Below are 70,716 nucleotides of genomic sequence, written 5' to 3'. Positions count from 1 at the left end.
GTGTATTTCAACAGCCTGAACAGGCATTGTCATGACTTTATGAGTGGGGCAAAATGACGCAATTAAAGTCATCTTGGGTTGCTGTATCATCAATAAACTCCAGGATTACTATGTCATATGTTATAATTTACACTATAATTTGGTAACATTTGTCATGGAATGTGAATGTGTTTTGGAAGGTCACAGATAAGAAGAGAAAGAAGTTAAGTAAGCATGCCTCAGCAACCATTGAAAGCTTCTTTATTACATGTTCATTCCATCTCTTTTCATCCTGATACTAAATAAAATGTATAAAATATTTAAAATTATAAATTATAAATCATTTAAATAGTAAAATGTAAACTGTGTGTGTGATATGTACATAATAAATATATTTATATACCCAGTGTATGCCTACACTGTGAGCTATACTACTTTTGCTTTGCAATAAAACATTGTTTTCCCAGAATCACTTTTTTGTCTTGCAAGTTGGAATTCTTACAATTGTATACAGATATGCTGAGAAACAAAACTACATCCTCAGTGTATGCTTTATCCTTTGTCTTCAAAAATACAATTAAATTAATGTATTTAACCTTGAGGTTTGCTCCTTGGACACAGGGTTCATACAAACATGATAAAATTAAATTCAAGGACTTTCAAGTCCTTTTTCAAGCATTATTTCCACAATTTCATTGATGTAAGTCATTAAAATGTGTGTTTATTCTCTAAAAGCATCACAGTATATGTATATAAACATAGGTCTAATACCATACCGTTTTCTTGGTATTCCTTTTTCTGCTGCACAGTATCAAATATTCTAATTCTCAGCCTTCAACTAGCACAAAAATGCAATTCAAACTTGAAATAGGTGTACAATCTTCTTTATTCACAACACTCAATCAAGTATGATTCAAATCCCCCACAGAACGATGTTCTTTCTTTGTCTATAAAAATAGTTGAAAATTGCTGAAAAATTGCAATTCTTTGTAAAATGACAATTTCACAGACTAGATCATTTTACTTTAAAGGGCCTATTCAAGCATTTAATGAAAAGGGTATTTTTTAAGTATTCGATTTCTGGGCATCAATTTCAAGCACTTCAAACACTCTAAACAGCTTTTGCGAACCCCGTGAACAGCGGTCTAACCATATGTAAGGAGCTTCTGTAAATCCAACAGCATCTCTGCTCCAAAAATACTGTAGAAAAATTGAAGTTTAGAATGTCTTTGTACAAACTTATCCATTTCGTCTCCACCTGAATCAGAATGATAAAAGACTTGTCCTTCTATTTTTCTCTGAGGGGTTCAAATGCTCATAAAAGTACAATCCCCATCTCCCCAATATAGGCCCATCTTACTTTCCGAGGTGTGACCACTGCTGATCAGGTTACAACTCTGAGTGAGCATCTACGGTGAGCTGCTCAGAGATGGCCTCAGATAAACACTAATGATGTCACAACGTCAGGAATTTCATTCATCGAATGACTGGGAAAAAGATAAAAATGACCACCAAATCCGATTCTCTAGCTTTATTTGAACAAAATTAAAACAATGCAGTCCTTTACTAAGAGTGCTAACAATAACAAACCGTTTTAATCTGTAAGCTATAAACTCAACCATTTTGAGAACAGAGTCAATATTCTTAAAATATATTTTTGAAATACTTTTTAAATATATTTTGAAAAATATTTTAAATTTGTGTCTCAACATGAGGCAGGCTAAATTTGAGAAAACCAAAGAACGTGGTTTATGCTGAAATAGACACAGCTGCTTGTCTTCACCACAAGCACACCATAAGAATAAATTATTACACACAAAATGGAACAAAATCATTCATAAACATAAAATGAAATAACTGTCAACCTGAAATAATATAACATATTATGTGGTTTCAGAAGCTTTCTCAAGAAGCTGTTGTGTAAATAACATGTTCCTTGCTGTCTGTGGGCATGAAAACACAGGAAATGAGTGATCTCTTCTGTGGGATTGGTCCTGAGGGCCTGCCAAAACTGCCCTTCACAACGCAAAGCCACACAGAAATCCCATAGTCGAGGAAGACAAGATTGCTGCAGGCGTTCCGGTTTGTCACGGTCTGTTCCGGTCTGTTCCGGTTCACGCCAGTTTGTGGGTCAAGGCCTCACTGCTGCCTCATGAGCTTGATCAGCTCCTCCAGCTTCATGGCTGTCCGCAGGTCACCTTGGACCTTCAGTCTTCCACTGGTGTAGGCTGCGTAGGGGCGCAGTTTTCCCTCGAATAAAGCCAGCAGGTCCTCTTCACTCATCTGCAGGGCGACGTCTGGCACTCCTGCCAGCGTCCCCACTCCCACCGCCCCTCTACCTGCACCACAAGGCCAGAGATAAGCGTGCCTGTTACTGCTAGGAAGAGCCCTGCTTTTACTCAGAAACTCAGTCAGGCTCACATCAGATATTTCACAGTCATTCAACTTATGGGTAAAATTGGGTGTCAAATAGAATAATGCACTTTAATATAATTAGTGATGTTTTGTTATATATGATGCACATATGCCCATGGTTACAGTGATTTTTTTTTATTACATATGATATATATATGTCCACGGTAGCTGTCACAAAATAACTCAGGCTTCTGTGTATACTATTTATTGAAATAATGGGATCAGGAAATGTAGCGAAAATCAACAGTCACAATTTTGGAGGTAAATTTGACAATTACTTGGAATACAGAGCGTTATCTTCAGATTTGTTCATACGAGTAATTGTGGAATAATAAAATCTGAAAATGAAGCACTGGGGAGTGCTTTCAGACCTGTTCATGTATTCATCCTGTCTGGGACTCAAACTCACCTTTGCTCAGATCCACATAGTAGCTCTTGATCTGGCCATCGTGGAGGCTGATGTGGAACTGGAAGCAGGCCCCCACCTGGCTCACCAGTTGCTCAGAGAGGAAGAGCTCCACAGCACGCAGCAGCTCCTCCACGTTCATCTTCCTCTCCGCCGTGGGGGCCCGGGGGCCCTGCTCATCCACGAAGCTCACCGTATCCCCCGAGGACACGTGCGTGTGGCCCGCAGGGGGCTGGGAGGGTCCGCTGTTTGCGAGGAAGTGCATGGCCAGCTGCTGAATGGGGCCAGTTATCCCCTCCAGCCCAGGCACCGAGGGCGGCAGGATGACGGGGCCAGTGAGGGACTCATCAGGGCCCTTCAACACAGACTCAACAGTCAGCTCCACACGGTCCACCTCCAGCCCCCATGGTCGAGTCATCTCGTTGATGTCTGTCTGCAATGAAGGGAGGGGGACATGATTAAATGATAACAGCTAGAAGGTCACATTTGTTATGTGAAGGGCGCCAGTGTTCATCTGTGAAAACTCGTTTATTATAGCCAAAATTGTTTTCATAACAGAACTGCATGGGGTTTGTATCTTTGGGGTCCATCTGTGGGGGTGACCTGCAAGTCTAATAATGGATTCTTACCCTGGCAGAGTATGAATCACAACAAGCTGGGTGATTGCATGGAAAAAAGGCCTTGTGGCAACAGCATGGTCAGTGCAGAAGACATCACTTGCCACACTGGAAAGTGACTGTAGTTTTTTAAACCCAGCAAAAATCACTCATTGATGAAGAACATGCATGTTATAAGGCAAACATTATTTTGTTCCAGAGAACAGAGGCCAGCTGCATTCCTGTGATATAATAATGGGTATTCATTTCTTTCTTCCTTCATGAAACAAGCCTGAAAACAGTTTTTTAAAAGTAAAATTTCCTTTAAACTCCAGGAGTCATTGAATTTTCTTTTAACTTTCTGTGAAGTGTGTGCATATATGCTTTACGTGTCAGAGTAAAGAGAGTAAAGAAGACCAACAAGCTTACTCCAAGATGTTCGCCCAGTTTGACCTTCTCAGTCTGGATCTCTTTCACAGTCTTTTTGCCCAGGCTGTAGGTCATGGCGTTCTGTGCTGTGAGCCGGGTGGAGGTGTTTAGGTCCTGCACCGCCACCACAGACATCACCGGGCTCCAGATACGGAACTGGATATCAGCCCCCACTGACACCAGCCCACCGTCCTTAGTGGTCACCTGACACAAGGTGAGGGAGGAGGAGAATGGTGAAAGTCCAGCTACAGCGGTGTCCACATATGGGATGGCAGGGTGGCATACAGGTTAAGGAGAAGGACTCACAACCGAAAGATAATTGGTTCAATCCCCCACTGGAGCACTGCTGTTGTACCCTTGGACAAGGTACTTAACCCAAAATTACCTCAATAAATATCCAGCTGTATAAATGGATAACATATTTAAAAAAAAGGATTCTACTGTATATAAGCCACTATGGATGAGAGCCTCTGCTATATGCCAATCATGTCATGTAACACAGTAGGCAGAACCCACAGCATGCCTTTTGCTGCCCTTCCCCTGACAAATCAACAGAGAAAACAACTCCCTTTCTCTGCTCCCAGATCCATGTGCGCCAGTAGTTCAATCACATGGAAATAAAGCAGTCTTGGGCAATCACATTTCAGAATCAGAATCAAGAGAACCAGAATAGACTTTATTGTCATTTTAGTTGTCTTTTACAGTAGTTATGAATGGTAACATCATAGTGGTTAGCAACACTGCTGGTGTAGAGCAGATGAACTAACAGAAGTTATGTTACACAGTTCCAGTGAGAGAACATCACAGGCTGTGTTGTGCCGTACCTTGCAGGGTGGGATGTTGAAAGCCCTTGTCCGCAAGTCCACTCTCTGCCACTGATCAATCAGGGGCAGAATCAGAACTACACCGGGTCCTTTCGGGGGACGGACTCGGCCCAGTCGAAACACAACTATCCTCTGGTAATTGGGCACCATCTGGACAAGAGGACCCATAGCCAACATCAGTTTCTAACACGTGAGCATATTATAACCACTTATTACACGCGGTGAAGGGTTAACAATTACATTTTAGTACTTGACGTGTTACATTTCGAAGCATTCAAAGCATGCTCCTGGGGCACTGATGTCTTATGAATCCATAGTATCGTTCATGTAGCCTTATTAAATGCACTAATGTAGGTTCTGTTACAGTTTCTGGCAAATTAACAAATGTAAAAGTGTGTGCAGTTCAGTATCTGCCTCAGAGCGGCGGTGTTAAGTTCATTCAAGATCCCCAGGGACTCCCAAGTCTACTCACTTTCAGTACGAACCAGCCGGAAACGGGGAATGTTATTAAGGTGCATGTAAACACGAGGAAAGTGACGATCAAGTTGCAAATCCAGGACAACCATCCTTGAGATCTGTCTATGGAAAGAACAGACGCAGTGCTCAGCTACGACACTTCCCAGCTCTGACTTGTAGTAGTTTAAATTTTCAAAAGACACTAATAACGAACGACCGGACTGCGTGCGACTTAAATTGCATGTCGTACATTACTAGTTATCAAGCTAGCTATCTGTTATTCGCAGGGCGCCACAACACACAACTATTTTGCACATACCTGTGAAATCGTTGTCCGTGACTCTGGGGACATAGTCGAACGAATGCCCCTGATGTCTAAACTGTGTCTGTACAAAGCTCTCGGTAGAGGTGAAGAGGCCAGGTGTTGAGTCTCTCTGCGGAAGAGACTGGTATTGATATCCCGATTGTTTCCCGAACATTGTCGTAACTACTGTTCAGGCGATTTGTGCTGGTCAAAATCTTGTTTTGCAGCAAACTAGCTAGTTAAAACTTGCACACTATCCCACAGTCGTGCCATAATAACTTGTAGCGTCGACATGGATAGATATATAGCCTTTTAAAACTGCCCTTTGCGAAATTGTCCTCCGCAGATTTATTTTTTAAATAATAACATAAAAAACTTTAAAAATTCATATGAGCTGAAAACGGTTAACCAATTTGACGGTACGATGGCTACTTCCGTGTTTATTCTGTAATGTCACGGGGTCGAACTGAAAAAGTGGTTCTATAAATTAAGTGCGCCATCTGTTGGGCGGCGGTATGTGTTCCGTTGAATAGCTGCCACTCGGTATACTGGGACATACCGCATGCTTTAGCAGAATTATTTGCTGGAAAGGCAACACAACTAGAAGCATCTAACCGATTTTGTGACCCGTTTATCCAGCTGGACTTATACACTACAGCACATACACTACACATACACTATTTATCAACAGGTAGTCTGATGATCAAATAAAATTGGCTTGACATGTTGAAAAAATCATGTTGCTTTTCGACAAGAGAAAACAAAAAGTCTGAACCTTTAAAGAGAATAATATTTATTGATATTTACACAAGACAGAGTCTGAAACACAGATGGTTTACAAAGGAAATCAAGAATACCTGAATTTTATGCACTCATCAATGTCTTTCCCTGTTTTTTTGCATTATAAAAGACGTGCACTGCTTTAAACATTTGTGGACTTGATCATAACTGTACAAATTTTTCCTTTCTGAGTTTTTTTTCCATTTTATATTATACATAGTTGTATCTGAAGGTCCTGTTAGTACACTATGTAACTCTGCATGTTACCTTTACTGCTATACTGAGATAAAGCAGCACGTTGGGTGGCTTACATGTTGTAGCCACACAAAGGAGCTGAAAAGGCAGATATGTGTTTTGATGTATCAAGTCATTTAAACAACATGCATTATTGTGTTCTCCTGAAATGCATCTGACATTGCAACAAAACAAAGACGCACAAATGTATGATATAAAAATAATACTGAATAGAACAAAATACAACGGTGAAGTACAACTAAATCTGGGGGGAAAAGGGATGTAGAGGATAAAACGGAGGGAACAAAACAATAAACACGCTTATGAAAACATTATTTTCTAGAGGAATGAGAGCTGCTTCTATGCGCATGTCTTGTCCAGTTTAAGAACAGTAAAGCATTTAAGTTGCCTGTTTCAGAGGGGAATGCAAGAGCCGTCACTGCGCAAGGATTTAATTAAGAACTCCACAGAGCATTTGTCTAACGAGGGGTTTGTTTTTCCCTCAGATGCAACAGTGTGCAGGGTCCACTTTTCAAATAGGCTGCTTTAGTGTTAACTTCGGATTTGTTCATTTCGGCACAGTTTGTGTGCCAAGTGGAGCACTTGTACTTTAGGAGAGCCTTTTTACAAATATGCAGCATGTGGAATCTCTGACACAAAGCAAAAGCATCTCTTTTTCTCTCTGCTTCTCTAAGTCTCTCAGGCCCCTGGGCGGACGGTGGCTCACTTGGGCCACTCTACGCCAGGGTTTGGGGGCCGGGCTAGTTCTTGAACATGTCACACAGCAGCTTCTCCATGGGTGTGTTCCCAATGGTCCGGTGGAAGAAGAGAAGCTCGATCCGCTCTGAGCCCACAAACCGAAGAGAGGGCAGCAACAGCAGGAGCTTACCGTACCTAACCGGAGAACATTCAATTAGACACACAATGTCACCACATGTAGGAGGATGGAGAGATAGAACCAGAGTGGCCGCTCGAAATATAAACAGTCTCGCTACACTGACCTTGTGCTCAGCTTCAACACTATCTGCATTGTATGACCTGTACACATCTTGTGCCTGTTGTTTGCCTACTGTATGCACTTTTTGTACGTCGCTTTAGATAAAAGCGTCTGCTAAATTAATAAAGGTGTAAATATTGATTGTTTGCTCTGAAAGCTGCAGTATGGTGAGGGTGAGGCAGGTAGAGGGCACTCACCTGGCAGGCTGGCTGGAGTAGTGAGCTCGGATGTGCTGGCCCAGCATCACCTGAGACTGGTCCTGCAGGTTCTCCACCTGCTCTGGGTCTTTCAGACCTCGGGTCTCTGCTCCATCAAGAGAGAAATGAAAATGAGAAAGGGACAGCTCAGTCACACTTTCCCGTTTACAGAAAACTGGTTGTCACATCACAGACAGTCATCCCATGAGAACAGTCCTGTGCCCGCTGGGGCCGTACCCTTGGGCAAGTTACGTTTAAACCGGAATTGCCTCAGTAAATATCCAGCTGTCACTTTGGATAACATGTAAAAATTGTAACCTATGTAAGTCGCTCTAGATAAGAGCATCTGCCAAATGCCAATGATGTAATGTAATGTGATTTGATTGGAAGGCCCACCTGGTTTGAAGAGGACAATGGCCTTGAGACAGGCGAACTCAGTGGGGTCCACGGTGAGGGCCTTGAATCGGCTGAAGATCTCCTGCAGCACCCGCAGGTCCACACTGGAGAAGCTGGTCTTTCCTTGCAGGGTTGGGGAGAGGTCAGGCAGGGAGAGCAGGGGACAGCTGTCCAGGGGGAGAGACCACTGAATGGCGCAGAGCAGGAAAAGCTCGCTCCAGGCCTCTTCCAACAGGATCACCTGGGGGAAAGCAGAGAGGGATCTCCATGAGGACTGTCCCACCACACTCAAACCACACTCTCCCAGCACTGTCCCACCACACTCCCCACCAGGATCTCTCACCACACATGGTATCCTATGGTTCAAAAGCATGTGCCTTTTACATCCTCGCCATTTCTAAAACACATACTTAAGGAATGTTACATGACATGAATGGAATTGCAATAATAGTCCTTGCTGAGGGTGTCCAACATTGGTTGTGTTGTAAAGTGCTACAGTGAGCCATACAAACGCTTGTAGGTAGATAGTCTCACACACCCAGAGTTCTATGCAGTGACTCTTTCAGATCAGCTTAGAGAGATCAGATCTTGTGTCTTACCTGGTCTCTGAAGGGGAGGTTGGAGAAGACAGGCAGGTTCTTGGCCCACTTGACGGACATGAAGAGCAGGCGGGCAGAGGTCTCGTACACGTTCTCCGGGCTGCTGGAAGGGTAGAGTGACATGTGGTACTCCGAGGACGGCCTCTCCGGTTCGTTACTTGTCACATCAATATTCTCATCAACTGAAGCGCAGAGGGGAGAGAGAGAGAGAGGGGGAGAGATTTAGATAAAGGGCCAGGATGATACCAAGAGAGATCAAACATGTGATGACGCATTGGTACAGTGAACAGGGCAGCAGTGTAGCATAGTGGTAAGGAGCAGGACTAGTAACTGAAAGGTTGCCGGTTCAATTCTCTGCTAGAGCACTGCTGCTGTACCCTTGGGCAAGGTAGTTAACCCAGAATTGGCTCAGCAAATAACCAGCTGTATAACTGAGTAACATGTAAAAAAATTGTAAGCTATGTAAGTTGCTCTGGATAAGAGTGTCTGCTAAATGACAATAACTCAATGTAAAGTAATGTAATAGCGATGGGAATGAGTATGTGGAGAGGACACATCAATTTACTAATGCTGTAGCTACATCAACTGCATTGCATGGCAATGTTATTGAAACACACACACACACACACACACACACATTCAGTCTGCACCCAGGACTCACCATCCTCAGGCTCCAGCTTGGCGCAGGTCTCTGCCGTCATCAGGCTGGCCATGAAGCGGTGGTTGTTCTGGGGGCTGGAGCAGCGCTGCAGAGGGGCAGAGGAGGTGATGGTGGAGGTGATGTGGGGCCGGGTGATGACCGAGCAGGTGGAGGAGGAGGAAGAGGAGGACGAGGAGGAGGTGGGCTCCCTCGTGGTGGCCAGGTGCTCCTTCTCGGTGTCCATGTCCATGCTGTCCAGGCGCACCTGCGCCGTGCTGCGGGGCTGTCGCTCGTTCTGCACCGCTGTGAGAGAGAGAGAGAGAGAGAGACAGAGGGAGAGAGAGAGAGAGGGGGGGGGGAGAGGGAGAGAGAGAGAGGGAGAGAGAGAGAGAGAGAGGGAGAGTGAGGGAGGGAGAGAGAGAGAGGGAGAGAGAGGGAGGGAGGGAGGGAGAGAGAGAGAGAGGGAGGGAGATAGAGAGAGAGAGGGAGAGGGAGGGAGGGAGAGAGAGAGAGAGGGAGAGAGAGAGAGGGAGAGAGAGAGAGAGGGAGAGGGAGAGAGGGAGAGGGAGGGAGGGAGAGAGAGAGAGAGGGAGAGAGAGAGAGAGAGAGAGAGAGAGAGAGAGAGAGGGAGGGAGGGAGGGAGAGAGAGAGAGACAGAGAGAGAGAGAGGGAGAGGGAGAGAGACAGGGAGAGAGAGGGAGAGGGAGGGAGAGGGACAGAGAGGGGGAGAGAGAGGGAAAGTCAGAAACCTGTCACTGAGCCAGCATCACTGCGCCCCCAGCATTTTGCCCGTTCTCCAACTTTTGTCCCTGTTAGCGTGTTTGTCTCTGTTTTAGCCCCGCGATTCTCTCCTGAGTTACGGACCCAAATCATTCCAGTTTTGTAACTTTTAATCGCATGCTGATTGTTTTATTTACACAAATAAACCCACAGCATTTGGTATATAAAAAGATTTCTAAAATATTCTCTCTCCCCGGGTCTGTCACATTCCTGGCAGTTGGCTCGTGTAGCTGTCTATTTGTTCTTGTCCACTGGACTGCAGCTCCACCGAGGTGTGACACTCACTCACCATCTTTGTTCATGCCAGCCTGAAGGCACTTCTTCAGTCGGCAGGCCTGGCATTGGTTGCGATGGGCCTTGTCCACAGGGCACATGCCCGTACCGGCCTGGCACCTACAAAGGATGAAGGAAATACGGTCAGATGTTGACCAGGGGCAGGCAAGTTTGGAAAGTCTGAGCTCAGAGAAATTCAAAAGAAATGCAAAACAGAGAGGAGGCTTTACATTTCATTACATTATTGTCATTTAGTACATAGTCTTATCCAAAGAAACTTATATAGTTTACAGTTTTTACATGTTATCCATTTACACAGCTGGATATTTACTCTTAACCACTATGCTACATTGCCACCCCATGTAAGAACTGAAACATTTGCGTTGGCCAGGAATCAAACCTGGGTCAATTGCTTGGAAGACAGCTATGCTCACCACTATACCACCAACGCTGTGCAGTACTGTATTTTGCCAGATGCTCTTATCCAGAGCAACTTACACAGGTCACAGTTTTACATATAATCCATTTATACAGCCTGATATTTACTGAGGCAATTCTTGGTTAAGTACCTTTCTCAAGGGTACAGCAGCAGTGCCCCAGCAGGGAACCATCAACCTTTGGCTTACAAGCCTTGTTCCTTACCACTATGCTACGCTGCCAACTTGGTTAGACTAGGATAGGGATAGGGTCAGTGCTACAGCTGAGACGATCACACTGCACCGGGGCAAAGGGAAAGCAGGTGAGTTCAGGCGAGGCCGCGGGCTCACCTGTAGATGAGCCTCCTCCTGACGCTGCGCTTGAAGAAGCCGCTGCAGCCGTTGCAGGCGTAGATGCCGTAGTGTTTCCCGCTGCTGGTGTCGCCGCAAACTTTGCACAGCAGGGCGGGGCTCAGGGCTTTTCCCGGAGGGGGGCTCTTTGCTGGAGAAAACACAGAGCGAGAGACACTGTGCTGTGAGCTTGCCTGATACCCTGGCTACAGCGCGGCCAGTGTGGAACGCTCCAGACATCCGCATTTCACTTCCAGAGTCCATCTCCAGGCAGGTGTAAATAGATATAAAAGCGCTTGTCAATACGGATGAATTATCACTGAGTTGTAAACAAAAAGGGTGCGCGCTTGACAGAAACTCAAAATCGATTGCTGTTGTGTCAAAGAAGACAAATCAAAATCAAATTTTTTCCTATAAACATGGGGATTTCTATATTAGGCTGATACTATGCGGTGTAACACTATCTCATACAGTCATTATAAAATTTATACTCTGTATTGAATAGTTGTTTTTAGTTGTGACATTTTTCAATAAAAGTTTGTGTTAGCATTAAAGTCATTTTTACTGTTCTTTTTTCTAGTCATTTTTACCGTTTTCTCATTTTTATCTATTTTAGAACCATTATATACTGTACATACAAATTTAATACACTAATACAATTAATACAATATTAATACACTACTTTGTAGTTTCATTTTATTATTAGGCCTTCATTTTAAAAACAATTAGTAATTAATTAAGCTGTTACGTTCATATTTCAGAACTTATAAAATTATTTACTTTTAATGCTATTTCAAATTTCGAATCCTATTGAATTAACATGCCAAAACAATCTAAATAATTGGTTCCAATGCTAACAGCTAAGCCAAATTATGAAAATGCTCCCTTCATATTAAAGTCCAGGTTCTCCTGGCTGCTGTGATGAGGGGTCACTCTTGAGGCACTTGTTGCCGGCTCATGGCAGCGGCTGCATTTGGCTTACCTCCTCGGCTGTCGTCCGAACCGCTGCCCACCGAGGACTCGCCAGGGGAGGAGGAGGAGGGCAGTCTCGAGATCTTGGAGAGATGATCCTCCATCATTGGGACGGGAGGAGAGGATCTGGCCTGCAGGGAAGTGGTAGAGACGATGGTGGATGGTTGAGAAAAGCAATTTTTTCGAACCTTCCTTCCTCTCTCTCACAGCTGCGAAGGTGTTTCTCTTCTCAAAGCCTGGAGTTAGATTCCCAACTGTCTGCCTCTGTGAACAGGTTTTTTTCCTTTGCAGGGGAGCTTTGGGAGTCAGGCACCCAAGGGCAAGAGTCTCGCAACTCACAGCAGCTGAGTGCCGTAGAGATCGTTCCCACCAGATTGGAGGAGAGCTCTGAAGTTGAGATGGTCCCTTCTCGTGATCACAGCCACGCGGGACTCTGTCCGTACTCCTGATACAGACCGGCCAGATGACTAGTTGTTGGCAGCCTCCCTGTGGTTCAGTTGCTTCCTCTGTCCCACCCAACCTTTGTGGGAATTAATGGACTCTGTGTGCCCGCGCTGTCTCGTCTTGCTCTGGTGACAGAGGTGCTGTGAGCCCCAGAGTTGTGCCGCTGTAGGGTGAAGCTAGTCGGAGGGGTGACGAGGTCTGCACCTTCCACTTGGCCACGTTGAGCTGCGTCTGAGTGTCCCTCTCTCTCCCGGAGCTTCTAAAGGGAACCGGGGGGATTAGCTCCAAGCGCTGTGTAAGCACATGTCTATTTGTCATCCTCTTAATCTTTACTGTCCATCTAGAGGTGGATCAATCAGTCACACTGCGAAGAATTAAAAAGGTGGCCAATCTTCAACAAGTGCAAAAAAAATGGGGCGGGGGGGGTGTGGGAGTCGGTGGGGGGGGGGGGGGTGGTTAGTTGGGGGGGCAGTAAGAAGAATGGAGCACAGCACAGGGGGCCGGCTCTGAGGTAGTAGTGCTGTAACATTACACCGGTCTCTCTCTCTCTCTCTCTCTGTTTCTCCCTCTCTCTCGTTCTCCCTCTCTTTCTCTCTGTCTCTTGTCTGAAGGCACAGATCAGTCAGCAGCCCCCTGTGTGTGCCTTGTCTGTGTTTTAAAAGACCACAGGAGCCGCTCACCATCACGTTTTGCCGGGCCCTCAATGGTCCCCAGTTGCCCTCTTTTTTTTTTTTTTTTACTTTTCCATGTGCCTCTGAATTTCAGCTTAATTTCCCCCTCTTGTAAATTTGATCTGTGTGATTGCCCTCCATTCATAATGATGTTCTCTGTTTGCCAAGGTGCCCAGCTGCCCATTAACCGCCATTGGCCTCCCTTTCTGACTGCACCCAGATCACTCTGTTCAGAGGCAGAGGGGGCGGGAAGGCGCAAGCGGGAGAATAATAGAATTTTAAATGGATGTACTTTTTGGTGGGGATTAATTTTGTCCATTTCTCATTAGTGAGTGTGTGTGTGTGTGTGTGTGTGTGTGTGTGTGTTGGGGGGTGGTGGTGGTGAGTGTGTGAGGTTATATGCAATATTGAACAGCTAGCTTGTCATGATGGGATGATTTGAGGTCACTATGAGTGAGGACACATTTTCGGCAGACCGTTTGATAGCCCTTAGTGTGAAAAAAGCACTGTCTGACTAATAATACATGCCAAAGATAAGAAGGGATAAGTATGCATCTATACATAATTTGTCAGAGTATTTTTAGATGGTTTGTGTGTTTAGCTTACTCATGTGTCAACCTGTGTATCCAGGTCTCTGGATCATTTTGTTTTGAGGGGAACAGGTAGTCATCCGTCTCCCCCTCGCCACCGATTTCTTACGGTTTCATCATTTGTTAATCCCTTGCGCAGTTCACCAGACTCTGTGGGTGATCTTAATCTAGACAGACTGCTCAGCACAAAATGGCCGAGCTTGCACATTCAGACTCTGAAGCATTTCCCCGGCTTGGCTCAGTACTGTATGACATCAGCCATGACATCTGTGGTTTGTGATTGTCCCATTTTTTTTTGTTTGCTTTGCTATGCCTCTGTATGTGTATTTATCCCTTTTTATCTGTTTTTTTTATTTACTGTCAGCATTTTGTATGCAATAATGGAAAAACCTGTAGAGGCAGAATGCATCCCGCGCTGATTGTGTGGATATTCACAGGAAGCAAGTTTCCAGAGGATTGTTCATGAATCTCTGAATCTCTGAATGTAATAATCAATTATATACTTAATCTGTGTGGTCCTGATACCACTATGAGGTAATCAGCAGCCTTGACCCTCAGTTCTAAAAAAATGTTGTATTCCCTTCTGAACAGAACCTTCTTTTATACTTTTTGTGGGTTATTAGGTCAACAATTCAACAAAAATACCTGTGTAGAAGACTTTTGTATAAATTGTATAAACCTTTTCTTTCAAAATTCTTTCAAAAATATGGGTCAAAATTTTAGGTCAAAATTATAGGTTTTCAAAATCCCAATACAGCTCAATATAGATGGATGAAAATCTATGTAAAATTCACAGCTACAATGGTATAATTTGGTATGCATTTTTAAAAATATCTATCTCAATAAACATTCATCATAGAGATAACATGCTGTGCAGAGTTGCCTTTGCTCTACATACAGTAGGCTATTAGGAAAATCCAGCCAGTCAAGACAATTGATTTTACACTGAATGACATCATAGATTTCCATCTTTCTAGTTGTAGATGTAATAGAGTAAAAATAATATGCTATATGTTTTTTTTTTTCTTAAAATAATACACCCATTTAGATTTGGTTCCCACTTTATATTACATTACATTATTGTCATTTAGCAGATGCTTTAATCCAGAGAAACTTGTATAATTTACAGTTTTTACATGTTACCCATTTGTACAGCTGGGAATTCATTGAGGCAATTCTGGATTAACTAAATTGCCCAAGGGTACAACAGCAGTGCCCTAGCAGGGAATTGAACCAGCAACCTTTTGGCTGTGAGCCTTGCTCGTTACCACTATGTTACACTCCCACCCCCAGTGCAGTGGCACTGATTCAAATTATTATAAATAATAATATAAATTTGTGTCATAAATTAAAATTAATAACCACAGATACATAAATGAGTATAAATATTAACAATCATACTAATACTTGCTAATCTCTTTTGAAAGTTTACTATCTGATGAAAGGAGATGGGATAATAGATGCAAACAATCCTTTAGAATTATGTGTCTGCTGTGCGGTTTCCAACCAAGTGAAAGGTAATTACATTCAACTGATTTCAGTGGCAGCTATTTATCAACAAATAGGGGAGGCAGAGAGCTCAGCTTTATTGGTAAGTATTCTGTATTTGGTCTTGATTGTTTTGCACCATGGGCACACATGCCAGTGAAAATAAGGATCAAGACTCCTATACTCCTAGTGGGTGTTTCATTAATACTTGACTCTGTCTGCCAGGTTTGCCGGTGCAAGGGCGATTTTTAATTTCAGATCTCAGCCTTCATCGTCTATACACCATAGTTAGCTCAGCTGAAGATCCAGGTTCCTAGCCAAGGGAACCAATTACACTCACAAACTGAATCAAGAGGGTGATGTCACTTTCTGCAGCACCTTCTGAGTCACATGCTCCCCTAAAGTCTGTTACACACTTAACATGGTAGCTTTGCCATGCACATCGAAGGAAATTAATTATTACAAAATTATGAATTACTCCCAGCAAAAATAAGTGGTTTAAAGTAAAAAAAAAACAGTCAATCTAACATAATGTTGAAATGGAATGATTTAATGTTAAGGCAATGCCACCACTTTTGACAAATTAATCACATTCTTATGGGTGATAGCACCAAACTCAGTATGTTACTGACCTCTTGTAAGACTTCTCAATAACTACTCTTGGCATAGTGATGCACTTATTTGGAAGTCGATCTGGGTAAGAGCATGTGCTAAATGATGTAATGTAATGTAATATACTGATGAGCTTATTTTAAGTATGTTCTCTGCTACTTGGTGCTCACCAAATGCAAATTCAGTCATTGCACAGGTACAGTAATTTAAATAAGCAAAAACATTCTTGAATTATTTTATAAAATACTATTATAACATTATAATAAAAGTCAAATATATAAATACCTTGGCAAAGTGGCAAAAAGGCAGGAATTTTGCTCAAAAGTTTTGTTTTTTTTCCTGCTTGCTTTTTTCATGCTTAGCTCATTTTGTATTTCACTTTCAAATTAAGTAGTCAAATGTCATATCTGTTTCATATCTTTCGTAACTCTTGTGAGTTTTTTTACCTCACAAAAACTGCTGGATTATACCCCTGGTGGATTACATAGCTGGTCAAAACTGTAAAACTTGCTTTGTTGGTTGGACAACATATTTAATATAACGTGAAAAAAACAGATATGAGCTTGTAAGTTGTCTTGTATAAGGGATAATAATATCTCCCTTGCAGATTTTATATGGAGAGTTTGTCTTTCCCCTGCTTGTATAGTAGCAGGGCAAAGAGTTTTTGTCCTGTAGCCTCAGGTGCCATTCACCTCCCGTTTTCTTCATGTCAGTCAACAGGACATATGCAAGGCACCAGATACATGCTGTAAAAATGTCAACCATTACAAACCGGCTTAGCAGCTTAGACTGCAACAAAACTTATTCTTCTTAGTTAACAAGGCCTGTGAGTGGTCGGGGGGGCGGGGGGCACGGGGGGTAGGGGGTAGAAAAACAATTAGCCGTAAGATTGAAAGAGCAGTGCAGACTCTGTCCTTGTGGCCATTCTTGTGCCATATGGTGGCTGCTCTCTGCATCTCTGTCTGCCTAATTAGTGACCCCTGTGTGATTTACTGGTAATTAGTGTGCTGAAGTCAGTGATTTGCTTTTTTCTTTGATTTGTGGATTTGTCTTAAGGATTTTACACGGTGCCGGGTCACGGAGAAAAGCCAGACAGTAACACATGCCCGCCCTGTCCTCTGTGTGGCCCTCTGATGATGTAAGAGCCTCAGGCTGGGCCCGCGGTCACCCGCCCAACCCCCGGCAGATGGTGAAGCCACCAGGAAGAGGGGGCCAGTCCTAACAGTGGAACCAGTGATTTCCCAGTCTGGGGAGTCAACGCAGATGATGGGGTACAATGTAAGAAGCTTCTCCTTGGCACCACTTACTGGAATTATACATCACCCCCCCCCCCCCCACCACCACCACCCCCCACCCCTGACTTTCCTTAGATAGATTGACTTCTGTGGTTGGATCTTGGATGAGCTGAGGCTGGCTGCTCTCCATTGGGTCTTAACTGTTTCTTGGTGTTTTTATCTGGAGCCTCCATGGCTCATTCAATCAATAAGTCAAGGGTCTGCTCATTCAATCAATCAATCAATCACTCAATTAATCATGTTTTAGGCAAAATAACACTCTGAGCTCTAAGGTGAGACTCTCTGTGTTCCTCTACTGAGATGCTATGCTGAGTGACACCCTAATGAAGAGTGACAAGATTTGTTTTGTGTGAAGTCATTACGCAAACTATTGTCTCTATCTCCCTGAGTCAGAGAACCAAGGTTCCTTTGCTAATTGTTATGCTCCACTGTGTTACCCACACCTAATCTAGCAGGAACAGTATGTTTCTTGGTGCAACCATGCATCAGTAGCATGGCTATCAATTATTAGGCTTGCTTCATTTTTATGTTACTTTCATTTTAAATGTAGTTATCTGCCTAGCAACCTAGCTTATCTAGCAGGGCATGCGAGTATTATAAGTTACATCCAGATTCTGAATACAAAACAGACAAACTGCTCATTGCTATCCAGACATATCCTAAGTTAAATCAGATGCTTAACTACAGACAATGGAATGTGAGTAAAGTCACAGTAAGACGTGCAGTGTCTGGGAACAGTACCTTCTCTGTTGGACTTAAACTGGTGTGTAAAAAGATTAGGCATCCTGATAAGGAAGGGACTAGCCCTGAGTTGCCCGAAGGATCTGCTGGTAGTTTGCTATGTTTCAGCTTATTAGCCCAGCAGTTAGGAGCGCAGACATGACCTGAGCTGAGCACTGAACCCAGAGCATGGACTGAGTAGAGGAATGAGCGTGTGAAATCAGTTGTACACTGAACACTGAAAAGTCGTCACACTTGGCTCTATAGTGGACCCAGAGAGAGGAGCTTATTTCACAATAACTCATGTGTGGTTACAGTGACTGTGTAAAAGATAAAAGATAAAAGGATGCATTCAATTATAGAACCAGCTATGGTTTGTTTAGCAGGCATCCGTATTTGAAGTCATTTATCATGCTCTCATTTTCTGTTCTTTGCGTTTTTCTACCGGATCTATCAGCTGCTATTAATGAGCGCAAAAAAAAAAATAAATAACAATTTTCCAACAGGGTTTTGCAGCAGCCTGAGGTCTTGACCCACTACCCAACACAATGTCTGCAGAATAGCAGGAGTTTACAAGGGTCATTTAGGGACATCAAGCTGTTCTTCCTTACTAGCATAAATTTATACATTGAAATAGCCAAGAGTTAGCATGGCCTCCTGTGAATTATGCATTGGCAAGCTGGATGGGTTTTCCTTTTGGTCGTGCGGCTGTGGTGGTGATTTTAATGGGGTTAACATTTGTAAAGCGAGCATCTGTGTTGATCGGTTATATTTTTCCAGCGCTTATCACAGACGGCAGGAGTGGCGTTGTTTTTGTGTTTGTCCAACTGATTGAGAATAACGCGAGCGCCCCCGAGCTTCACTTTCCAATCGTTATCTAATAATCATAATCTGATAACTCGGATAATTACAAACGTGTGTGTGTCTGTAAACAGTGTGGCATTACTGGTCAATCAGATGCGCTTGAACATAGCATTGCGGCAAACAGCTGGTCTCGTTTGGTTTTATTCCATTATTCACCAGCAAGCTGTTGTTGTGTCATGGGGTCGTCCAGAGAGGGTACATTTTATGTTGGCTATATGTGGAATTAGGAGGATGCCCATAAGAAGATCTGTGCCCTAGAACAATAAAAGCTGGAAACTGCTGTAATTAGTTTATGCAATCCTCCGAGCCGCTTTTGATAATTACGGACTTCTAATGGAAAAGAGAAACAATATGCATTTCATTAAGTGCAGACGCGATGCGGCTAATGATCCGGGCCTTCGGGGCTGAAGACAGATGCACGCAGAGCGTTGCGCCGGCAGGCATTCTGGAAAATAGCTTTGTCAAAGCGCTGTCCTCAAACCTGTTTTTCACCGAGCGTCTGCCCTGTTGACTGGCCCTCTTCACCCCTTCTGAAAATCTGAGAATGGATGTCCGTGGCAAACAGGTGGCTTCGCTCTGTTCGCCCGGACTGGGGCCCCGTGCTCGCTGCTCTTTCCCTGGGTTTCACATTCCTGAGGATGACTGCCCCATGGTCCACTGCTTTCTTTCTTTCCCTCAAAGGGTCCCCTCGCTGCTTTGATACAGCAACTGAACAGAAGACAAATTGAAATGTAATAAAATGCTCTGTTTCCGCAGCTCGAGTGCACTTTGGCATTTTTTTTTTCTTTGATTTGCATGGAGGAATGAAGGATCTTTGCTGCAGGAGATGTTTGCAGTGACCACAGCAGACATTCTGTGCAGGGAGGTGACATTGTGGGTTCCAGAATGTTCTCTGACCTTAGCTTCCTTATGCGACAATGCCAATCAGGTTGTGACACCACCAGACTGCGTTAGTATGTGTTCTCATGGTCGTGGCCAACTGCCGGGAAGCTGTCACTTTCGAATTAAAACTGCTGATCCATAATTTTCCCCCAGTATGACACATCGGATGTAAAACGGAACATGTTTTCTCCGGCCAGGCTTGTAAGACTGTCACAGGCACACAAGATAATAATTTGTCATTGACGTGTTCCACCTGTGATCTGAGCTCCTTCCAATCAGATGGGACTTGTACTAGGTCAGTTTATATAACCATCACCTGGCACTCGGCATGGAGGTTACCAGTGAGAGTTTTAAGTTTCTTATGATTGTTTAGGAGAGGACTTGCTTAGTTGAGCAGGCCAGAGATTATGGCAAGACTAAGAGATTAGGAGAGGAGCACCCTAATATTAGAATTCAAAGAACGATTAGATATGCATTATGTAATATTATTATTAATGACTGTCCACTTTGTTTCTTATCCTTTATTTCTTGCACGTGCACCAGGGTTGTGAATAGCCACTTGGCTACAAACAATAAGGCCCTCCAAGCCAAATCATCATCGGTTACATTAGCAGTAATCTATGGCAGTGTGTCGTAGAAGGTTGCAAGTCTCATTCCAAGGCTGGGTGCTGCAAGCATAGCATTGAGCAATATACTTGAATATGAATTACCTCAGTAAGTGTCCACCTGCATTCCTGGATACTGTGCAAAACTATTAGCTATAAGCTATTGCAATAAACTATTAGCTATAAGCAACCCTGAATGGGGGAGTCTTCATAGCAAACAAACTATGACAATACAATAAATTGAACATACTGTGTTTTAAATATACCCACTTCCATTTTTTAACATTATAAAAGCTCTGAGACAGACTGTCGACCACATCTCTATGATCAGGACTGCATTCCATCTATCCCATTTGCCAAAGTCTCCGAGAGCGTCATCTAAACATTTAAGATCCCCCACTGATGTCCATATATGTTTCTGCTAAATGCATAACCATTAAATATAAAATGGCATATGCATGCACCCAGCCTCTGTTATTCGCCACTGCTTAAACTATCTTCAGTCTTTCTCAGCACTGATGGAACTGGATGAACTTAAGGTGTGTAATCTCACACCGTCTGATATCATCCACACATCCACTTCCAAGAAACCCTGAGATCCCCCCCCCCACCCCATTAATTGTCATTACGCAAAGGGAATGTTGATTTAGCGCAGGAGCGAAGCGGAGGATGAGTGTCAATCTGATCTGTGGATTGCTGACACCGTAGCTCTGGCAGCTGCCGCGCTCCCCACCTCGGCCGTGTTATATAACCAGGTGATAAAGGCTCCTGTCCCAAGACAGCCGTGTGTGGGATTTGAACTGTGTGGGATTAGCCTCTTACCTGCACATCAGGGAGAGCTGTGGCCGTGTGCCATGAGCCGTGAGCTGTACCTACTCCCCCCCCCCCCCCCCCCCCCACCCCGGCACAACGATCTCAGATTTGCTTTTTCAATGGATTTGTTTGTTTTGCACTTAATGCACTTCTTGATTCCTTGTGATTTTGTCTTAGCTAATGAGTGTGACATCACTAGGAACTAGAAGTAGTAGTAGTTCCCTGACATTGTCACTTTTACACCCCTGTGGGAATATAACAAAGCAGGTACAGTACCAGTCAAAGGTTTGGACACACCTGATTAAGATAATGGGAAACATACATTCGCAGACATTTTGAGCTAAAGACTTATGATTAAATACTTGTTGAATTAATAAAAAAAAAAATCGGTACTTTGAAGTCTCTAAAATATGAAGTAGTTTTGATTTTTTGACACTTTTTGGTCACTGCATAATTCCATTTGTTTTATTCTATAGTTATAATGTCTCTACTATTATTCCAAATGTGGAAAATAGTAAAAATTAATAAAAACCACTCTATGTGTAAGTGTGTCCAAACTTTTGACTGATACTGTACATCTGAGCTCCTTGATCGTAACTATCCACACATTTCAGGCTGAGGTGCTGTCTTACTTTGGTATCCTAAGTGTCTTGATAACATATGGGCCATCTCTGGTAAAATCTCTCTCCACTCTCCTTCCTCCACTATAAGCCTCTGGAGCCCAGCCAGGTCTTTCACTTGAGCACGCTGTCTGGAGGTGTGTGCAGTTTTGCCGTGCCACCCGCGCGCACAGAGCAGACGAGGGATCTTTCGCTGGGGGATCCCTCCTGGCCTGATGGAGGGGTGCCAGGACCTGATTTTAAGCAGGATTCCCAGTCTGAAACCATCTGGCAGAAAAAAAAAACAACAAACAGCTCCACCTGATTGGTCACAAGAGTTCTGGCTGCACAGTGCACGGAATGTCCAATTTGTCCAGTTAGCCAACAGCATAACGCCTGTAGAGCAAGCTGTTTTCATGAAATATTGGCAATAAGTACACATCCGTGTGGGTGTCTTTGTGTGCATTCACGGCTCGTATGATGTTTTAACCATACTGCAAGCACAAACAAGAATGAAATACTTGTTTGTAAATCTAGCCCTCTAGCTCTTAAAAAAATAACAGAATAGATGTGAATATATGCTTTTAGGTTGACTTTCCTCATTTTTTCTGTTTATATTATGTTGTATTAGATATACATTTAATTTTTCACAGATCGCAGTGATTTCACAAAGCATAGGACAGGGATTAATGTTTATTACATATTTATTAGCAGATACGGATAGCAGAAATTATGCGATATTAAGTAATCACTGTCAGAAATCATCTCACCCATCCTGTAACAGCAATGAGATACAGGGGAATCCTATTTGCACATTCACAAACGATCACTAAATTATCTCAACTGTCAAGTTCCTTCCCTTACTGAATTTCTGAAAGTCTTTGGCACAGAGCCACGAAGTATTCATATCAACATAGCTCTTTTTCCCTTTAGGATATCTTTGTTTGTCCTCTACACTGTTGGCCCTCTTTCAGCTGTTAGAAAAAAATTCCTCTGGCATGCGGAGAACACAGCTTGTCTAGTGAAGTTAGTGGCAGCTGATTGAGTTCTCAGCGCTGTTGGAGCAATCAACAGTCATTCAAGCAGTAATAATTTAATCACAAATATTCACGGACACAAATGTAAAGCGACAACTGTCATGCTGTTAAATGGAAGCAAATACTTCATAATTTGTGTTATGGGAATCACACTGTCATATTATAATCTGTCAGCTAAGGAAGGTAAAGATAAACGAAAGGTAACACTGAAAGCAGACCTAAGCAGCAATATAATGGGATGATCCTGTTATTGTTTTTGTTGCTGCGTTAATTGTTCTCAGTTGGAGCGTGGAGAGGGGGATGGCAAGCAGAGGTGGGGGGGTGGACTGGTCAGTGTGAGGTCGGGCCTCCTGCTCTGACCACCCCCACCCCCAAAGAACCGCTGCTACTACCAATACCGTGTCCTGCGCTGACACGCGGTCCTGACCTAGATCTCTGACAGTAAACAGCTGCCGCCAAAGCGACCTCGTGCTGCCATCAGCAGAATACGGAGGTGGGGCAGGAGCTGAGGGAGATAAGTGTCAGATTGCTCCTCTTCTGAGCCCTCTGATGGAGCTCAGCCTCCCTCAGATTGTTTAGAAGATCCAGCAGCACTTACAGAGCCAACTGTCGCCGTTAGCCATGTAATTAAGACTCACTGACGCATTTGAGAGGCAGTGGAAAAAAAAACTCGAGAGACCACCGACCGTTTTTTTTTTTTTTACGTAGGCTGATTTGACATGAGCTTGTCTATAGCAGCCCAACACGTGTTTCTCTATGTGCTCAGAGGTTTCTTCGGCCAGGGTCTCTAATGTCAGGCATTCCCATGTGATATCAGGCTCGTGGATATAGGGGTATGATTCTCACTTAGAGTGCAGAATCATACCCCTATTTATTTTTATGGTAAAAAGTTGATTACTGAACAAATTTAAGAAGGAAAAATAGGAATTGTGCATTTCTAAACAATGTAATGTGTTGGTTCGTCAGTGTAGCATAGTGGTAATAAGCAGGGCTTGTTACCAAAACTTTATTGGTTTGATTTCTCCACTGGGGCACTACTGCTGTACCCTTGAGCAAGGTACTTAACTCAGTAAACATCCAGCTGAATAAATGGATAACATGTAAAAAAAACCTGTAACCTGTGTAAATCACTCTGGGTAAAACCATCTGCTAAATGACAATAATGCAATGTAAATGTAAAGGTTTGGTTTAGCCAAATTGCATCAGAAAAACAGAGGACGCAAGATGCTGTACTTTTCAGACTGAATGGAATTTTGCATGGTAAAACAGCAGTCTCACATGTTTATACACCACATATTTCATATCGTACCTGCACCATTTACATTCCTAACTGCACACAAACAGCATCAACTGGTACGGAATCCAATTAGACTGGGGCAACAAAGTAGGCTCAGTCAAATGAACTAATTATTCACTAATAATGCAGACAGCTGTAATGACATTTTCATCCCTAGACATTATTTAAATTCATCACTTTTGCAGGGGATTGCATAAATTACTTAGGGGTTTATTCAGGGAAAGCGTCACATTTTGTTTCATGTTCACTATGAAAAATGTTTTTAGTATTCATAAAGTAAAAAAATAAAAATTAAATAATAAAATAAAAATTTTGGGTCATAACGTGTATGTGTGCCATCTGCATGATAAATCAAATTAAGCCATTTTGAGATCATCATCTCAGCACTTTAACAAGACAAACCTGTAGCATCTGAGGGAAACAATGTCCTTGAGGGGACATTGAAATAAAGTTCATAACACGATGCATCAGAGTAATCAGCTTTGGATATAATCTCTTTGAATGTCAGGTGTTGTCAAAGAGTGGGATTAACTTTTTAAGAATGTGGCACTGAGGCATGTTTCTACCTGCGTGACCAGAAGAAGAACAACAGTTGCAGTTTGGTACATGTGCTGTTGTATGCTACACTACAGATGGTGTGTGAAATAGAAAGTTGACATAGATATCTTGCACTGAGAAAGGTATGTCTGATTGCAGAGCTGGCACCTGTCCTACATTAAGTGCTCAGGGTTCAAAAACGCTCTGTCTCTAACAGAGGAAGACATATAAGCACATGATACTAAAAGAGCTCTGGATCAGTTTCCTTGCAACCCAGACAGCATCTGTGGCAGGTTTGACCTCTCAATGCTACCAGGGCTTTGTATGACCTGTTGTCCCTTGTTGCCATTATACTCAAACACCCCACTGCCTTCGGGACTGAACAGGCGAGTCTAAATTGGATAGAGGGGATTATATACTGCTGCAGGACCTCCTGAACTGAACCACACCACAGCTTTGGGTTTCTGGGTAAATTAAGACAAAACAAACAGCACATTTGGCTTTAGTCTCTAAGGAATAATGATCTTTTGTTTGCACATTGGTTGCTTTATTTATTTATTTATTTTTTATTTTTTATTATTACATTTTACTGCAGTACTTTCACATTTGACCATGCTTTTGTCACTATTGTAGCTCTCCTGTAGACCTTGGTGTGCCTCTGAAAAGAAGCTTGGTATAGCCTACTGATTTATAGATGGGGTTTGCTAAGCAATTTGCTTAATTGCTTATTTATTCCTGCAAGGAGCCAAATATATATTGATCATATTGCAGTTCATCATCTTTCTGTCCTTATTTTCTTTCTCAGACTCAAACAAAAATTACTTTTTCTCACTGAAATGACTAGGAAAGAGTAACTTGATTGACAGATGTTAAGACAATAGCATCGCTCAGCTCGGCACGTGTCACCAGCCCGAGTGTAATTCATATCACACCTCCATCATTGTGCACCCGGAGCTACTCACATAAGGTAGCGACTCTTCTGGAATCCAATTAGACCGGGAGCGAATAGGAGGCTGAGTCAAAGAAACTAATTATACCCTCATAATGCAGATGGTTGCAATGAGATTTCCATCCTGAGACATTATTTAAAATCATCACTCTTGCAGGGGATTACATAAATTACCTCTGTAAATATGTAGGAAAGCAGGCAGATTATCTGTAGGCAATTTATCGTGTGATTTATCTAACCGACAGAGAGGTTTTCCTGCAGAGGGATGACTGGCCAGATTTGTGTTTAAATTAGGTTAGTAAAGTGCCTTTACTGTGCATACAGGTTGGTTTCCCAGTAGGCTGATCCATGGATATACTACTTTCATTTGAACGAGCTCCTTTATTACAAAGTGTTGGAATTGTGCACAAATATATTTTATTACAACATTGCTAGAATTCGTCATTCATTATCGCTTTTAATATGAATTTATCTGAACAATGATAAAATGTCAGATGAAAAGGTAAATTTAAACTAGGTTCATCTTTTTGTATGGCCTGGTCTTTGCTGTCCATTTTAATTTACATTTACTGTTCGAACACAGTTCAGTTACCAGTGCCTCAAACATGCAGAAACAGAATTCCTACAGAATTGTATGTGGACTACACAATATCAGCACATACACAAAGGTCACCACAGCAACTGACTTAGGTGTCTCATCAAACTGTCCAGCCTTATCAGTGCATAGACCAGCCCTTTTCCTGAATGAGCCAGGCTTCTTACAAAATAAGCCAGCCTATATATCAAATCAGCTAGCCCTCTCAGTACACGATCCAGCCTTCTCATCAGATAAGCCAGCCCTCTTATTAAATGAGCCAACCTTCTCGTTAAATGATCCAGCCTTCTCGTTAGATGAGCCAGCCCTCTTGTTAAATGAGCCAACCTCCTTATGACATGGGCCAACCTTTTGCCATTCTTCCTGTGAGTGATGACAGGGAAGAGGGTAGGCCCCTCCCCACTTGGGCTCATCCTCCCCCCCACTGCTCCAGGTTTGGAAGGGTTCCTGTAGATCTGCCATACGGCCCCTCAATCAGAGGAGAGATGGGGGGCGGGGGGGTGGATGAGGTGGGACACAGTGGTCTGTGGGGATTAAATGGCCTGTACCATCTGCTGCCAGGCCATAATCATCGAAATTAGAAAATCAATTGCCTAAGTAAATATCACAGGCATGTAAGCTCATTTCACCAAGTAAATTAAACATTAGGGAGACTTAACTTAAAGACCAACTTATTGCTGAACAAGGAAAAGGGGGAGCTTACTGCCCTCTCGTGATGTTTTGCTGAGGATATGATTGCACAAAGGCTTATGAGTAAGCTGTATTGTTCTTTTTGAATTTAACTGAGCGGCCAATTGAGAATTAAATTAAATTAATTAAATATTTCCCTGTAATTTACAGCTATGCAAACATTTTTTTCATTACATCTCATTCTATTTGGTGAAATTACAAACAAATACATAAATGTACGTCTCTCACTTTTTGAACCTGTAATCCAGCGCCTATGTTATTTTTACGTTTTTAATATTATTTTTTAATTTGAGATCATTGGATATGTTTGTTTCAATTTCATGAAAAGCCTGAAATACAGTAAACCTCCTGAATTGCTTTTTTTTGGCATATCACAGCGTTCCACTTGAAGAAGGCGCTTTGGCTCGGTAACGGGAGCTTTCATGGCATTAACCTGTAGTTAGCAACCGAATAAACAAATACGCGAGTGAATGGATGAATGAGCGAACACACAGACCTGACCCAATCAGCCGCTCACAGGTGAGACCTTAATGGGATCACTCGCAGACCCCGCTGTACGGGGAACATGACACCGATACAGTGGCGGGCAGCTAACTCTAAGTCTGGAAAGCGGCCAGTCGAAAAACAAGGGAATAATCCGCTGGCACACGGCCGTTACTAGGTGAGCTACACTCCATCTGTGAGGAAAAACACATTTTCAGTGACAAACAACTGTTTCCCAGACAGCAGCCTAAGCAGATGCTGAGTCCAGCCCGTCTCCTTTTACTAATTCATCACTTTGCTCTAATCGGCTAGGACTGATTAGAAGGGTATCCCCCCCTGCTTTTGAACAATATTAGCCTGATACTCTCATTTTGCAAACCCTCTTAGGATTAATGCGGGTGATATTTTTTAATTAATTTCAAAGGCGGCAAGAATGCCTTCCCACAAACCTTCTACTTGTGGCTGGAGAGCAGCACGCTTCATATGAAACAGTGGTGTTTCTGGATTTTGTTACTCTCATTGCTGAATTCTTAAGGAGAAGGAGCTGTGCCCCTTTCGGGTTTAGTGATTTGACATGCCTGTCTGTGTGTGTGTGTGTGTGTGTGTGTGTGTGTGTGTTCAGTGGGCTTGCAGTAATGCGCTGTTCTCGCGCCCATTGTAACTCAAGCGTCAGGAGGGGATTAGCTCTGAGCGGCACATGTCAGTGAGAGTGTGGATGACTCAGGTGTGGGAGTGAATGACGACCGGCTTACATGCTAACACCAGGCAGGACACACCGCCACTGCAATGTGGGCAGGGCGGGGTCTCGTCACCTGCAGGAGCACGATACCAGTGACATCGCATGCTCACCTGCCGTAGCAGGACAACCGCCTGCATCATTTGGTCACCTGCAGTGGCACAACACCACGCCTATATTACATGGTCACCTGCAGCAGCACGATTCCTCCACCTAATCGCCCTTGACAACACAGAGATACTTGGAATGATTGAGAGGACGTTGCTGTGATTCTCAGAGTAATGCAGGAGGTCACGCATGTGACATTATGGAGGGAATCTTTTCCAACAGTCCTTGAGTAGACCTTTAGGAAGGTGTCAGGTGGTGTTCAAGGTTCATAGCAGCTGCCTACGACAGAACTCCAGCCCACAGCTACTGGGATCTGAGTGAGCCGTGCTGAGTCTCACTCTAGTGTCTCACATACTGCCAATCTCTGTACTGGAATGGACAGATACACCATACATTTTGAGGCACCAACATTGTCAGTGACGACAGATCCAGAAAGGTTCTTGTATAGGCTGCAGCATTACTTGTTTCATTCAACTCTTGGGCGGCAGTGTAGCATAGTGGTTAAGGAACAGGACTTGTAACCGAAAGGTTGCCGGTTCAATCCCTGCTGGGACACTGCTGCTGTACCCTTGGGCAAGGTACTTAACCCACAGTTGCCTCAGTAAATATCCAGCTGTATAAATGGATAACATTGTAAAACATCTGTAACCTATGTAAGTCGCTTTGGATAAAAGCGTCTGCCAAATGAATAAATGTAAACTCTTCTACATAGTATTGGTCCAATGTATTCCCTAGGTGGAATTTTCACACTTTTGTACAGTGGAAATGACTATGTGTTATTTGTCTACATGGAGAGACAAGCACTGTGTTCCTTCTTGGTGCAATAAGGGTGCTAGGATTGGCATTCAAAAAGTTGAATCTAAGTTCTTCCAGTCATGGTAATTTATTACATTTACTTTCAATGTGATGTATGCATCCAGAATCTCAACTTTTACTTATATAGTATGTACGCAGCAGCCATGTAATGCATATTGGCACAGTAATCATCTGAGAATATTTGCCTGTGATATAGCTGACTTGAAGTTTGGACGATGACAATTTGGGTTTCAGGTACACAGCATGTTAAGCAATGACTCTCTCCACTTCACAGGATAGGTCAAAGCCATCATTCTCCTTAAGCGACGCGCTACAGGGTTCGAACAGAGCTGATCCCTCAGATCCCTCACGGCTTTCAGCCCCACCTGTCTCACCTGGCGCAAACAGACAGGGCACAGGTGGGCCGGTGTAATGCTAACAGCAACCTGAGCTACCCTTTGCAGATCGCTGTAGCCCTGCTCATTATCCTATCTCTCATTGTACCTCTCTGTAATTCCCTCCTCATGATTGATGATGTCTCTGTCTGATTACACCAGCACAAAACCCCCAGAGATCAGCTTTCTTGTCTGTGGCCAGGGTGGCTGGCTCTGCCAGGGGGGACGAAGGGGCGAAATTTCAGCACGTGCCTGGCTCCGACCCACACCAATCACAAGGCCTCTCTATAAAGTTTGCTCACTATTAGAACTGATAGTAACGTAGCTACTCTGGCCAATGCATACATACGGAAGGCATATGCTTCTTTCATCAAGGGCACCACTTAATCAAGAATGACAAAGTCACATTCATATGGTCATTTGGTACGAAAATCAATACAAATTTATGCACGAATGAAAATATCCATAAATAAATGGGTAATGAGGCTGTAGGTATGTTTGTGTATAGTACTCATATAGTTTAAAATAAACGGGGTGATTACTAACCGTTTATTTTAAACACCTTGTGACACTTTTGGTGCACGTTGATCGGCACTATATGAATTGTTACAACAAAAAGGTGGAAGGGCATGACTTTTCTGAAGGCATAATGTGGCATTTCAAGTTGTCATCTGTCAGATGATATGCGGACAGAAACCTGTTCAGGGTCAAACAATAAACTACAGCTACAGAGCCATCACCTTGGCGGAGTGCAAAGTGAATGGCATGGTCATGGCTGCACTGATGTTAAGTGGAGTCTTGCTGCAGGACATCTACCTGGGAGCTCAGCACTGAGGAGAGGAAAGCGCCTGTTGGTTTTATAGGCCTCGTCTACTTAGCAGCTGCCCTCTGGTTCAGATCAGGGCAGATGCTCTGGACTCCCTGACCCAGGCCTACAGGCTAGCGGGCATCGGGGGGTAAGACGACACTGCTGTCCGGTGGGCAGAAATGAGGGGAGGAAAGAAAAAGCCGTTCATAGGCCGGAGAGGAGCATAAATGTTTCAGAAGTGGGCTCCAGTGCTCGGGATCAGGTCGCCGCCTGGCCTTGTGCAAATCAGATGGGTAACCTGTGCTCTTTTCAGGAGGGACACTCGGTTCTATCTCTCCATACCCCCTATGGAGACAGATGCCTCATTATCTGTGCCACAGGAATAAAGCCGCCCCGGCAACCAATGCCCCCCCCACCCAGTGCGACAGCTTCTGGTTACCGAGGTGAAGACACATGGTGGCCCCGGACCGCTGTCAGCCCGGCTCATCTCTGACCTCACACGGCAGGTCGCTCAGCGAATCACATTAAACTTTAAGGGGACCCAAAGGTCTGCGTCAGGAGTGTTAACAGCAGCATTGTCCCCCCAGCCGGCCCGTTCAATGGCCAGTGTAACTGGGCACCAACTTACAACCCCCTCCCCCACCCACCCAACACTCACACACATACACACCTGTCGCCCTGTTTCAAAGGTACGGTAGGACACCACTCCCAACACCTAACCTTACGTACCACTCTTTATTGCCTGGCAAGAAGCAAAATTTTACTTTTTTGTTGGTTTCGGTCAAACAACAGCAGATTGTGAGTTGCAGGTTGAAAGCTTAAAATGATACGACAAGATGTAAATGAACACGCGCACTTAAGAATGCTAAGAAACACATCATGAAATTAAACATGAATATTTCACTCATGATAAAGGTCAATGAATGGATTTCATTTTAATGGTCAAGTTTCGAAATTGGTTCCAAGGAAGATTGTTGAACAGTCTTCCCTCCTGCAAAGGCTACTTACATTAAGAAGGTGTTAAAATGTTGCATCTTTACATTGTGCATTGAGCTGGTCACAGTTCTAAATAGATTTTTGTTTACAGTTATACACAAAAGCTCTTCAGATGCATTATGGTCTTCTAAGTTATTGTAAACAGGACCAAGGGTAACAGTTTCATGATCATGAGTTAACACAGCACAAGAAAGGTATATCTGTGCTACGGCAAACTTCAACATCACAAGTTAGTCTCCTGGAGCGCAACACAGCAGGTGTGTATCGGTTACCTGTGCGGTGCCAGCGGATCTGCGTTGACAGATCCGCTGGCCTGCGCGCAGAGCTCAGGTGAAAACTCCACCAGGTTTAATAGGATCTTAGGCTGCCATCTTGCCCGTGTGATGGGATTGGTGGAGGAGCAACTGATTACATTAAAGGTGTATGTCCTTCAGCCTGGTCCTGGCACTGCTCTGTGCAAACACATTTGTTCTGTAAATGTTGTGGGGAAATGGCACTTCCACATCACCACGGTTATGAGGAGTCACCTCATTTTACCCACAAGCCCCTGGGCCCTGCCTTGCACCACATTCTGGCAGGGCTGTTTGAATCCAAAGAGCCACAAGCCCCACTCCAGATAAATTACTTAAGAACACCTAAAAAATCCTTTATAAACATAGTCAACACATTTCCACTACAGTAACCCATAAGAAAAAAAAAATTTAAATGAATAACTTTAAAAAATTAATTAAAGGTCCATGCAGTGCTCCTTAATCAAAGTGTTTTCAGATTCCTGCTTTTTTCCCCTTAGTCTGAGCAGAGCCGTAATGCATCCATGTCTTGGGGTGGAGGAATAAGTTGTTTTGTGGCTTTAATATGAATTTATATACATACTTGTACACACCTTTCATCCAGCCAAGTCTCTGCTCTCCTTATCTGCTTATTGTGCCTCTGAAATTCTCTTAGCGCCATTTCCATCAGCAGTCAAAGGAGGACAGTAGGAACATCGCGCTGCAGCCTCGTGTTGCCACGTGCTTCAGTACTGACTCCCAGCAGCGGATCGGACCACCAGGATCCGCATTGAGAGAAAGCGCTAACAAATCCCAATCAATAATTGTCTCCCCAATGGCGGGGCTTTGTTTTTTTTTTTTTTTTTTGTTTTCTTAATAAGCTTTGCAGAATTTGTGTGTAATTACCACATAATCCCTCATAAGTTGTGCAGGGTTTTTGCTTGCTTTGCAACTGTTTGAATTAGCCAAAGTCCAAACTTCCACCAGATATTTACAGCTAATAACTTCGTCAATAAAGATCACGCCCTGGACATCTGTTCTGAAAAGTCTCTAAACCTCTCGGATCTGTGAGTCACAACGTTACGGTTAGAACAGACTAAATTATTGCTGCTGTAGCTGTTGAAAAGTAAACAGAACACAAAGTCTTTTTTGGCCAACAAAGAAACACCTGCTCCATCCACGGCCTGCCTAATACCCAACTCAAGCTATTTATTGTATATGCAGATCTTGTGGTTTTTAGTTTGGCATATATGCAATTAATGTGGTGGATCAAGCAAATACCTTGGGCTGGCAGTAGTGAGAAGCAGGCCAGTGGGGGAAAACGTAGCATCAGATGTTATCACTGTAACAACCCCAAATTTTTATAGAAAATCAGAAATGTGGAAAAGGAAATCATTTCATCTGTTTTTAAATCATACATGCTATTTTAATGAAGCATCACTGTCAAAACACCATGACCTACTAGTATACAACATAGTTAATTATTCTTATGAGACAAGTAGTTGATAAGGACCACACAATTGCAGTTATAAAGTGCCCTTTCATTCAAGGATCTTGAATTACTTTACAAAGCAAACAATTCAAATGCTTTTCAGATTGTTATGTTTTCCAGATTTCTGAGTAATTGTCATTAGTTTCAACAGGATATTGATGTCATCATTATTTATGGAGAGATACAGTAAGTATTACAGTATTAAAAATAAATCACCTTTATTTCACTGAGAGAGTATGGATGAATGTTGAATATACATGTGTCTTTGTCCCCCTTAATTGTGTCCCTCTTGCCAATCTTCCCAGATCCCCGTCACAGAGCCTTCAACTCGTGCTTACAGTAGCCAACATACAGAGGCTCTGCTTGAATCCCACGCCTGGCAAGGGAGGGAGGGAGAGAAAGAGAGAGAGGGAAAAAAAGACAAGAGGAGAGAACGAGAAGGGGAAGGAAGGACAGACGGAGGTGAACGTCAACAGCCAAGGCTATCAGCTCTATTCATTCCCCATCTTCCTTCATATTCTGGAAGTGTTAGAAGTATAAACTCTGCCTATCCTTGTCTCACTTTCCAATATTCACGGCACATGCACATAAGCCTATTATAAATCATCAGGAATCTGATGGTATGAGACCGGCATGTCAAGGCAATGCTATGTTGTAAGGAAATGAACACTGAATTACTGAATTTAAAATTTCAGACAAACTAGTTTTGTAACTTCTTGTATTCTTTGTATTCTTGCATCCAATCCTGTGAAAGAGTATCCACCCCCACCCTCCGCCCCCCACCTTCCACATATACAGAAAATGTGTAACTCACAGAGTGCATTGTCCATGTAATGACGTGTTTGTGTGTGTGTATGTGTGTGTGTGTGTGTGTGTGTGTGTGTGTGTGTGTGTGCATGTGTGAGCATGCACATGTGTGCATGCATGTGAGCGTGCATGTGTGTGCATGCGTGTGAGCGTGCACATGTGTGTGTGTGTGAGTGTGCATGTGTGTGAGCGTGCACGTGTGTGCATATGTGAGCGTGCACGTGTGTTCATGCATGTGCACGTGCATCAGCCCTGCACCATTCAGCCAGCCTCACCTACATCTGGTGACAACCGTTCACTTAACTGACATAATCTTGCACAGACTGCTACTGATTGCTAGGGAGGAGCTGTACTTGTTTAGTTAAGAAACGCCTACTGCATGCTGATCGAGTGGATGAATCAACCGATGCTTTTGATTGCTATGCTTTTATGCATATATTATCTCAGCTTACAGTGCAACTGTCACCAGTCACTCTGTAAAGCCTGACACACGTGTCGTACCTCAGCAGCCTGCAGCGAAACTCTGCTAGCCGGGGATAGGCCTCGGACACGCTGGACGTCTGCTCCTCATCACTCCAGAGCCGTTCGGCAGCCGCACTCGCCCTCGGCCTGTGCACGTACACAAACACACGTACACACACATCCACGGATGCACAGGCATTCATACAAACCCACAGAAGGCACAAGCAGGTACACACACCCCCACACACACAGTCAAGTGAGTTAACTTCTTTTCATTTACACACCAAGTTATTCACAGTAAGTATCAGGTTTTGAGTTCTCACAAGTCATATACATTGATGTCAAACCCACTTAAAAAGTCCCTTTATTTGATCCTCAGTAATGTCAATACTATTGCTGTCCTCTCAAGTGCTGCAGTGTGTACCAGCCTCCAGTGTCACTCCCCCTTACCATAATCGTGGCGTGAGATTGGTTGCATCCACATACTCCCCCCACATGCAGACCTCTCCACCAATCACCAGCTTCTTCTGCTCTTCCGTCCCTGGATAAAACGCACACACTGCAGATGTAAATCCTGCCTACACAATGCCTCCCACGCACTGATAATCACACACCTATGCAACCCACAAAACACATGGGAGTCATTACATTATAGTTCTGATTTATGGTATATGTCACTGGTGTTACCGCTTTATTTTTTAGCTTCTAAGACATGATGGCTGGTTTCTACAACACAGCAGTATCACTACAGGATAGTATGAAACATGCATACAGGCATCACTACAATACAGTCACAGACTGATGCAGGAAGTGTGGAAGACAGCAGCGCAGCATATAATGGCCATGATATACTATCATTCAGTTATGATGTCCCACAAAGGGACAGTGTGGCTTACAGTTTTTTGGGGGAGTTTTGTATTTTTTTTACATTACCCATTTATACAGCAGGATATTTACTTGCCCAAGGGTACAACAGCAGCGCCCCAATGGGGAATTAAACCAGCAACCTTTCGGTTATAAGTCCTGCTCCCTACCGCTATGCTATACTGCTGCCCAAATATCTAACAGTTACTCCTGCAGGGTGAGGCTCCACACACCTGTGAAGTTGAGAGGCTCCACAGTGTAGGCATCCTTCCAGTCCTGGCCATAGCTGATGTGGTTGAGGTACCAGGGGGTGGCCAGCAGCACCCTGTACCCTGCCTCAGTCATCCTGCTCAACTCCTGGCGGTACTGTGCCGTGGTGCCCTTCCAAACATGCAGCACCGTGTCCCGAGGGATCTGAACAGGGTAACACACAGCATACTCTTCCACCAATCTAGCAATCCATTGCTGCTCTTTGCAGCCTGTACTTGCTCTCTACATAGCCTGTCTGGAATGAATTCCCCACTGAAAAATATTTCCGCCTAAACAGCATTGGTGGTTTGCAGGACAGGCACAAACCATACTGCCAAATACGAAATATACTCATCAAGCCATGTACTGTATGTTCATGCCCTAGACATTTAAGATATTCACAGATTTCTTTGCAATCACAGTCAGGTGATCAATGTCCTGCTTCCTAAGCAGGAACATTTTGTATGATCCTATTTGTTAATTATACAGTCCTTTCACATTCGCTCAGGAGGGATGAGCTGTTTCCACAAATCATCTGAACAGACTACAGAGGTTAGACAGAGCCTTCCGCTATTTTTAAGGTCTCTGCTGCCATCCTGTGGTGAAAAAAGATATGAACCAGGCAATGTGTCCTAGTAAATTCTAACTGGGATGGCAGGTATACCATCCACCAAGTTTCACATTGGCAGGGCATACTTCATACCTATACAGCACCAAGAACTCAGCCCTTTTGGGGGTTTGTAGAAAAATAATCACAGTTTGGAATCTGGATACAACCGCTGTATAAAAAACAATACCATCTTGCACATGAGCACTGAGGAAACATTTGGTAGGTTTGCATAGGAATAGCACTTGCTCAGTTTGAGTAAGGTGACCCAGTTTTTTTCTGTGTAATTTCACTTGATTTTTACATAAATACAATAATTTTATGACTGTTGTGCAAGTGTTTCCTCTGGCTTAGAGAGAATGAAGTACTTGGTACATGTAAGCAAATTGTCATTTTTGTATGCTGAAAACATTTTTTGTGCAGATGCATATCCTACACTTTGGAGTTTTAATAACGTAATAATGACCATTTGCCATCTTTGTAGATACAAAGTCTACCATAATCTAAAACAGAGCACAGTGCTGTAGTACCATAATGGAGTGCTACAATATAATATCACAAAAACTAGACACATTATATGCATAATTTGAAACACAGTTTGTGTGCATATCATTAAGTTTCAGAATTACAGATGTTTGCATCTTCAAATACAGCCATCTTCTTCAAATGATACCCTATCATACAGCACTCACAACAGCACGCTTGGGTTCTGACCCATAAAACTGAATAGGCATAATATAGTAGAAGTACGGTCACAGCAGGCCCAGCTGGTCCAGGTCCTACAAGGAAACCAGAACGACCCTGTGCCCCACCCATTTCACACTCCACCATGAATAGAGACGTTCGCTAAAATGCACCCTGTCTGGCGGTCAGAAGACACTGGTGACACAGGAAGTAGTCCCTCTCACCTTTCATAGGCCACTATGCAGGCACACAGTGCCATCTATTATGACATCACAGAACCTATGCAGCACACGCTCAGTGGCACGCTAATCACTTGTATCATGTTCTCCTCCGACACCCACCAAGTGAACACAAGCCCCACTGATTTCAAAGGCACTGAGCACAGGCATAAATAAACCTTCGGAGAGAGGAACTGTAAGTCTTCAAAGCAAACCCCAGGCTCGACACCACACTTACTCTCTCGTGGTAGTCAAACACATCCTGCCAGACAACAGATGTCTTGTTCAGTGCCGCAGTGATGTTCATTATGCTGAAAATGATACATAATTGTCAGTCAGTGTGTGCGTGTAGTGTGTGAGCATGGCGTCATTTTGCTGGTCTCCTTGTCGGGTATGACCTCTGTGCCTGCTTGCATTGCATACTTAATTGCCCAGATTGTTTAATTAGAATCATTTAGGACTAAAAAAGTTTTGGGAGCTAAAGAAAAAGAATTAAAGTTCTTGACTCTGTGTACAAATACATTCTTACATTCACAGTATTTATGACACATATTTACACACACACACTAATATATACTATTTTTCCCTATAATCTTCAATGACCCCCAGCACCACTCTCTAGCTAACTTCTTTTACTCACTTCTCCATGTAGAATGACTCCAGTTTAGTGTAGTCACTCCCAAATCCCATCTTTGCCATGAACGCCTGAACTTGAGGATTGGACTTCCTTTGGGAAAAGCATTTGGAAAAACACAACACAAGTGTATGCAGTGTTTCAGACTTGCTTTACATTTTAAGTAGATGACTGTCATATCTGATTCTGCTCCACTTGTCTAAAACAACTCTTCAAGGGAACAGTAATATTTGGGTGGACTTAAAAACCAAGGGACACACAGTACTAGGTTTGTACATACAGTACTAAGTTTGTACATGCAGTACTAAAAACATATAAATCCACTGTCCGGTTAACTCATTTCTGCAGGGTGCCCAAAACTAAGCAACTTCCCATGGGTACATATTCAAACATATATCATTTTTTTTTTCCAATAAGCATACCAATCCCAAGTTCCAATTTTATACATGTGTTAAATGATAACCACGAAGTACACTAGTGGTCTAACCAGATCATCAAAAGTATTTTCACTGTATCATACCAACAGAAGAAGCTGACTTCATCCCCACCCAGGTGTATGTAGGAGTCAGGAAAGACAGCATTGATCTCTTTGAACAGGCGGGTGATGAACTGGTAGGTGGAGTTCAGGGTGGGGTTGACTGGACCAAATGTCCCAGAGGGAACTGCACCTTTGTAGCAGGGGGTCAACAGGTCAGGCTGCCCTGGGTGGAGACCAAATATGGCATCTTAAACTGTAATTCAAACATTCAATAAATTTGAGTTATTCCCTACCTTTGCTAGTATTTGAATCCACACCAGAGAGCACTTTAGCCCTTAAGCAAAATAACATGCTTTAAATTTTTTTTTTTTTTTTGCGATTAACCATAACCAACCCCAGAATAAATTTCACAGTCTGTCTCCCTCTTGATTGAAATCTTGTATCTTTTCTCTCCTAATTCAGCAGTGAAGGAAAATGCAACCTTCAGAAGTCAGACTGAGTATAAAACAAGAAATGAAGGGGATTGTTCACTTTCCAATGGTTTTATACAGTTTTTTTTACCCAATTAAGGTAACATAAGGCAAAAACTTAAAAATGCACGCTTTGTGGTTCAGTTCCAAATTAACACAAGAACCATTCTGATATCATAAATGGAGAAAACTCTGAGGGTTACTAAAACATGTGAAACTGAGTGGAAAAAGTCACCTAGAGGAGAAAAAGACCATCTTTACTGTGTCTGCTGTCTGGCTCAGTGTGAAGAATCACTGTTTGTACCGACCACACTGCAGAGGCAGAGAAAACAGACAACAGCCACCCACACAGCACGCCATACCTTTACCCCAGGACTGGGTGTGGCCCGGTGTGTCAAACTCAGGCAGAACCCTGATTCCCCACATCCTGGCGTGTGAGATCACCCTCTGAACGTCCGCCTGGGTATACACGTGGGTGGCTGCGTGGAATGCACCCTGAACCCACAAAAACCCAGATCATCATGCATCTCAAACACGGATGATTAACACGGATGTCACAGTTAACACGGACCTCACAGTTAACGTGGATCTCACAAGTACCAACTGAACAAGAGGCTACGTCTGACTGCGATGACAGGCGACCTCAATTAGCAACTTCTTTCACAGATTCTGATGCTTCTGTGCTGTTGAGAGGAAAATGGTCTTCCACTGGCCTACCTTTTCACTGAGGTCTGGAAAACTGAGGCTCTGGTAGGGGAAGGAAGGATCATCCACAATGTGCCAATGAAACACATTAAACTTGCTGTATGCCATGGCATCCTGAGCAGAAGAGGAGAGCTACTGAACAAGCTTTACTTTTATATTGATGCAGGTGTCAGCCAATTATCTCATAATTTTACACCACATTATCAATGATATTTTATTGATTATAATTAAATAAACTATATAATTAGTCAAACATGTAAGTACTACAATTTTTTTAACAAGGTTTCCGGCCATGGATGCTAGCTGTATGGCTTTTCGATCTGTGCACTAATCAAAGAACAAAAACAACATGGTTTCCAGCACTACGCTTTACGCTGCATGCAGATAGCTACCAGGGACTTCAGGATGACTTCTACAGGTAAAAAGTGTCTTGAGGTGTCTAGGAGAATTCCTCTGAACAGGAACCGGGGAAAGTCCACAATCTCCGTCTTATTGACGTAATACTGAAATAAAAACGGAATGACAATGGACAGTTTACATCTGACCACCACTGACCATGCCCACCTGAGACACCTGGAGTCTAAATTACAGCACCTCATCTCAGAGCAAAACATTCACTTTGACAGAGGCATGAATAACTTACAATATATTATTGTAGGCCCTAGCTGGAGTATTAGTGGATCCCAATCATTGATTCCTACTTGAGCCTGCACACCATTTAATTTAGAATTAGAATTTTAATTTAGAATTATGTTGCTTTGATCTTTGTGGTCCTATGCTACATATCAAAGAGGGTGGAGGTGGTACTTTTCCCTATTAATCCATACACAAATGCACTGAACCTTGAATATAGGTTTAAACATTCTAAATAATTTTCTTTGCCAGTACTTACAGCATCATATTCGTCTTGGTAAACCAGCTGACTGAATGACTCCAACCCTGGATCATTTTTTTTTTTTTTCCAGAATAAAATCAAACAAAGAATTTCAGTTTTGGTTATCAAGAATTATTCTTTGAAAATTTAGCATGACAATTACAACACCTGAAAACAGCATCTATACAGCAACTATTAAGACTGTCACATAATCAGCTCCATAAAAGGTTATGTTCACCATTAAAATGTACTGCAAAGACATAACAAGGCTGCACTGTAAAAAACCATTTACATTAATCCGGGGCTTAAAAATGTCTTGCACACATTTTTTTTTTTTTTTGAAATTGAATAACACAAAGCTTGGTTTACCTCTCAAGGCTCCCCAGACTGTTTCTGCTGTCAGCACTCCCTGGCCTCCAGATACTCCCAGGCTGTCTGTGACACAAAAAGAACACTCATCACATCCTCGGAATTCGCTCCTCCGATGCGACAGTTACTCCTCACTACTGTGGTCACCAGCTCTGTTCACGGTGGTGTGGTATGTCGGAATCTCCAGTTCTCTACTGGGTTACTTCATTAAATCTAGCCATAGAAACAGGATTGGATTCGTGGAGGACCCCGCAGATTAGGAGGGTCGGTCTGGGTCAGACTCGGCGCCAGGAGAAAATACAGAGGGGTGCAATTGCAATCCACGGGGGGTGTACAAAATGGCAATACTATGTAGGCTTTGGGATATAAGGAGACGACTGGGAGTGCACTGAGGTCCGTCTGAGGGTGCAACGCACCCCTAAGCACCCCTATAGCGCTGGGCCTGGTCTGGGTCAACCTCATAGGCCGATTCTCCCGTGAGTGAATGGAAAAGAAAATGAATTGTGGATTGGAAAATGAATTTGATGGACACGTGTCTTACGTGTTTCGGCACTTACAGCTCTCCACGGAATCTGCGTCAGGATATTCCTCACACCCCCCTGCTTGCACTTTCACCACCAGTGTGAAGGGATCCACCCTGAAGGTGGATGTTGAAGGTGCTGCAAACAGTTGATGACCAGAGATAAGTCACCTTTTCCAAACAACTGATACACTTCATGTTAGGTACTGTATAATGATTGCTATAGCAAGTACCTACCATTTTAATGTCAACCTTTTAATATAAAAATTTGATATCTGTATATTGATTGTCCAACAAACATCTATGCAGATCTAAAGCTGCACATTTCCAGGCTTTTTTTAACTTGGAAAAAACTGCATGTATGTACAGGTTGAATTGCAGTAAGAGGCAGACAGCTTTAATAAGCCGCTCCACTAAAGAGAATGGAGAGAAACCAAAAGAAAATCCAAAGTGGTTTTTCACTACAGAGAAATCATTCTTGAGAAAGATCTACTCAAAACATGCAGTATATACATATAAATTTTATTCATACATTCATATTTCCATGGATTTATGTTTTATTTGCATTGTTTTAACCAAGTACATCAATGGTAATTATGGTTTTTCACACTAAGGAGGGTAGAAAATGGTATTGGCATTAACATTGATAGTCAGTGGTATGGCTCAGAATTAACTGGTATGTGTGCAATTTCTTCATTGAATAAAATGGGGTTTATGCAGCAATAATACTGAAATACTTCCGACTTTATCATTTCAGGAGAGCAGTTCTACTCCGCATGGCCTACCGCTGTAACCCGGAAAGATGAGTGTGAAATATCTCTTGAACGCTGCATCCAGGACAGAACATCCCGGCTGCGCAGCCGAATCCTTTGCATACTGAAACGCGAATTCCTCTGGACTCAGCGGGAACCGCTGAGAGGACTGGCTAATCTTCTGTGGCATTGGCCACACTCCCTGCGCTACGGGAACTTCATGCAAGAAGACGAACGAAAGCCCTGCCAGAATGGCAATATTTAAACCTCTTCTTTTATGCAGGGACGTTTCAATCATTGCATAGCGTGCGTTTAACTTCAGGAAAAAATCTTGCAAAAAAAGCAAATGAACATCAGTCGCGATAGCGCCTGCTTGACCGTGTGCCGCAATCGGTCACTAAAGTAAACCAAAACCTGCTTTACGTCACATGACGGAAGCTTCAAAATATTATGTACACGTGACCACGTGGTCGACTACATTGTGTCCGCCAGGTGGCGTATTTTGACAATTGCCTAGACTAGAAAAAATAAACAGATTTGATTATAATATAGAAACTGTGATTTACAGACAATGACATTTTTTTACTGATGATTATTGATTGCATAACTGGCTACTGAGTTTTTTCTTGGAGTAATTAAGACAGCTATGCACAAATCTGGCCCAAAAAGCAAATGAAGAAAATGATCAGATGAAACAAAAAAAAAAAAAAAAAAACAGAAAAAAAGAGAATGTTCTGTTTTCTCAGGTTCCTTCATTATGCTGTTGTGTAACTGGGACTTACAAGACAACATTTTGGAGACACCTGTTCATTTTCATATTCCTGAAGTCTGAATTGGATCATTGCCTTTGTGCCGTAGGTACAAAACAGCAAGCAACACATTTGTGGTGAGGCAATTAACTAAAAATTTATAATAGAAATATGAGCATACAAGCAATCAGACAGAAGCATATTAAAAGTTTTAATGACATTGTAAAAAAGACATTTCTTACTCAATTGTACACAAAGGGCCAAACCAAAAATAAATGTAAGAACCATAGTTAAAATGGGGGCTTCAGCAGCAACATAACATGGCAGATAAGGATAAGCAAGGATATTAGCTATATCAGCTTGCACCACATCAATATACACACAGTGCTTAGCATAGATACAGCACTGTAATGCATCAGATTTCACCTCAAATGATGGATTCTGAGACCTCCAGATCATAAGATCACAAGGTCATGAGGATCTGGAATTAGGATGTGTCCATGTTCTAGGAACTAAGATACAGCCTGGGCGGACAGGTTTTCAATGAGCAGCAGACAACGCTGATTGATTCTGTAGTAGTGATGACGGAAGATAGCTTATTCCACCATTTCAAGACCAGTACGGAAAATAAAAACATTGTGTAACATTTTACTGATGTAAGATCATTTCAGGTGTAAACAAATGATCTTCTGGACAACAATGTGATCTTGCCAAATTTTATTCAGAAATTTTATTCAGTAAGTGTCTTTTCGCACCTGGATATTAGGGGCTTCAAGTCAGAAAATAAAGAGCATAGATGAAGATGAAGTTGAAGTCGAGGGAAACCATAAAGAATGGTAAAACTAAAGGGTATAAACAAGAGTATAAACAAGGCAAAAACACTCCATGGTAAACTGAAAGACAGTCACATGACCCAGAGAGTATCTGTTTGGAGTGCAATCGCACAGAAGCCCAGTGTGCCCTGTGCCTCTTGCCCACTTGAGCAAAACAAAAAGTGCCGAAAATAACAGATTTAATATCCGGAGTTATAGTCTGCTGAGGCCTCAACGCCAAAACAATGTATTGTTTTGACATTCTTCCCTGAGGACAGATAGCATGCAGGGCTGCCTGACCTGAAGGAATCAGATAGCCTTTGGGACTAATTATGAAAACAGGAAACAGGCATGCTGGTCATGTCATCTCTCACGTCATCACAATCCTAAATTAAAATACCATAGCCTACTCTTTTAATGACATCGCAAGAGTCCGCACTGGATGAGGGACTAAAAATTGTGTGGACTATTTTGGACACACTTGCCAATGATTGGATTTACATTATCGTAACCAGATTGGTTGAAACTAGCTAAAACACTAAATAACATCCTATCATCATACAAAGACTAAAATATTTTTGACTTACTGTAAGGCAAAAACATTACAGTACTGAGAAATGGTCTTCTAAATCTGCCTTTGGCAATTTATGACTGCAAAAGCTTTAATCTTTGGTTTATAGCTGTGAATTGTCTGCATATAAGAAACTGCAGAAACCACAGGAAGCAATGGCAGGATTCAGACAGCTTAAATAAGAACAGCAGAATCAATCAACGCAATAAGAATATTAAGAAGTGGTCTCAGAGTTTACCAGATTGGTGGGAGATAAAATTGAAGAGTTAGTGTCAAAAGCACAGAAAATAGTCGTTTCCACATAGAAAATGTGTGTGTGTGCGTGTGTGTGTGAGAGAGAGAGAGAGAGAGAGAGAGAGAGATGGGGGAAACATTGACAATGACCTAGCTATACAAAAAAAAAATCAGTTGTCGAAACGCCTTATTCTTTCGTGAGTGAATCACATTATTCTATTTCTATAGCTACCGCGCAAGGTCAGTAAAAATTGTCAAAACACCACACTCAACATGGACACTCAGAAGCGACATATAGTAAACAAAGGGTTTGCGCATGTCTCAACTTCAAACTTTCAGCCGACTTTATTGAAACTGCTCCCAGGGCAAACATCTTTTTTTTCTCTACGTGTGACGTAAGTAGCCGTCAGTACATGACGCCGCGTCCCTTTGTTGGCTCTGGAGCAGCGGCGCTTGTGTTGTTATTTTTTCTGCGGCTGAAAATTTGAAGTCTCCACATTATTTCTGTTTTATTCTGCTCAGCTCGGTACCGATTTCGTGTTTGAACCCTTTCTTAACACAATCCGTAACTGACCCAGTAATGGACTCGGACGAGGGTTATAATTATGAATTCGACGACGAGGAAGAGGAATGCAGCGAAGACAGCGCTGAAGGGGAACCCGAAGACGACACCCTGGAGCTCGGGGAGGTGGAGCTGGTTGATCCTGTAGTGGCCGGTGGTGAGCGGGACGAGTGCGGGGAGACCGGAGGAAGTGGCCTAGGGCCGGGTCAGGATGAAGAGGACTATCGCTTCGAAGTGCTCACTGCCGAACAGATCCTCCAGCATATGGTGGAGTGTATCAGGGAGGTCAACGAGGTCATCCAGGTGAGGTGTTTTGAGGCAAGCCGGCTACAGGAAAGACCGAGGATGCTGGAAAGTTGGTAGGCCACAGAGTCTAAAACAAACGGCAGTAGCCAGCTAGATGTTGGTTTCTGGAGGAGGATTAGTCGTATCTAACTAACGATAGGCTAGCAAACAAAACACAGACATGCAGGTAGCTGGCTAGTTCAGCTAGCTAGGTAACATCAGCCAACATATGTGAATTTAAATGTACTATGTCTCGTTACCAAGTTGAACGTGTCAACTAGTTAATATCAGCAAACCTGCATAACAAGATGAGTAAAGTTAGCAACAGTTTTATTTAGGTGAAAATGAACATTGCTGCTTGAGTTGGTCGCCAGCTAAGTTAGCTAGACCTCTACATTATCTAGCTAGTTACGGTTGGGATGGTTAGCTTTGTGACTAGTCTAACATAGCCAACATAATGCCAACTAGTTAACTAACCATTCGCCATCAGGACTAGCACTAATATTAGCTAGATAGTGAGCAAATTGGCTAACTAATAGACTAGCCCACACTTTTATGAAAGGCGATGATAAGCTAGTTAGTGATAACAACACAATTTTCTGTCAGCTGCGATATAGCTGACGTTTGAGTAAGTAGCAAGTTAATGGTAACTGGTTGTTGAAAAGGCGTACAAGCTAACGATAGCTAGCTGGCTATCTCGTTCGCCAGCTGGACGTTTCTACTTGTTCGCTGCGCTGTTATTAACAGTATTCACCGAATATGGGTAGCTTGCTGCAGTAGCTGATTAGTTAACTAGCAATATAGTTAACAATATGTTATTTCCAGATCTGTCAACAATATGGCGGAACTGATATTTTATGGTTCACAAAGCGGCGATCAGAACAGCATTAAGATAAATTAAACTGGTTAATGTTGTCGTTGTGTGGTTCCGAAAGTCGCAGTGCACAGCAACATCCATTTAAATCGAATTTAAACCGATGTCGTCCAACAGAGCTGGCAGGTCATACCGAGAGGGGGGATTTCAAAGTGGTATTACACAGCTAGACTAGCTAGCCTGTGGTTTGTTTGTTTCACGAGCAAGTTTGTGACTCACAAATTCCATCGGGCCGAGGTAGCAAGCTAGGTTGCCACCTGGCCCTTAAAGACGTGACACCCAACAATTGCTGCTTGCTTGCCAGCCAGCTGACAGGACGGCAGACTGGTGTGACATCTAATGTGAATGATTTGACAAAATGTAGCCAGGCTGACAAACTGTACCATGTTGCTTCTATAGCTTGTTCAGTCAGATGCCATCATGGTCTGTCTTCCACCAACGTAGTTAATGCCATATTTTTAGGTGTAATATCATTCGGGACAAGGTAACTAGCCAGTTATCTACGTACTTATCTAGATTATCTAGTCAGTATGATACAGTTCTCTTTTTGACGACCAGTGACATCTTAGAAATCATTTACAGTTTTTTTCCCATAAATGTGACCAGCCACAATGTATTTCTAACCGAGGTTCTGATATTTTAAAACATTACCTCAGAGATATGATTGGCAGCCTGATGCAAATGTGTACTTTCCAAAAAAAGGTGTGATCACATAGGTACTTTACCAGCTTTATAAGTTTTCTTTCCCAACAGCTATCAAGAAAATCCAGCACAAAGTTCTCAGACATGCTTGACAAGTAGTTCTCACTGACTAGACCGTTTTTGACGTGGTAACTTTCTTACATGTCGGACTGCAAACAGCATCGGATGTTTAACCATTTATATTTTGCATGTTAAGATACGTTAATCAGCTGGAAGCATCTACTCAAACAATTTCTACTGCCTGTGCACTGACTAACTACATTTATAAAATATAATATTGCTCAGAGTTAAAGAGAGTTTAGCTGTATTTATTCATGTAATTTATACATATTTATGTGACTAAGCAAACAACATTAATTAGTTTCTTGTCGTTCCTTCACGAGATCTGCTTTATTTGGAATAGCACTTACTTGCTTTCCGACTAACTTTGCTGATGCTTTGAGTCACCATCCTGTTGTTCTACAACAGCGCAGCATCCTAAGAATGGCTTGGCTGAGTTGCTTCACAATGCAGAATAAACAAATGGAGCTGCCATGTACTGCTTTCCCTGTTTTGTTGTCAAAACACTATTTTGGGCTTTATTCGTGGTCCATAGATTGGTGCATTTTCAGTTTATCTGTACCTGTAGCAGGCATATAATAAGACCGTGATGTGTGTGTGTGTGTGTGTTCATGTGTGTGTTTACATTGCATGATAAGACTGTATTGTGTGTATTTATAATTGATTCCCCTCAAAAAAATGCTGTCCTCAATACTGTACTCACTTCAGGGAAATTTGTATACCCTGAGGTGATGGGACCTTGCAAAGATCTTCACTTGACTGCCCTGTGTGAATAAGTGCCTATCCACACCCTCTGGCCCAGTGACAAGGCCTAGTTTGGAAAGAACTGTGTACATTCTGTGAGTACAGTTACGCAAACATCTTCACCCCTTGACCCTGGTATTAAGAGCTGGGGCTCAGTAAACACTTCATGTGCATGTGTGGGCAATGGCCAGGGTCCAGTGGAGATTATCTGTCTGGTGGACCAGAATGGATTCCATCACTCCATGCCAGTTAAGCAGGGTTGCACAGCTAAAGTTTCTACTGAAATATATGAGTTGTTACTTTAGAAATTCTTCAGAAGTGGCTGCCGTACACATATCTGCCCCCTTGAGATGTGAAGCTGTCAGATATGATCCCTAGCTCTTCAAAACATTTTATTACACTTTTCCAACCTGTCTTTTTGAGGATTCATTAATTTGCTGATACATACCTGTTGTCTGTCAGTGTCTTCCTTATTTATTAAAAGGTGGCACCTAGCAGTAGTTAAACCATCATAGAAAATGCAGTCTGTGGAAGGAGAAAACCCATGAGTAAATGATTTAATTAGTCATTGAGGAAGTCTGTCTGTAAGAAGGACCCAATCACAGGGAAGGTGACTCAGTTTATCAAGGATGCAATTAAAATTTGCCCGCAAACTTTTGACTAGAACCTTACTGGTCTGATTCTTGGATTTGACATCACCATTGCTCAGCCTGAGTGTCAGTGCATGTATTTTGGAGTAACATTCAAAATTTATGCTATGGATTGTGATAAAAATTGGCTATGCTTTGTAATTTGACGTAGCAAAAATGATACAAGCCTAAGTCATCATCCAAAAGACACTTGGGCATAAATGTCTGAGGTGCAAAGATAAAAAAAAAACTTTATTAATATGGCTTACCATTTTAGCAAGCCATGTTAACAAAGGCTTTTAGTTTTGATTAATGTAGATATCTTTAAAGATATTGTACCTTTTTCCAAAGCACTTGAGACCCCTCTTTCTTTGTTTTTAAGCTGTGGATATGTACATATATACATTGCATTACATGCATTTAGCAGACGCTGTTATCCAGAGTGACATATTTTGCATTTAGCAGACACTCTTATCCAGGAAGACATATTTTGCATTCAGCAGACGTTCTTATCCAGAACGATATATTTTCGAAAGCAACGTGTAATGATGTTATTAATTGGCGAGGGTTAAGAAGATCCGTGGGCGTTGTTTTGTGAGTAAGCCGGTAGAGGTGACTTGTTCCGTTTGTCGTGGCTGTAATACGTTTTCAGCTGTAATGGGGGGTGTTTCACGCGGTGGCCCAGTTTACGGCTCTGTGATGGCAGCAATGCCTGTTGGGAGATGCTGGAGTGGAACAGCTGTGGAATTCCCCAACTCCTGCTGTTCACATGCTGCATTTTATGGTGCCATATTACGTTGGTTTGCTGCTGGCCTATATCAGCATGGTAGTCCACCAGCATCCATTGCAGATACACAGCAAAAATGAAGCTGCCCCCTATGACCCAGTTTTAAGTCTTGCGAAGCTCTGCTCGGTTTATTCTTTTTCCTTTAGTTAGGGGGTGTAGCCTTTCATATTTATTTTCCAGAGTATTGCACTTCAAATATGAAGTGGCTGCATTTCAGCAGAAAAGTTTCATTCTCTCTCTTGCTTTGTTAGGGAGTCACCAGTCACTGACATTACATGCTGTTTATCCCATAATCTAAAAATAGATGGCAGTTTATCCCCAGGGCTCGTTATTTGCCATGCCCTGACATCAGCACAAAGAGATTCAAGCCGTGGCCTGTGGGTTGCAAGGTTCGGTTCTTTTGTGTCCATTAACAGTTAGTAGGGATGGGACAAAATAGTTACCTCACGATTCGGTTCGATATACAATATGAGGTTTGCAATTCGATATCACCACGATTCAATAGAGCCTAATACCAGTTCGGTGAGAAAGTATGAATATTCAGAATTGATATTTAAGTTTTAGCCATGCAAAATACATTCTCATTTGAATAAAGTTCTCTACTAGATAACACACAAAGAGATCAAAGTAACAACAGAAATTCTCATAAAGATCAGAAATACAACAAAAGTGTCATAAGTACAACACATAAATGAATAAATACAACAAAAATTACAAGTAAAATGAACATTCGATAATAGTTGTCTACATTTAGGCTGATCCAGTGGATGGAAACCAGTATCTCTCAACTATCTACAAAGATAAAATTGTCCTGGAAAATATAAGCTTGCAGAGACCTATGCCATAACACACTTGGCAGCTTTGGTTGTTACATAATGTGTAAACAATATGGAAACGTGACAAAATACAGAAAACAGCAGAGAAGAGGCAACAGGGAGAGGAGATGCAAGAGCAGAAGAAGCTTAAGGGTGGAATTCACACTAGGGGTCCAGCAGTCCCACAGAGCCTGAATTTTGTATGTTCAATTGGAAGCTCATGCTCATACACTGTATGTGCATGCATATCAGGGCTGTACAGTGCGACAGTTTTGCTCGCATTTGCGATTAAAAATTATTTTGTGCGAAATTAAATATTGATCCACTCACACCCTTGCGATCAGTCTCTGTAAGTGCCAAATTCATGTTTGATGCCAGCATATACACATTTATTAAAATAAGTACTTGCATGTAATTTGAATATAGTGTTTCTAAGTAACAGTGCTCATTGCAATACCCTTATATTTCGATTGTTTACATGATTGGCACATATCACTTTAAGAGAAAGATGCGGATGTTGGTTGACGTGGTAATGCAATGTAGCAAATTTGCCGGTATTTTCTGTTTTGTTTTCAGTGGAGTGGCACGATTTTCTTACCCTGTCGAATTACAAGTTTAAGGAAGAAACAAGTGACAAAGTATAAATTTATTATATCTGTTTCTACTATGTACTCCGTTTGTTTTTGCATTAATGAGAATAAATTAGTTTTGTTTAACTCAATCACGTGTCAACCTAAAGTTCGTTTATGGCTAGACGTACATCATACAGTATCTTTGCGATCTGCAAATCGTTGACAGAAATAAACATTAGCTACCTAGGCCTACCAGTCGAGGCGTTGCAGGGACGTACAATGAGTGTCTTCTACACAACTTCATTAGCTACTCATAAATATGTTGCCAAGGACGTGGTGGAGATACAGTCCAGTATGATAGGTAACGCAAAGACTATCTTTGGCTAAAGTTAGCTCGGACCAAAAGCAGCAATGAAAAGACATTTCTTGGTTGTGAATGGGCAAGGAGAGACAAGTGAACTTTACATATGCAGGTAAAGCTCTACTTGCACTAACTAGTTACTAGCGCATCATTGGGCAAGATTAGGGTACAATACAAAGTAGCAAATATCGCGATATCATTTTCTAACTTACAAAATGGATCGTAATATTTATGGATCGCGATATATCTAATTTTGATTTATTGTCCCATCCCTAACAGTTAAGTGTTCATAGTGGATGTCCAAACTCCAAAGGAATGGCAGGCTGAAAGGTGCTCGCCAGTATTATGCCATGATACAACTTAGTCTGAGTAGAAACGGTCACTGCAATGGCATTCCCCATTGTTCATAAAGGAAATGCCAGTGAATTTGTACTTGTGACAGAAGTGAAATGTGTAATAAATTCAGTGTATCACTAGGCGTCTCATTTCTCAAACATTATCCAAACATATATGACTGAAATGTTACTAGTGCGTGTTACGTATGTATGCATATAACTGAAGCATGGTGCTGTGTAAGACCACCTGTTTGACAGAGGTGTTGTGAAGGCCCACTGTGAGTAGCTTTTCACAGAAACATGGGAGGAGGCCTTGTTGATATAATATCGTCCAGGTGTCAAAAGTTAATTTGTGTTCCCTTATCATGCAAACACCGCTTATAGTACAACAATAATTTAACACTTAACACAGATCCAACTTTTAACAGCTTTGTTTTCCTGTTTGAAAACACATGTACAAAACTTGTACAGGAAATTATCTGTGCCTAAAATGTAACACCAGAGGAATTGAAATGCTAATTGTTCTGATCTATAGCGATACAGTATCCAGAAAAGAGGTCTATTTCTAAAGAAATTGCCAGGACATAGATTATGTTTGGAATCATTACACGACAATGCAGAACATGGTCAGACTGGTTTTTCCTTTTAGAATGTATCATCAAGAACACATTTGAACAGAGCAGTCTTGTCGGGTTTGCTAATTATTCTGCCTGGCACTGACATTGTTTTAGTTAATCCTGGTTCTGTACTAGAAAGGCCTGATGATATATTCAGTGTAGACTTGCCCACCCTCTGTGTGTCCTACTCTGAATTTATAATCCCAAAATTTCTCCCAGCAAGCGTTTTTATCTAAACTGGAAAGCAATACTATAACGCCGTTTAATCACCATACAGAAGGTGTGGGGTCCTTTACCCCATATGGCTAAAATGAGTAGGTGCCATTTCATTTGATGTGTCCTGTTGAAAGAACAATGAAGTCCTGTGTCTTGCCCTTCTCCTGATCTGCGTACAGTATTGGTTATTTAGGATTTATTAGTATTGTGTGGCTTCTGCTTTCACGGAACAAAAAGCTCATTGTCCTCATGAAAGCTGTTAGTGGGCTCAGTCCAAATGTATTTAAAGAAAAAGCACGAGTGTGGAGTGAAAGGGGATGGACCAAAATTTTAGGTGGTTCTTTTAACTCCCGCTGGACCAGTCTACACTAGCAAGAGTAGTCTCATTGTTGTAGTGTAATCGCACATGTGCCATTATGGTGCTCATCAAAAACCATTTTAATTTTACTAAGGTGATGTGTGATGATGTGGTGGCAGGGTTAAATATGTCCTGAATGTTTTACAAGCCTCCCTATGGCATCTTTCCCATTTTGTGCAGTTACTCAAGAAGATTAGTTGCATTTTGATACATTCTTTAAGACGGATGACTGATTCATATAGGCTACAGTGTAGACAAGCTCTGTCAACACACTGCATGGATATTTGAGACAGAATGTGGGAAGTTTAGTTGTCTCAGTGGGCCTAAAAGACCCATCTGGTCCAGTCGATTCAGAACCTTCTTATAGATGCATTAATATGCCAGTGGGGATTCCAGTTATTGACTGATTCTGTGACAGGCTAAGTGTGCACACTTAGAGGAAGGTCATATCCTCATACCAAGAGTCAGTTACAGTGACTCTTGCAGAAGTAAAGTGTTTGCAGTTCAGCCAGGGGATTGTAGGGCCCTGCATAAATGTTTTGCATTTAGATTGCATGAGGACCTTCGAGGCACTTCGTGAACATAATCTGTCTAACCTCAGAGTCTGAATAGTGACTGAAGACTTCTTTAATTGACCCATTGAGCCATACTACATGGGATGGTTCGATGTGTGTGAGGGTTTCACTTTGATTGGAGATAGAAGAATGTTAGAAGAATGAATATGAACTTGAACTAAACAGGTGCCTTATAATCCTCAGCCACAAAAATTTAAAAATGTAATTTTTTTCTTTAAAGTTTTTTTTTTTTTTTTTTTTACAATTTTTCTCATAAACTAACTATAAGGGGCCTCCATGTTTTTCCTTTCAGCTCACCCAGGAAGCTAGACCTTTGGTGCAGTTTGCATTTGATCCCAGGGAAACATAGTGATTCTTAATAGTTCCCACGAGAGGGACATACCATATTTATCAAGCAATATTGCTGTCCAGCACTATTTCAAGTGTCAGTTGTGATGTATTGCAATGTATACATGAGTGTCGTCAATGGCAGTTTTTTATTGATTTATCTGATAAAGACTTTTTTTATTTAACGAAGGACAAACCAGCTGCAAGCTATCCATTCCTTTTCTCTGTAACCTCAATATTTTGTTGTGTGCAAACAAATAGGGGAAGTTATTGATTGAGTTCTTTTTATCCTCTCTTTAAATCTGCTTTGTTGATTTCCTGTCAGGCCTTGTGATGTAGCTTTGTATAGCTTTGTATATTTGTAAATGAATTGGTATGAACAACTCCCAAGGCTTAAACAAAAAGCAATGCCCTGTATTGGATCTTCTTAGCTGCATCAAATCCTGATGACTGTCCCTTTTTTCTAGAATCCTGCAACTATAACAAGAATACTTCTTAGCCACTTCAATTGGGACAAAGAGAAGCTGATGGAAAGGCAAGTCTTTGTTGTTTTTTGACTTTCCTGTGATATCTGCAAGGCCTGCTGTGAACATTGTGCTGATTCAAACAATTTATTGGTGCTGTAAAATGAGTCAGAAATTTTCTGTCCTATAATGATTTTGTTTTTGTCAGTTTAATACATAAGTTCAATACATTGAAAAGGCTCTCAGCATTCTTAAAAATTTAGTTTGTCATTTATTAGTCAGATGAATGGTATCGTTATGTAGGCTGTTGTGGTTCTACCTTGATGTCTTTAGCACAGCATAATAACTTATAACAATTTATTCACGGTATGTTTTGGTGATTTTCTTTTTATTTCCCATAGGTGATCTGTATGCTGGCATGAGTACTATTCCCAGAATGTCTTCTAAATTAAGTATTTTAGTATTGCTTTAGTCGTGAACATTATTTTTTGAATTGGTGCAATTAATTAGGTGTTTTTCAAAAGGGCAAAATCCTTTTTGTGCAGTAGGAACCCTTGTCACTGTGGTCAAGCTGTCAAGTGTGTGGAAAGGGAAAAATACCTGCATTTTTGCTGGCCTTTTTTGGTGTGTCGGGTAGGGTTACATGCGCCAAGTGCAAGCATTGCAACCCGCAGATAATCCATTTACACGCTCTGTGTGGTTTAGATAAGTGTCCATCACTAGGTACATTCCCCTTTATTTTATTGGTTAAAAAAATTTGGATAACGCTCCTTATGTAACCTTTATCAAACCAGTTGCATCGCGTTTAATTGCAGAGTCATCCAAACAGTTTGATTCCATTTTTTAAATGGGGAATTCCAGTTGCAAATAGAAATTCTGGTTTACATTTACATTTAGTCATTTGACAGTCCCTTTTATCCAAAGGGACTTACAAGTGAGGTAGAGTACAACACAAGCAAAAAACCATGAGGAGTCACCAATATTGGAAGTGCTGCACGACCAGGTTTCAGGGTTTTGCCAGAAAAGGTACAAGCTAAATTGTAAATTCTGATGTGCATAAAGCAAGTCAACATCTATATACAAGGCTGGTGTCCTCATTATTGTTTAAAAACACAGACTCATGTAGCCTTTCCCTGATCCACCCAATCACTGAAAATGATAAGCGTATGTGTGTTCTATAGTCCTATGTTTAAAAACATAGTATGTGTCCTTCAACACAAGATTCTAAGCCAAGGTCCCAGATAAAATTCTTATCTTAACGGCAGGGTTTCCATAGGATACTTTCAAGTGGTATGAGCCCACTTGTGAGTATATTGTTGTTATGTATTATATATGTTATTATGCTGTTTAACAAAACAGTTATGCAAACATGTCCACACAAACATTTGAGGGGGGGGGGGGGGTTGACAGTTACATAAATAAGAAAAGAGTTTAAAGTTGTGCATTGAATGCAAATAAAAGTATTTGTATGCAAATAATAATGTACACACGACAGGGGTTAAGTCAGACCTTTGACAAAATTAGTCCCTTTGGACCAGTTATCTAGGTTCTGGAAGAGGCCCCATGAAGCTTAGTAGTGCATCATTCTAGAATAAGGGTGTCTCAACAATAACCAGTCCATACAGATTTCATGCTACACCCAGGCTCAAACCACCCTTTAAGGATTGATTTCTTTGCTGCTGTTAAGCCTGCCATGAAAAGACACTTCTTCTGTGAATTTAAAATAATACTAGTGTCATCACCAAGTAGCAATAGTGCAGGACACGGGAATCCCATCAAAAATTTCAGACAAGATGCAAATTTCCACAATTACGGACTACTCCCAGACCATAGGAAGGACTGTTCCAGTATCACACATCTTGCAAGTATGATCACCAAAGAGTCTGATTTGACAAGCACAATAAGGGCAAATATAAAATCTGTACTTTATCCATGACATGATAAGCTAAAGTCTTTGAGGATGTAAAAACATTCTTCCAGATGTCATCCCAATTGCGATTAACGTTAAAGTGTTAAAGCTCCCCGTCCCGAACTGACACCGCACCAAGAGGTTCCACCTTAGCAGTAATCAAATCTTCGTATTAGAAAATCGTAAAGAAGAGATACCACGGCCTGTGTGTAGTCAGTAAGGGTCAGGAGCCTAAACAGCAGATGTTCACTCAAAGGGCCTTTTATATCATGTTGATGAAAACTCCCCTGTCCTTGCAGTGTAGGCAGAGTGATAAATTCCTTTCAAACAAACTTTCGGACCACTGAATTTAATTTTCAGACCAGCTGTTTGATTATCGCTTAGGATAATTGAAGTTGGAGCAGTTAATCATGATGAGCATATCTCAAAAACAAGTTGAAAACAAGCTCGTGAAATGAAGCTTGTCTCAGCCTAAGGTGTAAAAAAAAAAAAACTGGTCTTGCCTATGGAACTGGCTATTTATCAATTTTTGTAATCAAAGATATCAATATTTACACAGACAGGAGCATGCCAGGGCTTGGCTTGAACAGGACTTGTTTTGTAGAAACTCCACCGCTGCATCTGAATTTATGATGTTGTCAAAGTGAATCTGAGTACAGTGTTTTTTTGTGTTCTTCACAGGTACTTTGATGGGAACCTGGACAAGCTGTTCTCTGAGTGTCACGTCATAAACCCCAGTAAGAAATCTCGGACGCGCATGATGACCACGAGGTCCTCGGCGCAGGACCTGCCCTGTCAGATCTGCTACCTGAACTACCCCAACTCGGTCAGTGCCCTCAGATGGAACCGGTCTCTCAGCTCACGCACTCCACTTTCCTTTCAGTCATTTTCAGCTCTACGCTGCGTCAAGGGACACCCCCCCCCTCCTCCCGACATCTCTGTTCTGCTCGTCGAGAACAGAGGAGCCCCACACCCGTCTCCCACAATGCCCTGTAGATCCTTTCATCTAAAGCACTGTAACATCAAAAACCATCACTGGCCACCTGTGAACGTGAAGTGAAGCTGATAAGCTGTAAAGTGAGTCAGAGCTGGTTTACTGCATGCCTCAGTGTTAATGTACCATGGTATCAACAGGCAAGGCTGAAGTGTGAGTGGCTGTACATTGCATTACATTATTGTGACATCTCTAAAAGTGGAGCTCAGCTTCTTCATGCGCTCAAGGCCATTAGCAGGGATTGCTAACGAGCAGCCATCCCCACTAATCTCTTGACAGGATTACTAAACTTGTATACAGAGCAGCGGCACCTAAGGGACAAAGCAAATTTTTTCAAGTCTCGTGAACTCAGGAAAAATGAAAAGCTGCTGCTGCTGCATTTCTCCCGGCATTTTTTTTAACACAGATTTCACATTCTCATAAAAGGATCTTGTCTGGTTTGTTAGTTTTCTTGGCACGGCTCAGTGCCGCACCAGTGTCATTGGAGATGCCATTAAACCTCACAGGTGTTTTTTTTTTTTTTTTTTTTTTTCCCCCTAAGTTGTTAGCCTTCACAGTTCTTTTGTTGGTGTGCAGTTTGTCCGTGTGACGGTCAGTGTTACATTTTGCATTGTATTGGAAAAATTAACACGTTGGTTAATAGTGTCACTTCTGAGGCTGCTGGGATGCCAAGTGAGAAGGGGAAAAAAGCGTTCCTTCATCTGCTGCCAGTTCCTTCAACCCAGCAGCTGTTTGGTTCCAGTCTCTGGAACTGACCTATTTATTCAGCATGCGTTGTTCCCCTCGCAGTGTCTGAAGTTGTGAGTGGGATGCCATCCGTTTGTTCCCTTTGTAAATAATTCCTCAGGGCGGATTTGCCAACAAGCTCCTATGAAATGGATTTGGAATTTCTTCGGGGAACAGTCACTCGCTTGTCATCTCTGAATAGTCTTCACTGTTGGATATAAGTTGTTGCACACACTGTATGTTTGAATTTAAATTGAATGAATGCCCCAGTTACCTACAATAGCGTGGATATGATTACGTTTCCAGGAACAGCCGATATTACTTCTGTAGGTTGATCAGCTCTCACAGTAGCCAACAGCCTGCATGCTGCTTTATTTGGTGTGGTTTTGTAGCTCACTCTGCATTGGCACCTGTTGTGGGACACTTCTGTGTAGTAACATGTTATATTTTGTTTAGTGAGGGCATTGTTCTTACCCACCTTTAAGACTGAGCCGCACAGCAACAGGTATCACCCTACTCCAACACTACATTGCAAGAGGACTTCCAGACTGATATGCAACTGGCTGTCAACCAATAATTGCATTTGTGTGGACCTGAGAGGTGTGATTGACACTAACAATGTACAAAAAATTTCACATGGGCCTCCCATGTCTCTGTGTCTGACGGAGCTGTTTGCTTTCACATATTTTACATTGTTTCAGTAACAGGCACTGTGATGTAGCACCATTATTCTTTGTCTGAGGAGAGCCCTATACTGCACTTGGCAGGATGTTACAAAACAGCTGTTTATGCTCTGCTTCCAGTGAAAGACTGTGTCAGTTGTTAGTTGTTAGTTGTTTTGGTTTGAATTCAGTTACGATCAAAGTGACCATATTTTAGTGTCTTGATGATTCAACATTTTAACATTGCTCTTTTAAGTACAGAGTCAAGAATCAACAGCTGGCATACATAATTGGATGTCCTTTATGGTAGCTCTGAGGCGCCTGTTTTAGAGACTGATTTGTTGATGCCGTTACCCTTATGCACCTCTGTCCAGGCCGCTTGGTTAGATGTACACACTTTTATTGTCTTTATTTGAATAACATACAGAGGAAAGTGGTCTTTGCACAATATATGAGTGACAAAATGAGAAATATCTGGAACAGGAACAATGGCTGTCTACTAATGTGAGAACTGACTGGAAACATAGTAATCTGTAATTATCTATGACTTAATAATTAATACTACCATTGTGATGTTTTTTTTTTCTGTGAGTCAGACAATGAAAGCACTATACTGGGCACTGAGCTCAACATATTTTGGTAGCTACCTTGGTTGAGTGCCATTTGGCCTTTTTTTCTTAACTGAACTGAGAGGGTTAGAGACGTCAGATCTTTCTCAAACTTAGGTAAATAACTGTTTGCTTTTGCGTTCAGTACTTCACAGGTCTGGAGTGTGGTCACAAATTCTGCATGCAGTGCTGGGGTGATTACTTAACAACCAAAATCATCGAGGAAGGAATGGGACAGGTACCGGCTTAGTCTTCATTTTTTTCATCTCCTTGCACTTATGCAAGTTTGCAGTACCTGAACCTCTAAGTTTAATGAAAACTCTTGCTGAGGGTTTTTTCCACTGAAGGTTAAGTTGTGTCATCAGGGTTGAAAAAGTATTCTGTAATGAAATATATGAGTTTGTATGAGCTTATTCTTAAATGTTTGTCTACTGTCACAAACAAGTAGCACTTCATAGATACCTGCACAATGAACTACAACAATAAATCAGTAGAATTACTGGGTCTTCTAAAACCATTCACAAGGCTCTGTGAATGGGTTTAGAGGGCTCCGATGAAGGCCTCTCACTGGTAGACCTCTGTCTCTCACTCAACTGATACTTAAACCTTTCATCTGAGAACATTTGCAAGCTGAGTTTTATGTATCTGCTCTTCTGAATGAAGCCTCTTGTGTCCCCTTTTCTCGAAGACCATTTCCTGTCCTGCTCACAGCTGTGATATTTTGGTGGATGACAACACCGTCATGTAAGTATTTCATTGTTGAAGTGGTTGTGTAGTGGTGTGCCTTTTGTGTTTATGTATTTAATTATCTTAATTTGCCTTCAGTGTCGTGACCACTGACAGAAACGCACTCCTGTCCCCTCACAAAAACCTCAGGCAGGCAGCTACGCTGGTGAGCCTGAACTGCCTCATAATTTAAAGCAGTGCTGTTCTTTTTATTTCTCACTCAAGTCTCACAAGCCTGATGAGTTACATAAATTTGAATAAAATCAAAACTGGATGGAAATCTTCACTGTGAAAATGGTCACTTAATTTCAAAGTTTTCAAGTATTTTGTGGTGTGGAGCTATCCAGACAATCTGTCCCCTTGTAGAGGATATGTAGCTTGAAGCATTTTAGTGATTACCCATCTCAATAGACTGAGCCATTACAGGTGCCAGTTGTTCAAATGCGTTTAGTTTTAGGTAGGAGCAGGTTGCCACTGTGCACCCACAGATCTGCTAAGATGCTTCCTAGGGTGTGTAAAGTCTCCTTCAATCATGGTAAATGCACGTGAATTGAATAAGACGTGTAAGTCTGTCCAAAGTGCACACGGCTCCTTAAAAGCCCTTATTCCAAGTCATTCGTTAGATTTGAATTCATGCAGTGCAACCAAAGTAATTTTGGGCAGGTGTAGAGGGCTTTGCAGCAGGGTGGCTTTAGTTCCCAGGTTGCGTAATGCTCCCTCAAGTAGAGCAGACTTTCCCTGACCAAGAACACCACTCTCTCTACTGGTGGAGTTTTCCTTGCGGTGTCGGCTCCCATCCCTGAATGGAGGGCGCTGCTCCTAATCTGTTGCTGTTCGCTTTCCACCCCAGCACTAATGCTGGCAGTAATTGTCTTAACCTATATCCTGCTCCCACTAAATGGTTAACGATGCTGGGCCAGAGATGGACAGCTGTGGTCTTAGAGGCTGTAAGGAAAAACAAGGCGCAAATACACATTCTGGGGCAGAATGCTGTAATTTCTTACAAGGCCATGTATGTAACACTGCTGTAGATGTCAGTTAGGCCAAGAAAAGCCTAGCTAAGAACTAGAGTCAGCATTGAGTCCGGTCAGTTATTTGACATCGATCGCCGTTAGGGTTCAGCCAATGCTTATCTGTCCACAAGATGTAATATTGTTTTGCATAATATTGTAGGGAAGCCCCCTTTGGAATTAGTGGTCCCCCTAACAGCGTCTTTCAAATTGGTGCAATCAGGATTACTTTGCAGATCTTGTGCTGCTTCGGCTTTCTCTGCTTTTCGAAGACAGAGATAGAGCTCTGTGGTTTAAGAGTGTTGGCACAAATGGTTTGGCACCCTTCTGATACAGGAAAATGAAGCACAGTTTAATTGTGTATGCAGCCACTTGGAGAAGGAGCGAAGTCAATGCTGTCTGTATTGAGGGAGGCCACACAGTGCCCACAACGTGGACAGTGAAGCTGAGCAGACTCAGCAGAATGCACTTTGTCCTTAGCATTGGGTAAACAAAGGAAGCAAGTGCCGGCATGTTCTATTACTCAGTCATTTTATTTTATTATTGAGTAGAGCCCTGCATGTTTTAAGAGTTTTTTTTTTCCTGTCCGAAACAAAGAGAGACCCCGACTCCTCAAACTCCCTGGTCTCGAAACCGAAAGAGAAATATGAAAATGTTCCCTTTGCTTGAGTTTCATTGTGAGTGGTTCACCCTTACGTGAGTGCAGTAGCTTATCAGGGCCTTTTGACTACACCTTTAAATAGACCACGTAAGATGTTGTTTTCTGCTCAGCACCACAGTGTAAAAAAAGTAGAAACAGTGACTCATTGTGTAAATGTACTCTGAAAACATATCCACATCATGTTGCAGAACGTGTTTCATTTTGAGGGCTGGAGCAGCCTTTCTCACAGTTTGATCTGGACCGTTACATGTCCCTGACTGGCTTTGTGACAGTGATTACTGCAAAGAAGCTTCTCACTGAAAAATGGGCAAAAAAGGAGCAAACATACCAAATATTCTCATTTATTTTTAAAAATCCACAAAGGAACCACCCTAAGCGCCTTACTGCCAACTGCAGAAAAAAATGAGCCTCTGCTCCACCACTGCACACCTGTATTTCACTACCATTAATTGGGCAGGTGGGGACGGTTAAGAAAGTGCTGGTCCTCAATATACAAAGTCAGACAAAGACAGTTGCAAATTGACAATTATCAAACTGTTCAGATGCAAATGACTGAAGTTAGCAGCTAATGAAAGGAATTTGGAAATATAGGGATAATGAAAATTTAAACAATTAACAGTTTTGTGGGACAGGTGAAGGGTTTCCTTCACATTTCAAATGTCTTATGACAACAGTAACTCTACAAATGTTATTTGGTTACCAAATTGTAAGGTTTAAATCCAAAAAATTATGCTTCCAAATCCAGAAGATGCTTGAACGATCATGAGAATTATATAAAAATCTGTGACCTGTTTCTGTTTGTTTCTGAAGGTCAGTTGATTGATGGTGATGGTAAAAAAAATTATTGTTATTTTCCTTACAGGAGACTTATAACAGATTCAAAAGTGAAGTTGAAGTACCAACATTTAATTACCAATAGTTTTGTAGAGGTAAGGTTTTATTTCTGTTTCTTTCAAGAGTCTACCGTGAACCTCAGGAAATGCCAAAGGCAAAATTGAGATGCATAGGAAAGCTTTATTGGGTAGTTTTTAAATAACAGCTGTTTTTTGTAATTAATGCACAGTAGTGTCAGATCCTTGTTATTTTAATGAATCTGTAGCTAAAAGCAGCAGTTCAGAAAACTCTGCGTGAAATGGGTGGATTAGATCATAGGTTCTTATTTAGTGTTGTAACCTCAGAACTCAGCTCCATTCACTGAGTCCCTAAGCTCCTCTCACCTCCCCCTGCAGTGCAATCGACTGTTAAAATGGTGCCCCGCGCCGGACTGCCACCACGTTGTCAAAGTCCAGTACCCTGATGCCAAGCCTGTCAGGTGCAAATGCGGCCGCCAGTTCTGGTAAGAGATTTCCACTGAATGAAAGTCCAAAAAAAAAAAAACTGTTCCTTCCGGATTCAGATTACCACAATACAGTTATCCTGTTTATGGTGTCCCTGGCTACCTCTGGCCCCCTTCCACATGGCAGCAGAAACACACAGGGTTATCAGGTTAGCCAGCCCCAGAGCTTCTCTGCCAAAGACCTCGTGTAAGGTTTCACATTATTTCCTCTCTGGGCCAGGCTGCGACAACCATCTCAGTTATCACCCTTTACCGTCTACAGCTCTGGCCTAATGCCTCCGCTTGGAGCACACCTCATAATTGAGCTTAAAGTGATTACCGCGCAAAATCTCGTTGTTTCGCACGCTCGGGTGATAGCTTTACATCCGCTTTAGCTTGTGAGGGTCTCTGTGCCAGTGTTGAAAACTGAATGCATCCCAACAATTGTTATTTACAGTGGTACTTTTTCCTCAATTACAGTTTCAACTGTGGAGAGAACTGGCACGATCCTGTCAAGTGCAAGGTATGTAAAATGCAGTTTGAATGACCTGAAGCTCTATAAAAACAACCGGCATACAGGGTTGCAACAATATATGCTCTCTGTCACCTACTTCAAGGATCAGATGGCTTGAATGTCATAGCAGGTCAGCAGTGACACTGTGACCTTTGCTTTTCCTTAGCATCATACGTAGGGTACATACATACAGGGTAGTAATTGCGGACAGAGACCGTGAACAAGCATGAATGCTGAAAACTACTCTCCAGTTTGTGACTACAGTCATCATTAAGGATTACATAGAGTGGTCTCTCCCGATGAACTTAGTGAAGCACATGAAGTTGATGTTCATCATGCTGTTACAGCTGTATATTTACTTAAAATTGCTGATCCCCGTACTGCCCAAATGAAAGGTTTTTTTTATTATGAGTGCATATTGTACTCCACCTGATATTGCTTTTCCTTCTAATGGAGAGTCCTATTTAAGAGGCCTTGTTGAGGGTTCCTCTTTTTATAATATATGGCTTAAATTATTCAGAAATGAATGTGTGATGACTGCTGCTGCTGGATCTCAGAAGGCCGAGAACAAACATATTTACCATTTAAATGTTAATTCGTTTATTAAAGGAACTTCCAGTCAGTTCTATTTCTGTAATCAAACAAAAGCATAGGGAATTATTTAAAACAGATGGCATGATTTTCTAAATGGATTTCAAGATTAATGCTTGAAGCATAAACATTAGACCAAGAGAAAGGGTTATTGAAATCCTTTATAACTTTTTCACTGATGGGAAAACATTATATCCAGGAAAATCACTGGTTCATTTGCGTTTGAGGCACTTGCTAAAATTTGTAAAGCTGGGTTTGTCCTCTGGTCAAAGTTGAGCAGAGTACTGGCTGTGGAGAAACATGTGTTCCTCCCTGAAGGAAGCGCTAATGCCCTAGACTCCCACCTCTGTACTCACCTGCTTGTGAGACTCCAAAGCAATCTACTGCCTTGTGTTTGTTGTGGCAGCATCAAAAGACATGCCTTATCAACAGTATGTTTTCACAGAAATAAGGAGTGTAAGTCAAGAATCCTATTGTGGGCAGTGCTGTTGCTTTAGTTTGTCCAGAGAAAGCTCCATTTTGGATCCCAGCTAATTCGGCATTGCATTTTACGGTTTATGCTGTTACACTGCAAATCAAGTCTGGGAAAGTTCTTTCCCTGTACTGTGAATGATGTGTTGTATCCTGAGCTAGTCTTATACTGCTTTGTTTGTGGTGGAGAGGTTAGAAAAGATTTTACTTTGGATCTGTGGTGCATGACGGTTTCCAGACCTGTGCTCATCCAGAAATAAAGCTTACCTCTTCTTTACCTAAAGCGTTTTCTGGGGGTGATTTTTGGGTAATTTTGGGTTGTATTTAACATGATCTGTGCTGATTTTATTTTCCTTAACTGTCTTGCAGTGGTTGAGGAAGTGGATTAAAAAGTGCGACGATGACAGCGAGACGTCAAACTGGATTGCAGCGAACACAAAGGTATGCGACAACCGCGACTTTGGCTGGTCCATCGCCGTTTGATCGGCAGCGAGAGGCCCAGGAGACTAACTCTATGTTGCGGCTGGCAGGAGTGTCCCAAATGTCACGTGACCATTGAGAAGGACGGGGGCTGCAATCACATGGTGTGCCGGAACCAGAACTGCAAAGCAGAGTTCTGCTGGGTTTGCCTGGGTCCCTGGGAGCCGCATGGCTCTGCCTGGTGAGTGTAAACACACTGCCCCTCTCGTTCATCGCCTCTGCTCTTTTAAAAGTCTGAAAACCACCCATCCCATTGAAGGCACAGAAGCTTGGAGGTCAGTCTCTCATCCCTGTCTGCCTGTCTGGAGTGCACGCTGAAATATAAACCTGTTGGGCACCTGAATCTGTGGCATCCTGACACAGAATTTCTGTCTCCCGAAACCCAAACATCGCCAGCTATTCTGTGTCACTAAAACGGTTGCTGGGGTGTGCCCAGAGCATGACGTCTCTGAAGAAAAGGGCTGAAAAGGAATGATACTTTTCTCTGTGTCTGCTGACGCTGAGTAATTCCCATAGCTGTCAGCAGCAGGATACGTTCTGTGCCTGTGGCTCCTCCTACCACCCCCCCACCCCCCCTCTCATCTTGAATGTCAAATTACACGGTTAGATATCTTATGTTTCCAGTTGGTAATACCAGCTTCCACTGCCTCTGTCAGCATTTTCCAATCGGTTTGTCTTAGCCAGTAAAAACAGGATCTAGAAATACTTAAGTGACCTTTCACAGTTTTGGCATTGTGTTGACATTTGGGATGGATTGCTGGAAAACTCTTAAGAGGGAGACGTGGAGGGACTTACTTGAAGTAATGTTGAAAAAAGTATAGGTCTGTATATTTCTGTATACAGCAGTCTGGCTTTTTTCAAACATTTTGCTTAGGTGTAATCCTCTTCATATAGCTGTTTTAGCACAGCTTGTAGTCATTGCTGTATAAATATAGTAATGGGTAATGTCCTTTATTCAAAAAAAGGAAAGTAAAGGGAACTATTGGAAAAGTAGATTCAAGAGAGAAGTGTATTTTATTCAAAGAGTTGTCTTTGAAATAGGGGTCATAATTTTGGGATCGTGGTGACTTGAGAGGTGCCTGTTACTGTTTTTGTAATTACACCTGAAGGACATGTGAGTCCTGCAGGTCAGACCGTCCCGTGTGATATCTGTCCTCAGGGAAGAATGTCAGTACAATACATTGTCTGAAGGCCCACCTCAAGGTTTAATTTGCCAGAAAGTAATTTGATTGGTTGGCTGGAAGGATGCTGGGGGCCTCAGCAGACTATAACTAGTGATATTTAGTCTAGTATGTTGTTATGGTGCTTTTTGTTTTTGTAAAGTGAGCACACTGTGCTACTGTGAGATTGAACACTCTGTACAGATACCTGTGGGGTTCTGTGACTGTCTTATTTCACCATGGATGATTTTGCCTTATTTTGTTGGAGGGGTGCAATGAATAATCAATGTAGTCGACTAAAATCAATCACCAAATTCGTTGCCAACAAATTTAATTGTCGATTAGTTGGTGACGTCATCGCGTGTGTTTTTCGTGCTGACTCGGAATGCTCAGACATGTAGCCTTAGCTACATTGCTTTACCGGAGTGAACAATAGAGATGGCAACACCTTCCCGACCAAAGACCTCAAAAGTGTGGCAGCATTTCACTCTTAACCCTTTCGCACATAACATATTTTTATGCTATGTAGCAAGTGTGTTACATTACATGGTTCATTATTTTTTCATTAGTGTTATTAAGCTTCTCATATGTTTCAGTTATCATTTGCTATATTTTTTAATGTTAAATTGCTGTTTCCTCAAGGCTAAAATTAGCTAGAATTTTTCCAGTCTAGTTTTCTAATCACGCCCATTTTAGCATATGCGCTAAATGGCTAATCACACCGGTGTGACAGTACATGCGAAAGGGTTAGCTCTGCCAAGAAGGTTGTGAACTGCAACATTTGCAAACCTCGCCTTGTCTAGCATGGGAGCACATCAGTTATGCTCGAGCATCTAAGGAGGTGGCACGTTGGCTTTCTGGATGATGAAGACTCGTCTCGTTAAGATAGTTAGCTAGCTAGCATAGCTAATGTTAATGTTAAAAGCCATGTTACTTCACGTTATGAGCTGTAACGTGTTCTATTTTGAAATGTATTTTCTCTTGATCAAGAAATTATTAATGACTTTGAACATACAGTGTAGCAAATAATAGCCTATTATTCACAACGATCCTGTTCACATTCCAAATGTGCCCTAACTTTACAATGTTAAACCAGAGCCCGTCTGCTATTTGGAAATTCTCTGCTGAAACTCGTGTCTATGCCTGCATGCCCAATGTGGATTGCATTCGAATGAGTTTGAACGAGTTATGAATTTGTTGGCTACCATGGATGCTTTCTTCAAAGGAAGCAGACTTGTACTCCCCAGCAAGCAACTCCCCTCACTGAATTAGTCCTAGTAACTATTCATTAAAAGACATATTTTTGAATGAAGTTCTCATCTTTGTTGTCTTCATTGTTAGTTAGCAATGCCTAAAACAACCTCAATCTAAATTCAAAAGGCGATAGGTAAATAGGAGCCATTGAGTAATTGTGCCAGGGCTCCAGACTGCGACCATTTAGTTGCATTTTGTGACCATTTTTGGAGACAGTGCGACTAAATTTTATTACTGGGTGCACCAGTGCGACTTGCAAATATGCGACCATTTTTTTGACAGTGTGCGAGTTAAAATTTCACGTGGTTGCATTCGCGCGACTGCATGATGATCATTAGGCTGGTTTGGTGCCCCTCCAGCACGCGTACTGCATTAGCCATTGTGGTTGGAAGTAGTACTTTTTCTTCACTGACTCAGTCGGTCTCTCCTTGCCTGCACCTGCACCCTCCCTGCCTCTACACGTGCACTAGCGATGAAACGCGCAAAACAATCCATTTAGCTGTTACCGTCCTCCAAAGATCAAGCGGTCTATATTTTGAGTGCAGTTGTGCCCATACTCATGTATGTAAGTCCACTAATGCAGATGATCACACCTGGCACTGCTGGTCAGTAATTACTACACACCATGTAAGCATAGCTGTTCACTGCTGGAGATATTTACAAGCCAGACAAAATTAAAAATGTAAAAAGTGCATCTGAAAGAAATTGTCAGTCTTGATGTTGATTAATGAACAATGTGCTTTTGCTTTGGAGTAGATCCATTCAGAGGCATTCTTTTCCCATAGTAGATCAGTACATGGGGTGAGTTTGGTGATGGCCTGTAAAATGGAAATTGCAGCAAGTCGCTGTATCTGTAAAGCTGTTGTAATGTCTATCACATGTTGTCTTTTGTAAAGTATTGGAAGTCATGCAGGAAAGATAAAGCACTGCTGATATAGGGCAGTGACTTTGAAGGCCAAAAGCTGATCCAGTCTGCCTGTCAGAAGCTCATCCTGCAAACTTCCTGTTTCCCACTTTTCAGTCAGTAAAGGTCCCCAGACAAAGCCTTGGTTTTCATGACAATGGAAATTATTCAGATCTAAGACTTCTGCCTTAAATTTTAAACATTACTACCTTAACATCTCCTTCCGGTTTTAGGTGGTCTTTTCTGATGCTCTTTGTGAACTGGTCACTAAGTCTTATGATCTTTATGTGTCTGCAACAAAGCCTTTTTCTCTGGGATTATTTTCACTTTCTGATTTTACTTTAACTTTCAAGTGTGTTCCCATGGTGCTGAGAAAATTTCAATTGTTTTACAGGTACAACTGCAATCGCTACAATGAAGATGACGCAAAAGCAGCAAGAGATGCACAAGAGGTAATTATTCACTAAAAGCAGGATCAGCTGGAGCTGTGCCCACCAGCATCTCTGCGTTTAATTTCAATGAGTCACTGTTCCAAATTATCAAGCACCGTAGGAGCGACTACTGTGTGTGAGTGAGTGCAAGGTGAACTTTGTACGTGTAAGTGAAACGCACCGCGTAGCCTGCGTGGGTGATGCGCACCAGCGCGCGGGTTGGTTTCTGCTGTAATTTAGATAGATGTGTGCCTCGCAGCGCTCCCGTGCGGCCCTGCAGAGGTACCTGTTCTACTGCAACCGCTACATGAACCACATGCAGAGCCTGCGCTTCGAGCACAAGCTCTACGCCCAGGTCAAGCAGAAGATGGAGGAGATGCAGCAGCACAACATGTCCTGGATCGAGGTGCAGTTCCTGAAGAAGGCGGTGGACGTGCTCTGCCAGTGCCGCTCCACCCTCATGTTCACCTACGTCTTCGCGTTCTACCTCAAGAAGAATAATCAGTCCATTATCTTTGAGGTAAGAGGGAGCGTGCCCAGGTCACGGTCTTGATATTTTGATGCAGATGTTTGTTGTCTTTTTTTTTTTTCTCAGAGACCTGTGGAAGCTGCAGCACTGTTTGACTGTTTCAATGCATTTCTGCTGTTCTGGCACCTGACATGGAACCCCCTACAATTGCTGTGGCCTCGTGGCCTTTCAACGGCCATTGGCAGATGTAGACACCTGGTCCTCAAATTTTAAAAAGCTGTCTGTCAGTAGTCCTCTGCAGTGCCATGTAGTGCATGGGGAGCAAGTATCCAAACCTATAAGCCAATATCAAGGCGTCACACACCACCGCCACTCCAGAGAGAACCTCTTTGGTTAACCGCCTCAGTGAAATAAATCCCAGCTGCTGCCCTACACCAAGCCAAATGAAAGAATTGAAGCCGCTGCGGGAAAGCTTTATTGTCATTTTAACATGGATCCTACATTTAGTGGTTTTATGCGCATAGTGTTTTTCCTTTTAACCATCAGGTAAAATGTGCTGTCTGTGGCATGTTCCTGAACACGTTTTGTGGACTGTGTGGTTAGGCAAAATAATGGACCATCTCTCTGGTGTGCTTATATAGAACAATCAGGCTGACCTGGAAAATGCCACAGAGGTGTTGTCTGGATACCTGGAGCGGGATATTTCCCAGGATTCCTTGCAGGACATCAAACAGAAAGTACAGGATAAGTACAGGTCAGTGGGAGCATGTTGAACGGACTGCTGGACAAACAATTTGTGTATAGTAATGCACCTGAATCAACCAGCCTATCCAAAATACAGATCTTTCACATAAACACATACGCTACAGTCCCCAAGGTATTTTAAGTTTGTGTCTGTGAAGTGCTCTTTTCTAGAGATCTTTTCTTTCTTTTTTTTTTTTTGCTGTGTACAATTTTATCAAATTTGGTGCAGGTGATGGCCTGCCAACGGACGTTGTGGTAGTAAGTGATAAGTTGATTGGCTTGCAGTGACATAGCGCCCATATCTTCTGTCTTCTCTGCGCTGTCCCCAGATACTGTGAGAGCCGACGGAGAGTGCTTCTGCAGCACGTGCACGAAGGCTACGAGAAGGACCTGTGGGAGTACATCGAGGACTAAGGACTCAGCCCGCTCACCGTGAACTCTTGACTATAACTCTGCCTGACGAGAGTGCTGATGCAATTACCCTGGACAGCACTGAACTCTGCTGTCACTGCTGGTCACCACCCAAAAAAATTGCATCTTTTTTCCCCCCTATTTTCTTTAATGGAAACTTTTAAAGTAAATTATATTGAAATAAGAGGTAGAATATTGAATAATTAATTGTACAACAGTATTGTTAGCAGCAGAGTGGAGTGTGAACGACACTGAAAAAAAATACTACAAAAACATACCCCTCCAGGCTTGTATTGTAACATCTTTTTTCAAATCTTTTTTCTGTTTTCTGTGGATGTTTTTTTTCCTGTTTCCATTTTGACTTTTTGTGTGGGGAAATGGGCTTTGTTTTTAACACAGCTTTAAATGTCCCTGCCTATGTCTGCTGTATGTGGTGAGATCCCTGTTTGGGTTGCTGAATGTTGATTGGCTGATTGTAAGGGGCAAAACCTTTTTGGTATAAAAAATTGAGCAAAAAAAAACCTACAAAAATGAAAGGAAATCCGTATTTTTCAATTTGTAAATAATGCATATGCATGGAAATTCAAGAGCAAGCGTGGCACGTGTTTGCATAATTTTTAAATTTAAAAAAAATATTTATTCTTTACAAATATTCAAAAAGATGTATATTTGCTGTGTAGTTTCGAGTATTTCTCCCAGCTTTTTTGTGTGGAGGGTGTGAGGCTGAATGTTTGGCGCAGGACAAGACAAGCCCCCCCTTCTCCTCCACTGTCCTCACAGCAGTTGGTTCAGATGCTTAGAGAACTGAATCTGCCAAAACCAAACCTGCCAAGTGGTGGCATTTCTTGCATTGCTGATAGAAACCGTCATTTTAGAGCAGGTCTAGGGTAGACAGTGGTTCAGTGACATTGTCATAGGGCTTGTTTGTGAAGCTGAAGTTGCTTAGAAATGTCCTGCAACCTTGGATACGATCAGCCAATGACACGTGGCGTCGTAGACAGTGGCGAGTGAGTCGGCATAAAAAGACTGAATAGTTTTAATGAAATCACCTCCTCGACACCTCCCCCTTTCATTTAACCCCTTTTAGTTCTTTTGAAAATGTAATATGATTTCAAAATGACACGTATCAGTTGTTTCATTAGAGCCAAACTGAGTGACATTCACTCATTCACACCCCCCCCCCCCCCCCCCAGACCTGGCTTGAGGTGTTCCTCATGTGGTCTTGTATGCACCTTGTGGTAATGTGTGTATGTATGTGTGCGTGCGCGTGCGCGGATGGGTGGATGGGGGTCATAGTATGTACCAAAAGCACTGTTAAACAGGGTGAAAAGGTGACATCACTAAGGCTAATACTGCAAGCTGTCCTGCAAGCTGTCCTGGAGGTGTTGATGGCAAGCATTCTTTTATATGATACCCCACTTTTTTTTTTTTTTTTTTTGCTGTGAACGTTGCTTTAAAGGAAGCCATACTGTTTGGCTCAGATGGACTTTAGGGGTCTCGAGCTAGACAGTTGCATACTT

The 70,716-nt window shown here is 42.3% G+C and overlaps 4 protein-coding genes across 5 annotated transcripts; 1 reads left to right on the top strand and 3 right to left on the bottom strand.

The window, feature by feature from the left end:
• Positions 1-1,930: 1,930 nt before the first annotated feature.
• stoml1 (stomatin (EPB72)-like 1) lies at positions 1,931-5,819 on the bottom strand. The gene is made up of 6 exons (XM_036535620.1): positions 5,425-5,819; positions 5,122-5,228; positions 4,650-4,799; positions 3,826-4,029; positions 2,804-3,233; positions 1,931-2,318 (listed from the first exon to the last, which is right to left on the bottom strand). The coding sequence occupies exons 1-6, from the start codon at positions 5,582-5,584 to the stop codon at positions 2,119-2,121; spliced, it is 1,251 nt and encodes a 416-aa protein (XP_036391513.1). The 5' UTR covers positions 5,585-5,819; the 3' UTR covers positions 1,931-2,118.
• A 1,365-nt stretch (positions 5,820-7,184) lies between these two features.
• On the bottom strand, positions 7,185-12,148 carry LOC118782340 (photoreceptor-specific nuclear receptor-like). The gene is made up of 8 exons (XM_036535657.1): positions 12,055-12,148; positions 11,073-11,223; positions 10,322-10,425; positions 9,274-9,555; positions 8,613-8,794; positions 8,014-8,254; positions 7,618-7,723; positions 7,185-7,317 (listed from the first exon to the last, which is right to left on the bottom strand). The coding sequence occupies exons 1-8, from the start codon at positions 12,146-12,148 to the stop codon at positions 7,185-7,187; spliced, it is 1,293 nt and encodes a 430-aa protein (XP_036391550.1).
• A 20,913-nt stretch (positions 12,149-33,061) lies between these two features.
• Positions 33,062-41,915, bottom strand: hexa (hexosaminidase A (alpha polypeptide)). Its single transcript, XM_036535315.1, has 14 exons — positions 41,541-41,915; positions 40,793-40,894; positions 40,236-40,301; positions 39,885-39,931; positions 39,385-39,495; positions 39,005-39,106; positions 38,650-38,782; positions 37,860-38,040; positions 37,346-37,432; positions 36,944-37,016; positions 35,181-35,361; positions 34,534-34,624; positions 34,123-34,230; positions 33,062-33,190 (listed from the first exon to the last, which is right to left on the bottom strand). Exons 1-14 carry the CDS (start codon positions 41,803-41,805, stop codon positions 33,127-33,129), a joined length of 1,611 nt encoding a protein of 536 aa, XP_036391208.1. The 5' UTR covers positions 41,806-41,915; the 3' UTR covers positions 33,062-33,126.
• A 2,400-nt stretch (positions 41,916-44,315) lies between these two features.
• On the top strand, positions 44,316-70,375 carry arih1 (ariadne ubiquitin-conjugating enzyme E2 binding protein homolog 1 (Drosophila)). 2 transcript variants are annotated; one of them, XM_036535338.1, is made up of 14 exons: positions 44,316-44,738; positions 53,160-53,227; positions 55,747-55,891; positions 58,201-58,293; positions 58,744-58,799; positions 61,315-61,381; positions 61,682-61,788; positions 62,248-62,290; positions 63,713-63,784; positions 63,874-64,004; positions 67,536-67,593; positions 67,832-68,092; positions 68,683-68,795; positions 69,115-70,375. In XM_036535338.1, exons 1-14 carry the CDS (start codon positions 44,454-44,456, stop codon positions 69,197-69,199), a joined length of 1,584 nt encoding a protein of 527 aa, XP_036391231.1. In that variant the 5' UTR covers positions 44,316-44,453; the 3' UTR covers positions 69,200-70,375. The 2 variants fall into 2 exon arrangements, with proteins under 2 accessions (XP_036391231.1, XP_036391230.1); XM_036535337.1 differs by having other exon boundaries at positions 67,817-68,092.
• Positions 70,376-70,716: the final 341 nt, after the last annotated feature.

The sequence above is a fragment of the Megalops cyprinoides genome, chromosome 8, assembly GCF_013368585.1.
Source record: "Megalops cyprinoides isolate fMegCyp1 chromosome 8, fMegCyp1.pri, whole genome shotgun sequence".
NCBI lineage: Eukaryota > Metazoa > Chordata > Actinopteri > Elopiformes > Megalopidae > Megalops > Megalops cyprinoides.
This window is presented reverse-complemented; position numbering and strand designations above follow the sequence as displayed.

What these genes read in the sequence shown, in the direction of transcription:
- stoml1 (XM_036535620.1), bottom strand. Translation starts at nt 5,584, where the DNA reads ATGTTCGGGAAACAATCGGGATATCAATACCAGTCTCTTCCGCAGAGA. An exon ending in TCAACATCCCACCCTGCAAG is followed by an intron (nt 4,030 to 4,649) that starts GTACGGCACAAC and finishes ACCTTGTGTCAG; the next exon opens with GTGACCACTAAGGACGGTGG. An exon ending in AACTGGGCGAACATCTTGGA is followed by an intron (nt 3,234 to 3,825) that starts GTAAGCTTGTTG and finishes CCTTCATTGCAG; the next exon opens with ACAGACATCAACGAGATGAC.
- LOC118782340 (XM_036535657.1), bottom strand. Translation starts at nt 12,148, where the DNA reads ATGGAGGATCATCTCTCCAAGATCTCGAGACTGCCCTCCTCCTCCTCC. An exon ending in AGGAGGAGGCTCATCTACAG is followed by an intron (nt 10,426 to 11,072) that starts GTGAGCCCGCGG and finishes CATCCTTTGTAG; the next exon opens with GTGCCAGGCCGGTACGGGCA. An exon ending in ACCTCCCCTTCAGAGACCAG is followed by an intron (nt 8,255 to 8,612) that starts GTAAGACACAAG and finishes GCTTTCCCCCAG; the next exon opens with GTGATCCTGTTGGAAGAGGC.
- hexa (XM_036535315.1), bottom strand. Translation starts at nt 41,805, where the DNA reads ATGATTGAAACGTCCCTGCATAAAAGAAGAGGTTTAAATATTGCCATT. An exon ending in TGTTTGACTACCACGAGAGA is followed by an intron (nt 35,362 to 36,943) that starts GTAAGTGTGGTG and finishes TACCCTGTTCAG; the next exon opens with ATCCCTCGGGACACGGTGCT. An exon ending in AATCTCACGCCACGATTATG is followed by an intron (nt 34,231 to 34,533) that starts GTAAGGGGGAGT and finishes GTACGTGCACAG; the next exon opens with GCCGAGGGCGAGTGCGGCTG.
- arih1 (XM_036535337.1), top strand. Translation starts at nt 44,454, where the DNA reads ATGGACTCGGACGAGGGTTATAATTATGAATTCGACGACGAGGAAGAG. An exon ending in AAAGAGAAGCTGATGGAAAG is followed by an intron (nt 53,228 to 55,746) that starts GCAAGTCTTTGT and finishes TGTTCTTCACAG; the next exon opens with GTACTTTGATGGGAACCTGG. An exon ending in GAGCCGCATGGCTCTGCCTG is followed by an intron (nt 64,005 to 67,535) that starts GTGAGTGTAAAC and finishes ATTGTTTTACAG; the next exon opens with GTACAACTGCAATCGCTACA.